Raw genomic sequence first — 71,563 nt, forward strand, 5'->3', positions numbered from 1 at the left:
GGGAGTGTCCCTTTAAGGGAATTTTAATTGCTCTGCTAACTAGAGCATTTTTAGGCAGCTTGCTAATGGGCTCCCAGGTATTTTGAGTTTGATGAGATACCCATGTTGGGAGATGAGTTGGATGCAATGACTGTAATGGCCCTGTGAAGCCCTAAATCTCTGTGATTCTGTGTAGTTTGTTACATAATAACATTTATTCTGAACACAAACCCACAAAAATATTAATTAAGTTTTTCACTTTTAATGGGCAATAGATTACAAGGAAATACACTGAGATCAAAGATTCATTTTCATAAAGTGTCTCCAAGCAATTTTATGTAGTCAGCACAGATTTAGTGCAATTAGAGAATAATGAATAGTCTAGATTATAAATTAGGAGACCCAAGTTCTTACCCCATCTTTGCCCTTGTATGGAAAAAAAAACAAAAACAAAAGAAAAACAAAAAAGAACCTCAGTCTGTCAAGGCCTCAGTTTATCTACAGAGTAAGAATATTGTCTGGAGTCACCCTCTAAGATATTCTGTGCCTTTACACTCTAGGAATCCCTGTTCCTTCATTTCCTTTCACAGCTTTGGACAAGGAGAATCCAGCCCAATATAATCATTGCGTTCACACTAGCTAGAGGTTTAATGCCATGTGAAGTGAAAGTGATTCAATCGTGTCTAATTCTTTGCGACTTCATGGACCGAAGCACACCAGGCTCCTCTGTCCATGGCATTCTCCAAACACCATTCTCCATGGCAGGAATTCTGGAGTGGGTAGCCATTCCCTTCTCCAGGGGATCTTTCTGATCCAGGAATCAAATCAGGGTCTCCTGCATTGCAGGCAGATTCTTTACCATCTGAGCCACCAAGGAAGCCCCACTTAATGCCATAAAGTACCATTTTTAATGACAAATGTATATTGTTCCATTTATGCAGTAACTCACAGTTAAACCAAAGATTGAATTAGCCAGCCAGCTGTCTGTGTCCCAGGCACAGTGCCCTGTGCTCCATCCTAATCCACATCCCACTTTTCCCCAGCCTTCTCCATGAACTCAGCTGGCTGGCTGGGTTACAGACTGTCAGCCACATCAGAGACTCAACTTCTGGCCCTTGCACTTTCAGTGGTACCCCCCAGTCAAGGTACCCAAATCCTGTCCATCATCCAAGATCTACTCAAGACCCACCTCCTCCGGGACCTCAGAGACCCACATTGGACCACTGCAGCCTTGCTGTGTAGACCCCACACTGGGCTCTTTAGCTTTTTCTTTCTTTTCATTAGCTGTGATGTGCATTCAGGCCCTTCTCCTCACCTGTAAGCTCTCAGGAGATGAAGTGCTCAGAGGCTCCCTGAATACTTGAAGAGAACCTGCAGTTGTGTGGGTGGGGCAGGTGGGATTTGTTTAGCTATCCAGCCATTTCTTTGTCATTAGTGCTGGTCAGCTCTTTGAGGGTAGCGTGTTATAAACCTTGGTCCTGTGAGAACACAAAACTTAAAAAAAATCAGTAAAAAGCAGCTGACTAAAGCCGGCAAAAAGCCTTTCAAAGAAAAAACTAAGGTATATCTAAAGAAGACAAGTGACTTCCCTGGTGGTCCGGTGATTAAGAATCTGCCTTCCAATGCAGGGGATGTCGGTTTGATCCCTGGTTTTGGAACTAAGATCCCACATGCTGCCAAGCAACTAAGCCCAGGCACTGCAACTACTGAACCCAAACACCACAACGAGAGAAGCCCATGCGCTGCAATGAAGACCCAATGTAGTCAAAATTTAAAAAAAAAAAAAAGTCAAGGCAAGGATGAAGCCTAAAAGTATACATGAGGAAGGACTTCCTAAGAGTCCCCACTACCCCATGAGGGCAGGACCTCTCCTTATTTGGAAATCTGTTTAAAACAGATGAAGAGTTATATTTCTTGCACAGTATGAGTTCAGGTCTCCTGGAAATGCATCCTGGACACGACTGAGCTACTTCACTTTCACTTTTCACTTTCATGCATTGGAGAAGGAAATGGCAGCCCACTCCAGTGTTCTTCCCTGGAGAATCCCAGGGATGGCAGAGCCTGGTGGGCTGCCGTCTATGGGGTCGCACAGAGTCGGACACGACTGAAGCGACATAGCAGCAGCAGCAGCAGCAGTGATTCCAAATCATCAGCCCCAGTTCCTCATCACAGTGAGGTCGGAACCCAAGATAATTTGTAGGTTGTTTTCTTTAAGTTCCAAAGTGTCCACAGAATCAAGTAGTCAGAGCTGCAGTGAGTTTAAAAGGTCACCTAATCATGTTTACTCATCTCACAGGTGAGGGACCGTACTCAGTCTGAGACTGTCCCATGATCCCGGCTCTGAGATTCTGCCTATCTCATGCTGATTCAGATCCACCACTCATTCTGTTGGGTTGGTCAAAAAGTTTGTTCAGGTTGTTTATGGAAAAATCCAAATGAACTTTTTGGCCAACCCAATAAATTAACATATAAGCATATACAGCAGCACCCAAGAGTAAAACTGAGTTGTAGGTATGGAAAAAATTAAAAAAAAAAAAAAAAAACCTGTCTCACAAGGACCATCTCACATAACAGTCACAGGGTTTTACTCTTTCACTGCTACCTGCCTGGCGCTCTGTGAGGTGCTGGCGAGGGAGAGGGAAGAGGAACACAAAGGCGAAAACAACACACAGTCCTGTCCTCCAAGCTTCTCTCTCCAGTTGGCAAGATAATATGTAAACACATAAAAAATTAAATAATATCACCAGAGACAAATATAGATTCAGGACATCAGGATGTCTGTATGGAGGTCCTTTAGGAACTGTTGCCCTATAAAGGAACTGACCCTTGAGAGACCAGGATCAGAATCCAGGAGGTCTAACGATGGGAGCCAGAGAAAGGCTCCTGGAAGTAGGTGAGGCTGGAGCTGCCCTGGCAGGGTGGAGGGCTGAGATCTGCACAGTCATGGAAGGGATGGCTACACACCCATACAACCTGACCGCACGCTGAACCATGCCGACTTCGGACTTTCCTCCTCGGTAAGCACTGCTGCTCAACAGTCTGACCTTATCTCTTGGATAGCAGAATAACTGAGGAAGAAGGTTTCTTTTTGCTTCTTCACCAGAAATGAATCATCCATCAGTCATGTCTTTATCTGATTGATGCTGGCCCTTCCCACCATCTTTCTTTTACACCATTTAGCACTGTTTTTTTTCCTTGATATTTATCATTTCTGTATGTGTTTGTGTATATATGTGTCTGCACTCTGTTATCAGCATGCACAGACCATACTGGGAATGGCCCCATCTACAATTCTTTTTCTTCAGTTTATCTATTTATTCTTTTTGGTTGCAATGAGTCTTCATTTCTGTGTGGGCTTTCTCTAGTTGTGACGAGCAGGGGCTACTCTATTGTGGTGCACTCATCTCTCATTACTGCAGCTTCTCATTGCAGAGCATACATTCTATGGTTTCGACCTTCAGTAGTTGTAGCGTGTCGGTTCATCCCCTGTGGCATGTGGGATCTTCCCAGACCAGGGATTGATCCCATGTCCCCTGCATTGGAAGACAGATTCTTAACCACTGGACCACCAGGGAAATCCCTCCATCTATAATTCTTGAGGTTTACTTTTAGCTTCTGGGCGTCATTTGGCAATTATAATGCTGTCATAGGCAGAAAAGAAATGAGCCAATTAATCATTGTCAATTCTGGTCCCTATTTGCCAGATGAGTTATTTAAACAGTATAGCTGGGAATAATTTGTATCAGATTGTATTTTCTTGTTTTATATCCCTGAAAAGATATATTTAACATCATGGTCACTGTCCCTGAATGTCCTGGAAGCAACAGAGGTAAAACTGAATGTCATAAATTCATTCATTTGTTTTCAGCAAATATATATTGAACACATTTCAGTATATAAACTATGCTGAACTCAGGATAGTGGGCTGCTGAGGGGCCTTGAATAGTTTCTGTAGGTCCTGAACTTGACCAGGACCCTTCTGGTCACCTGCAGATAAACAGAATGCATAGTTTCGTTTCTGAAGACTGTAACTGGGATATTCAGCCTTATCTAATTCCTTGAAATTCCATTCATCAGATGGCTTTCTAATGGGGACCCTGAGCTCTGTGATTGATTACTCAGACCAGTGGTTCACCCAATGGGACTTTTTGCCTTCACAAACTGATAAATCATAGCTACCAGCTGAGAATCTCCACAACTTCAGAATGTGTGTCTACTCTAGTCACTCAGTAGTCTGCTTGCTATAGGAAGGCCTCCGTTCACTCCAGAAAAGACAGAGATTTCAGATCCCCAGAGAAGCTGACCCCATCGGTGACCAACAGACACTCTGTGTCTGCTGTACGTCGCCCTCAAGGATGCCCTGTCTTGTTTCTGCTCTCTCTCCTTAGCCTGATTTCCTACTTTTGTTCTATTTATGTCTGTCTCTATATCTGTTGTGGTTAGCTAGCTCAGTAGGTACCCTCCAAATATACTTCCACTCCAGTGCACACACATATTAAATGATAATTTACCATGTATTGTCTTCTTTTGCGGGACATCCTGCTATCGATGCAATCATTTACATAATTGTTTCACTTAATTCTCACAAAGATTCCTCTGAGGGAGGTGTATATTTTTAATCCTGTTCTAGGGATGACTAAACAGAGACTTGGGAAAGTGAAGTCATTTAGCCAAGGTTACAAACTCCACAAGAAACCCAGATAGGACTCAATCCCAGGTCTTCTTGACTCTAACACACACACTGCTTTCCTTTATAACAACTGACCTCTCAGGACCTGAGTTTTCTCCATTCAGTGAATAGCTTATACTAGAAGATTGCCTGACTCCTGACACTATTTGATGTCCGTGAAAACAGCTTGCTGTCCTTTGAAACTTCAAGTGTGTTTAGGAGAGCAAACTGAGAAATGTTCTACTTAAAGGGAAAAAGATGAAGAGTGATAGCTATGGTCACGGACAATGCTGTATTTTAAAATAGTGTTTTACAGGCTTCCCTGACAACTCAGTGGTAAGGAATCTGCCTGCCAATGCAGGAGACACAGGTTTGATCCCTGGTCCGGGACGATCCCACATGCCATGGAGCACCTAAGCCCGTGCACCCCAACTATTGAGTCTGCGTCTAGAGTCAGTGAACCACTACTGAGCCTACCTGCTGCAGCTACTGAAGCCTTGCTCTGCAGCAAGAGAAGCCACTGCAACGAGAAGCCCACACACTGCAACTAGAGAATAGCCCCCACTCACGCAACTAGAGAAAAGCCTGCACAGCAGTGAAGACCCAGCACAGCCCAAAATAAATAAATAATTTAAAAAAAAATGAAATAGTGTTTTACACAAGGTCTAAGAGGATTTAGTAATTTCAGAAAAGTCTTCATATTAATCCTTACATCATTTCTGTGAGTGTACCCAAATCAACTCAGCAATCAACACTCCCTCTGTAGTGCTTGCGTCCCTGACGCTGTCAGAGCATGGGTACTGCTGGCTGAAGCCCAGCACTGAGGTGACTTTACAGAGAAAATCGGGGAAAGAAACAGAAGCTGAGCCCAGTGCTTCCAAGTCTTAGGGTTTCTCCTTTAGAGATGGTGACAGTCAACTCAGGGCATAGAAACAACCCACAGAGTTTTCCTGTATCCAAGTCAGCAGATTCATTTTTTAGTCTCAAATCATAAAAATTATGTTCTCTACCTTTTCTAATAGATTAATCCAATGTTGCAAAACGATCACATTGCAAAATCACAATAAGTCAACCTCCAACACTGTACACAGTTACCAAAAATTTTTTTTTCTTTTCTTGTGATCCTTTTATAGTCTACTCTCTTGTGTGCTAAGTCACTTCAGTCATGTCCAACTCTTTGCGACCCTAAGGAATGTATCCCTCCAGGGTCCTCTGTCTGTGGAATTTTCCAGGCAAGAATACTGGAGTGGGTTGTCCTGCCCTCCTCCAGAGGATCTTCCGGAACCAGGGATTGAACATGCATCTCTTATGTCTCATGCACTGGCAGGAGGGTTCTTTACCACCTGGGAGACACCTGGGAAGTCCCATCTATTCTCTTAGCAATTTGCAAATATGCAAAGCAGTACTGTTAACTACATTCATAATGCTGTACATTAATCTCCAAGACTTTTTAATGTTTTCCACTGACATACTATAAGACAGTGGCTTCATTTGTCATCCAGCAGAGGAAGCCTGGACTTGTGTTCATAAACTGAAGTTAACCATCTCCTTTTGGTTTCTTTGTACCTACATACGTTTGCCCATTCTCCTTAAAGTAAAAATGTATGGGAGCAGGACCATTTCCTGAAATTCTGACAGCACCTCCTCCTGTGGAGCGACACTCCACATAAAATAGTTCAAGTAAAATACTCAGAGAAATGGGGTTTGGGGCAGTTTTTGTTTTTTTTTTTTTCCAGATCTTGTACAACTCAGTGGTGTAGGTATGACCAGCCTTGGGTTGAAGCCTTTGTAATACTCACTTTTAACGATATGAATATACCTTGGATACAAAAAAGCTAATCATTGAAGGGAGTTTAGCTGCTCATAGTTCCCGGCTAAGGACAATACATGAATGAGGAGAAATGTGAAGGCCCAGGATCCGGAAACAAGACAAACCTTCAAGTGTCCTCTGAGGAAATGGGACAATGGCAACCCACTCCAGTACTCTTGCCTGGAAAATCCCATGGACGGAGGAGCCTGGTGGGCTGCAGTCCATGGGGTCGCTAAGTTGGACACGACTGAGCAACTTCACTTTCACTTTTCACTTTCATGCATTGGAGAAGGAAATGGCAACCCACTCCAGTGTTCTTGCCTGGAGAATCCCAGGGACGGGGGAGCCTGGTGGGCTGCAGTCCTTGGGGTCGCACAGAGTCGGACATGACTGAAGCGACTTAGCAGCAGCAGCAGCAGCAGCATACACTATCTCAGAACTGTGGTGCTGGAGAAGACTCTTGAGAGTCCCTTGGACTGCAAGATCAAACCAGTCAATCCTAAAGGAAATCAACCCTTCCAAGAATATTCATTGGAAGGACTGACACTGAAGCTCCAATACTATGGCCACCTGATGTGAAGAGTTGGCTCAGTGGAAAAGACCCTGATGCTGAGAAAGACTGAAGGCAGAGAGGGGTTGACACAGAATGAGATGGTTGGATGACATCACTAACTCAATGGACATGAGTTTGAGCAAACTCCAGAAGATGGTAAAGGACAGGGAAGCCTGGCATGCTGCAGTCCATGAGGTCGCAAAAAGTTGGACACAACTTAGCCACTAAACTGTTTCAGAACATGAGCCTTCTGGAACTGTCAGTCTTGGCACCAGAAAATTTAAATGACTTCACATGTGGTTCGTTACCTCTGGATGCATCTCATAAATAACAGATTGTAACAACATATACTGACTTGTGCCTCAGGTGCTCTGTGTCCCCTCAGTTTATAGTCTCACTTCATTGCTTGTTGCCCACCCCTGACTCCTCCTTTGGCTCTCTAGCAGTTCTACACCCTTGAGCTTTGCTTGCAGCCTGCCTGCATTGTTTACCAGCTGTCTCCTGTCTACGCAGCTTTTCTCCCCAGTCAGATTGCAGGTGCCTTGTAGACACGGCCAGTCTCAGACATTCATCCATCCCCTCACAAAACCACCCCAGCCATCACCCTTTATGATTGTTTCTGGGTCAGTAAGACATCAGTGTATGAGTGTGTAGGCTCAGTCACTCATTTGTGTCCACCTCTTTGCAATCCCATGGACTGTAGCCTGCCAGGCTCCTCTGTCTGTGGGATTTCCCAGGCAAGAAGGCTGGAGTGGGTTGCCATTTTTTCCTCCACAGGATCTTCCCGACCCAGGGATCAAACCCTTGTCTCCTGCATTGGCAGGCAGATTATTTACCACTGAGCCACCTGGGAAGCCCAAGACATCAGTAAGATGCTGAAATACTTATGCTGTGCCTGATTGCCTATGACAGGGCAAGGAAACGTGGGAGGAGAGCCTTGGGCAAAGTTTCCTGTGGGCAAAGTTTCCTGTGGGACATGGACAGGACCTAGAGAGGAAGGGACGGATTCATGGAGAAGGTTCTGGGATGTATTAGGAGAAATATTCTGCGTCCACCCACTACTCCACTTCTCCTCACTGGCCTCCCCTGTCCCTGAGGAAACCCAAAGGCAGTTCCTATAGAGAAAAGCCTCCTCGTCTCAACTTCCCAAGAAGAAATTGGACCTTTGGGGTGGGCAGAGGAGAACAGGGAGGAAGTTTGCCTTTTCCAAAGGCCCCTCCTCACTGGGGCTTCCACAAGATTCGGGCTCCTGGATTTCTGCTTTGACAGAGATGTGGTCCCTCGGGTCAAGAAGGGGTCAGTCCCTCTCCAGACCCCTCTCTCCTTCTCTTCTCTCTCGGCTTCCTCCAGATGGACTGAGTCCAGGGCAGGTGACACAGAGCCTTGGGTACTGATCTGGGTTAGAGGCCCCTAGGCAACCTCAAAGTCCACCAGGTAAGAAGGAAGTGGGGGTCGGGGCGAAGGTCTTCACCTAGACGCTGGGAAGGACTAGCCATCCAGTGGCTACAGAGTCCATACAGGGAGCAGGGGCAGGCTTCATCCTGTGCTCAGTCGTCTCCCTGGGTCAGGGCAGGCTCCTCGGGCCCTGAGACCCCCAAGGACAGGCCAGGGGAGAGGCCGGGCCCCAGTGGCCCTGGAGGAGTCTGGGCTGAGCCCCCTCGCCAGCCCCTCCTCAGGGCTCAGAGCCGGGCCTGGTGCGGAAAAGCAAACAGGCCCCGGTCGCTGCCCTTTGGACCTTTTGCAATTTGCCCGGTGCTCCTTCAGCTGCAGCCCTGGGCGGGCGGCCTCAGGCCTCATATAAATAGGGCCCCGGGCACCGGCCGTCCATTCCCACTGCAGGTGTAAGTGTGGGTCCAGGGCTGCCTGTGGGCGCCCGTCCCCCGGAGCCAGCGAGCAGCGCCGAGGCCAGGCCTAGACAGCAGGCGGGAGGGAGACACCGCCCAGGTTGGCCATGGGCGCCCCGAGGCCCGCGGTGCTGCTGCTGCTGCTGCTGCTGTTCCTGGATGCCGCCAGCGCCCAGGCCAGTGAGTGAGGCCACCCAGCCCCCGGGGTGCGGGGCTGGGGGTGGGGGACCAGGGGCCCGAAGCCAGGGCCAGAGTGGTGGCTGGGGCAGCTTGGTCCTGGGACACAGGTTAGGTAGCCCGAGGATGGAAGGACAGGGGCACAGGACCAGCTGCGGGGGGCTCCTCTGGACTCAGGGTGGGGTGGGGGAGGTGAGGGACGGAGGATTCTTCAAAGCCTTCTTCCCTGCTAGAGGTTAATGCAGTGGTCCTCCTGGTCGGACCCTAGGACCCAGCTGGAAGAAAGGGAAAACCTACAGTTGCCTTTCTCCCTTTCTTACAGGAGATGAAGTGCTGGAAAATGTCAGCCCCAGCTGTCCAAGTAAGGCATTTCCCCCTGAGCTGGGAAGGGCGCGCCCCACCCCACCCCCCGACCCTCGACCCCCGACCCCTCCCTCTGCACCTCAGATCACCGAAACACCGTGATGCTGTAATTGGTGTACACTGCTCTGACCCCAAGAAGCCAGTTCCTGGAGCCTCTGCCCCCGCGAGAGCATCTCAGCTCTTTCACCTGCCCTTCCCCTCTGTCCCAAACTTTCAGCCTGGGGATAGGGTGGGGAAGGGACCTGTTGGTCCATGGGAACTTTAAAGAGACTGTTTGTCAGGGACTAATCATTAATCTGAAGCACAAGAGGGTGAAGAAATGCTGACTTTAACCTTTGTAGATGCTCACCCTGGGATTTGTGTTTACCTGACCCCTAGGGGTCAAAGGAGCCGGCCTTGCAGTGGTACCCTGTGTTCTCCTGAGAGAGCGGGATGCTAACCTCTGATGGAGCAGCACTGCCATCTCGTGGGCGTCTGGCATCACTGCATCTGGACTCAGATGTTCTTTCTCTCAAATTGTTCAGGAAATTTCTCTCAAGCACAGCGGAAACCTCCAGAAATTCCTTCTTGGGGGTTTCTTAAGTCAGCCAGATACCCTTGATGCTTAGTGAACTTTGCCTCAGATATTTGGTAGAATCTAAAAAGAGCCACAGAGTTAGAGTATTTTCATGCTGAAAAGGCAGTGAGAGAGATACTTGCTTTCTTCTGTCAACTCTCAGTTTTCCAAGGAGTCTTTCCTGTAGACTGTCTGAGCCTCATTACTTGACACTCCCTGCCTTGTGCTTCAGATTATATATTCAAGGAATACCAGTTAATTTAAATATTAGCCTCAGCACTGTCGTAACGGAGAAGTTAAATCTATAAAGAAAAATTAAGTATAAGGCAAAATTAATTGAAAATAATTGGAGTTTAATTACCATTTTTCGTTATCTGTGCCACTATCCTTCTATGCCCAGGATTGAATATCCTTGGGCGAGTTATTTCTGCCATGTAGCTGACGGATTTCTCCTCATTGTAGAAGATGCAACGCGATTCAAGCACCTCAGGAAATATGTCTATAACTATGAGGCTGAGAGTTCCAGTGGTGTCCCTGGGACTGCTGATTCAAGAAGCGCCACCAAGATCAACTGCAAGGTACGAGGGGAGAGGGAAGGCCACCGGAGGCCCCTGGAGCCCAGGGCTGAGCAAACCCGGCTTGTGGCAAGACTGTCATAACCTCTAAGTTCGGGACTGGCCCTCAGTTTGCAAGTCAGCTTCTGTGCTGAGAAGTTGTCTGCTACAGAGACTTCCCTGGCGGCCCAGCGGTTAAGGCTTCGCCTTCCAATGCAGGACGTTGTAGATTCAATCCCTGTTTGGGGTGGCCAAGATCCCACATGACTCAAGGCCAAAAAACCAAAACATAAAACAGAAGCGATATTGCAACAGATTCAATGAAGACTTTAGAAATGGTTCACATAAAAAAAAAAAAAAATTTTTTTTAAGTTGTCTGCCACAGAAACAATATTTTCACCTACCTTTATTTTGCTATTAGCTTCCATTCCCTGGTGGCTCAGAGGGTAAAGCTTCTGCCTACAGTGCGGGAGACCCAGGTTCAATCCCTGGGTCAAGAAGATCCCCTAGAGAAGGAAATGGCAATCCACTCTGGTACTTTTGCCTAGAAAAATCCCATGGACAGAGAAGCCTGGTAGTCCATGGAGTCGCAAGGGGTCGGACATGACTGAGCGACTTCACTTTCATTTTCACTTTTCTTTCTGAGCTGTAATTAGAATATGTGATCTAAAATGTCAAGATTACAGACCAATAGATTTAACATTTCAAGAGATGTCCAGTGGGTGAGCATCCCAGGAAAGCATTCTGGAGTGTGGCTTTTATCATCTAACTGAAATAGTATCTACGACTAAAAACAAACAGAACGGAAAATTTTAAACGTGCAGTTTGTTCTCAAATAAAACTTTACCAGTTGTTGAGACAGACTGTACTCGTATCCATGTTCTGTGGAACAGATCTAAGGGCAGCTATTGGGGTTCATGTGGGAAAGAGAAGTCAAACCGGGCCGCCCTCTTATTTTTAGGGCACCGGCATCTGTGCTGTCAGGTGAGGTAGCCATTAGTCACATGCGACTATTTAAACTGAATAAAAGTTGTTGCTCGGCTATATTCAAATATAAAATAAAAAGTTTTAAATAAATAAAAATTAATTGAATAAAAGTAAAAATTCACACTAGTGTATTTAGTCACATTAACTGTATTTCAAAAGCCCAGTTGGCCCCCACACCTAGTGGCCCCTATATTGGATAGTGAGAAAGCAGACCATCTCCAGCACTGCAGAAAGCTCTTTAAACCGCGCTGGATAACACAGAGGGAACTACTTAAACTCCAGCTGTATGGGAAGCTCGGAATAGGCCCGGATAGATACACATGGTCTTGGGTTTTTGGTTTTTCCACTGACATGAAGGAAGCATTTGCTGTTGAAACCAATGATAGCCCTCCTCCTGCCTCCTGGTTTTCTTCCAAACCCTCACTCCTCAGTTGCATTTCTTCCAGCCAGTTGTACCTCTTTATAACTACGGGGAGTACATTTAGAACCAATAAAAAGTTATCATCCTTTGCATACAAAGGGGAAAACTTCAGAAGTATGGTGTCCCGCGGAACATGGGAAAGGTCAGAAAGCCCTGAGCTGGGGAGGAATGTTGTGTCCTTGGTGGAGAATCTTAATGTACTGTTACCCTGTCTTCTCAGGTGGAGCTGGAGGTCCCCCAACTCTGCAACTTCATCCTGAAGACGAGTGACTGCACCCTGGAAGAGGTGGATGGCCTCAACCCTGAGGGCAAGGCCTTGCTGAAGAAGACCAAGAACTCTGAGGAGTTTGCTGCTGCGATGTCCAAGTAAGACGTGGGCCTGTGCGTTCAAATTTCTGAGCTCCGGGCATCATGGCATGTGTTTCGCATGAGTGTGTGTGTGTGTGTCCAAGGGAGACATGAGTATGTGTTTATTGTTGGGCACATATGTGAGTACAAGTATTTATACTCTCTATTCACCATAGAACAGGGAATTGCTGAGTTTTCACAACAATCAAAAAGAGGGAAGTAGTCTTTACCCTCCCCTACTGCAGTTTCCCTAATTATCATTTAAATATGGTTCTAAAAGATCTCACACTTTAAAACTCCTTGAGACAATAAAGCTGAGATGGTTTGTTTAAACAAGTGAATTCATGTTTAAAGAATGAAACAAGACTGTGTCTGGTGGTCCTCAGAGAGGGTCCGGGCAGGACTTGCTGTGACCAAACATGGCTCGGCTCAGCAGAGAACACAAGCTTCAAGGGGTCCGGGGAGAGCCACGGCCTGAGCGGGTCCCCCTCCAGGGCTGACGTCCTGCCAGTGCACGCTGACCAGACCTTTCCTGTTGCTTACAGCTGGCAGTGCTTCTGACTGATCAGTGTTCATGGTGTGCTGGTTGTTAGATTCTTTTGAACATCACCCCTGCCTCATCTCCAGATCACAGTTTGCAGTGTCTCCTGCATTGCAGGCAGATTCTTTTCCATCTGAGCCATCAGGGAAGCCCTTGTAGTGCCCTAAGTGTGTGCAAATACAGACAGTCAGGGGGTTGTTGATTTGGTAACAATGGACACTCCTTCCCTGCCTGTCTTTCAATTTGTTAAACCTTAGACTTGGAAGCCAAAATAGGCCCTCGTGCTTCTGTCTCTTACCAGTGCATCTTATTGCATCCAAGACTTGGAAGCATCGGAGGGAGTGGGGCTGCAGTGATGGAAGTGGGTAGGAGTTGCTCTCTGGTCTTTGTCTGTTAGTTGCTCTGACTTTGTCTGACTAGTTGCTCTAGTCATGTTCGACTTAAAACCCCATGGACTGTAGCCCTCCAGGCTCCTCTATCCGTGGAATTCTCCAGGCAAGAATATTGGAGTGGGTAGCCATTCCCTTCTCCAGGGGATCTTCCCAGCCCAGAGAACAGGGCCTCCCACATTGCAGGCAGATTCTTTACCATCTGAGCCACCAGGGAAGTCTTCTTTGGTCCTTGCCCTCCTCCAAACAAAAAAGACTCCTGCTTTTGGCCACCTTGAGGCTTTCCTGTGAGCCTGTGTCACAGTGTCTGGAATTTTCTGAGAGGATGTAGGGCTGTGGGAAGCATCCCTCATCTCTTTTTCTTTCTTCTGACTCAGCTAGAGCAGGTGGTGCCAGGCTCTCTGAAATCCCCTAGTGAAGTCCCCAAAGAAAGGTCCTAAGATCAGAGTTGACCCAGGCTTTAGCCATAGCCTGAGATCATATGAAAGTGAAGGAATGTCCAACAAATGTATGGAAAGAAGCTCTAGTTCGCTGGTGGTCAGGAAATTAATGCAACAAGATATTTATCACCTTATACCCACTTATACCCTTAAGACTACAGAAACTTAAAACAGCAATAGCACCTATTGCTGGCAAGCCTGTGAGGCAAAGCATACCCTCACACATTGCTCCTGCAAAGGAGTGCCTTTAGTCAATTGAGTAAATTATAATGAAAAATACTTGGAGCCTTTGACATAGCTAAAAAGAAAAGTAGTAACATGTGAAGATAGATGCATAAGAATGTTTGTATCAGTGTTGTTGGTGGGGCAAAAAAATTTAAACACCCAGGAAGAGAAAAGGTGAATGCCATCAAATAGGAGACTATCTGAATAAAGAATAGATAACCACAGAGTGGACTGTTATACAGCTTTGTAAAAAGAACCTGTTAGAGTGCTACCAGATGACTCAAGGATTTTCATGGAGTAGAATTAAATGAGAAGAACAAGATAAACACAAGCATGCATGATGCCATGCCATTTGGATAAAACCAGCAGTGAGAAACTATTTCTGTGAAGGCGTTTTCACTCCCACGCTTCTGAATAAGATCATATGAGTGTGGAGACATGAATGGAAGGCCCAGTGGGGTGTTCTGTGGGGAGCGTGGCTGCAGAGCCTGATATGGGGAGAGAGAGAGACTGGGTGAGCCAAGCCAAGCAAAAAAAAAAAAAAAAAAAAGGAAAAGAAATGAAAGAATACCAGAAGCATACACATACTTGTATACTTTTTTGAAAATATGTGTATATGTGCTGATATTTATCAAAAACGATGTAAAAAGAAAATAGTAAAAAGAAGGCTGCAAAGCCACCTAGCCTATGGCTCACGGTAGAGAAGGGACCCTCGGTGACCATACTCTCTCTGCACCAGGTACGACCTCAAGCTGGCTGTTCCTGAAGGCAAGCAAGTTCTACTTTATCCAGAGAAAGAAGAGCCTAAACACATCCTCAACATCAAGAGGGGCATCATCTCTGCCCTCCTGCTTCCCCCAGAAACGGAAGAGGCTAAGCAAGTGTTATTTCTGGTGAGAATTTTAAAAGCTGGTAATAGTGGTCCTTTGAACTCCTCTTCATATAGTGGAGCTGGGTTCCACTTATACATCAACTGGATCGTGGACTCAGCTGCATGGCTAGTTACACAGGAGGCCCTGTATGGGTGTGAAGCACGTTGCTCAGAGCTCCCCTGGTTTCTGGGCTCACTGAGGGCCCAGCCCACACAGCCTGAGCAGGTTGGGTCTAATTTTATAGCAGTGTCCGGGGAGTCCTGACCACCCTACCCTCTGTTTGATTTTGTTATGTTTCCACAAGGTAGAGCACAGTAAGGCCTCTCTTTGTGTGTGTGCGTGTGTGTGTGTGTGTGTGTGTGTGCGTGCAATTTTTGGCCACACTCTGCAACATGTGGGATCTTAGTTCACTGACCAGGGATTGAACCTGTGCCCCTTGCATTGGAAGGCAGAGTCTTAACCACTGGACCACCAACGAAGTCCCCTGTGTGCATTTTAAACACAGAAAATAATTGAATCTCTTTGCCAGCCTCTTTTAAGAATCCCAGGTTTTGCTCTGAGGATGCATTCAGTTTAGTTCAGTCCTGTGAACACTTTTGAGCCCTTACTGTGTTCTGAGCTCTGTGCTGCACTCCACGGGGAGCAGACACTGCTGCATCCCGCAGGGGCCCCTGCACAGGGAGGTCTCAGGATCTGGGGGGAGAACCAAGACATATACAACACAAAGCAGATTGGAGTACACACCATAAATGAGAGATGGAGAAAAGGCTCCGAGAGCAGTGTTGGCCGGACCCTAGGAGGGCAGGGAGGTGTACCTCAGAGCCAGGACCACCCTTAAGAGGTTTTCTCACGCCCACCCTGGCTGCCCAGGAACCAACCATACCCACGTTCTGTCCAAGAGGACGAAGCTTTCTCCCAGATACATGTTGCCCCTGCCTTTTCTTACAGGCTTCTTTCCCAGCCCCACCCCAAGCACCTAAAGATGGTTCCCTGCATTGAGTACACTTGTTGTATCTCCTGCTGCCCTAGGATACCGTGTATGGAAACTGCTCCACAGACTTTACTGTTAAAACGAAGAAGGGAAACGTGGCAACAGAAATATCTATTGAAAGAAACCTGGAGAAGTGTGATCACTTCCAGCCCATTAGCACGGGAGTTAGCCCACTCGCTTTGATTAGAGGCATGGTAAGTTTCACATCAGCATTGCTATGCACACTGGCAGCAGCCTCTTCATTATCAACATTATGGAATGTTAGAGCTAGAAGGGATCCCAGAGAAAAAATTCTAGGCAGAGAAAACATAAGGAGCAGTAGGAACAGGTGTGAAGTGTTCGTGTGTGGTAGGACAGGGAGTCATGTTAGATTCGTGCATGCATGCTAAGTCGCTTCAGTCTTGTCTGACTTTTTGCAACCCTGTGGACTGTGGCCTGCCAGGCTCCTCTGTGCATGGGATTCTCCAGGCAAGAATACTGGAGCGGGTTGCCATGCCCTTCTCCAGGGGATGTTCCCAACCCTGGGAACAATCAAACTCATGTTTCACTGTGTTTCCTTCATTGGCAAGCAGGTTCTTTACTACTAGTGACACCTAGGAAGCCCCATGTGCTGGATTCCCGGTTATAAATACTTTGTACAGATCAGAAGTCTCCTGGAGTGAAATAAGAAAAGTCTACAGCCGGACTCAGCTTTTGGGTTTTCATCCCCTTGACTAAAAGTCAAGTATGAAGCTCTCTTCTCTCGCTGAGTTTATCTAGTGGTACAGAACCCCTGTTCCCCCACTTACTTCCCTGAAGGGAAATACACATGGGAGAAGACTCAGGTTCAAGCCCCAGGGACTGATGAAAATGCTTTTCCCCTGATCCCATTCACAGACCCGCCCCTTGTCAACACTGATTGGCAGCAGCCAGTCCTGCCGGTACACCCTGGACCCAAGGAAGAAGCACGTGTCAGAAGCCATCTGCAATGAGCAACACCTATTCCTGCCCTTCTCCTACAAGTAGGTCCCCGGCTGTAGCCTTGATTCCTTATTTATGGGGCCATTAGAAGCTGAATGCTTCTCGGTGCCCTGTTGCAAGCTAGGCTGTGCCTGGGAGGAGGTGTGAAAAGGTACAAAACAAAATGTATTTCTGTCCTCCTGTCTCAAGCTAATAGGCCATTTGGTAGGAAAGACTTAGGCATGAGGAACAATTCAAAACCAACAAAAGATATCTGAGATCCAGACTTTAAGGGCTAGAGATCAGGAAAAACTGGAACCATTACTAGCTGCTCAGGTTAGAAAGGCTTTACAGAAGATTTTGGAATTGGCCTAGAGACTTACATATCCATTTTGAAAACTGGTCAGTCAACTACTGTTGACTGAGTAACTGCTATCTATATTCTTGGCACTGAACTATGGGAGATCACAAAAGAATTTTGGAGCTTAGTGTTAGTTCATTCCCTCTGGGCACTCCGGAATGGTGGAGAGTGTAAGGTATATGTGTCCTTCTGATGGAAGGACAGCCAGCATGACCAGAAGGAGCTGTTGCTGTTCACAGGGGGTCAAGGACAGCTGGATATAAATAAGTATGGTTTGAAAGGGGAGCAGGATTTGGGGAGGAGCAGAGATAGGGGAGACATTCCACATGAAGAGCAGAGAATGCAGTGGGGAGCCTGGCCATCCATGACATGCTGTGATTCCTGTGTTGCCAGGAACAAATACGGGATGATGGCACAGGTCACACAGACTTTGAAACTTGAAAACACACCTAAGATCAACAGCCGCTTCTTTGAGGAAGGTAAGGTGTGATGGTTGCCAGGGTTGGGAAACCTGCCCACAAGGTACCAACCACGGCTTAGCTCCTTGCTGGGCACTGTGAGAGTCCTGGGCTCTGGGCTTCTGGTCATGGGCCGTTCTACTGAGAAAGCCTGTTCATTTCAGAATATCAGGTGGCAATGGGATTTATCCCTTTCCCCTTTAGGAAAGGGGAGAGTTCTTCCAAAGCTCCCTGGGTTTAGGAAGTAGGAAACTGGCCTCCCAAGTCCACCTTTGGTAAATCGGACAGCCGGGCCTGAGCGAGGTAGGGCAAATGGGAAAGGTCAGGAATCGGTCTTCAGAGCTGAAGGGAACTACAGAAGCCTCTAGACCAACCTCGGCCCTGCACCTGACTTGTATGTCTGAGCCGGCACCCTACCTCGCTCTCAGCCACCTGTGGTGTCAGGTGCTGGCAGCGTGTGCTTTTACACCCATTCTACGGAAGGAAAGGGACACACAGAGAGGCTTGGTGATGTATTCAAAGTCACAGACTGTCAGAGGCGGTACAGAATGGGCCTCCAGGTCTAGTCTAAGTCAGGACTCCTTCCTCCGCACCACTGATTCACCCACCTCCTGGGCAGAGGTGAGAGCAGGGTGATGGAGGGAACACAAAACATCCCCCCAACACACACACACACAAACTGCCATTAGACCCAGTGGGAAGACAGGACGGGTGAGGGCCAGTGAGTCTAGCCTCCACTGTTAAGTCAGCAGCACCTCCTCACCAGTTCTTTTGGGCAAAAAGGTCATTCAATCCAAGTCTAACAAGCCTGGATTAAATCCCAGCTCTGCCTCTTACACCCAGAAAGGTCTTGGGCATGGTAAGTGGCTCACCTCTGGGTCTTAGTTCCCTTATCTTTAAATTGAGGAATAATATTAACACTGGACTTCCCAACTGGTGCTCGTGGTAAAGAACCCAGCTGCCAATGCAGGAGATGTAAGAGACTCAGGCTCAATCCCTGGGTTGGGAAGATCCCCTGGAGAAGGACATGGCACCCACTCCAGTATTCTTGCCTGGAGAATCCCATGGAAAAGGGAGGCTGGCAGGCTACGGTCTATGGGGTTGCAAAGAGTCCGACACGAATGAAGCAACAGCAGGTATGCACAATATTCATGCTAATCACAAAGAGAGGGTGGCGAGTTAGGGAAACACTGAAGTCAGAGGCTTCTTTTCTCCGCCCCCCTCTTGCTGACCCCTCCTGGATCTCCAGCTTCTAGAAGAAAGATGAGGTTGAGATGCAGGGGTAAGCTGGAATCCCTCTGACACACTCCTCCTTCCAGGCACTGAGGCAGTGGGTCTTGCCTTTGAGAGCACCAGGTCCACGTCACCTCCAAACCACGCTGAGGCCATTGTGAAGACACTCCAGGAGCTGCAGAAACTGCACGTCTCTGAGCAGAATGCCCAGAGAGCCAACCTCTTCCATAAACTAGTGACCGAGCTGCGAGGCCTCAGCAGTGAGGCGGTCACCTCCCTCTTGCCGAAGCTGATCGAGGTGTCCAGGTATTTCTCGAGCAGTCGCAGCTCAAACCTTCATAGATTATGAGCCCATGGGAGCTGGCTGAGACGTCAGCCAATCTCAGGAACCATTGAAATTTCAACCCATTTAATCAATTGAGTCAGTCAGTAAATGTTTGCTCCATAGAGAAATGTCAGCTAAGGTGTCTAGAGTTCCATGGGTAACATGGGAACACATGGGTAACAATGTAACACATACATTGCATCCAAGGTAGATAAATATTTATGTGTTGAGATAGGAGGGAAATCTTTCCCACATTTTGATGGGTATCTTTAATCCCTTGTTCTATAATGAGTACCCTGGGAAGTGTGAGAGGAAAAGAAGTCTGTGTTTTCTGGAAGCCTGTAGGCTACAGGAGAGAGAACACAAGCAAACAAAATAATACCGTGACTTCTCTTTACTTAAGTGCAGTCTTAGTGCTGTGGAGGTCAGAGAAGGGACTGGGGACTGGGCGAGTGTTTATGTGGCATGTTCTATCTTCTGACCAAAGGGTAACAGTCCTCCCTGGGTGTTGAGTCCAGGGGGTCCTTCTTCAGACTTTGCTCCATGGTGCTGATCCAGGGGATGCTACTTTTGGGGAAGGCTTCTCTGTTCTCTAGGGATCTGAGTTAGATTTTGGAAGATGGGTGGATTTGGATCTTGAATAAGGGAATTCCTGACAGAGGGAACACTGTGGGCAAAGGAGGTTTTAGCTGCCTAGAAGGTGATCTTTCTTTCTCTGCCCTTTTCTTCCCAGCCCCATCACTTTACAAGCCTTGATTCAGTGTGGACAGCCCCAGTGCTACACTCACATCCTCCAGTGGCTGAAAACTGAGAGAGCCAACCCCCTTCTGATAGACGCCGCGACCTACCTGGTGGCCCTAATCCCAGAGCCCTCGGCCGAGAGGCTGCGGGAGGTCTTTAACACCGCAAGAGTGCAGCAGAGCCGGCTCACGTTTTATGCTCTGAGTCACATGATCAACAAGTGAGTTTTCCACTGGTTCTCCTCGTAGGAGCGAAGGATGACCCCACATGTCAGTATTCTGTTTGTACCCTCCCTCCACTTGCAAATTCTGATGCTTACCCTTTCGTTTGTCTACTGGTCAATTTTGAAAGTAATGACTTGAAATAAGAAATCAGCGAACATCAGTGTATATTTTAAGATAAACCTGGCTATGCTTGCTGAATCCTAACTCTTCTTCTGTAGCTATCATAAGACAAACCCTACACGGACACAGGACCTGCTGGAAATTGCTGATTACCTGTCAGAACAGATTGGCAGTGACTGCACTGGGAACGAAGATCTCACCTACCTGATTCTGAGGGTATTTTCAGTTTTTTGTGTGTTGGTTTTGTATAATAGGCATCATTTCAAACGCACTTTTTCTGTCTACCCCTCGCTGCACCTTCTGTGCCCTGATTCTGTCTTGTTTATTTTCAATGCAGGTCATAGGAAATATTGGTAAAACCATGGAGCAACTAACCCCCAAACTCACATCTTCAGTCCTGAAATGTATCAGAAGTGAACGGCCATCCCTGGTGATTCAGAAGGCTGCCATCCAGGCCCTGAGGAAAATGGAGCTTAGTGACGAGGTAAGGTCAGCAGAAGAAGGCTGAAAATGACGAGTTGATTCAGATTGACAAAGATTTGGAATGAGATTCTAAATCTCACCATTCTACTGACTTTATTCTGCTGCTGCTACTGCTAAGTCACTTCAGTTGTGTCCAACTCTGAGTGACCCCAGAGATGGCAGCCCACCAGGCTCCCCCGTCTCTGGGATTCTCCAGGCAAGAACACTGGAGTGGGTTGCCATTTCCTTCTCCAATGCATGAAAGTAAAAAGTGAAAGTGAAGTCGCTCAGTTGTGTCCGACTCCTAGCGACCCCATGGACTGCAGTCTACCAGGCTCCTCCGTCCATGGGATTTTCCAGGCAAGAGTACTGGAGTGGGGTGCCATTGCCTTCTCTGGACTTTATTCTACTGCTTTTAATTGCAAATTTCAATACACCTATTGACTGCCTGGGGCTTCTAGATGGCTCAGTGCTAAAGAATATTCCTGCCAATGTAGGAGACACAGGTTTGATCCCTGGGTGGGAAAGATCCCCTGGAAAAGGAAATGGCAACCCACTGCACTATTCTTCTCTGGAAAATCCCATGGACAGAGGAGCCTAGCAAGGTACAGTCAATGGGGTTACAAGAAGAGACTAAACAATTGACTGCCTAGCCATATGCAGACATGAGAAAAATAGTTGACCTTCCTGCTATTTCAGCAGGCGAAGTGTAATTTTTTTCACTACCTGCTGTCCTCTCACCAGATTGACCATCACTCCCATCTTGGGAAAACATGTCTGATTTTTTCCCCCAATTTCCCTAGACTAAGAGAGTCAAACTGGCCCCCAAAGGTGGTGATGGTGATTCCACAGCTTTGCAGATAACCTGACTTACTTATTAGCATCAAATTCTCCTGATTCCTCCTTACCTTTACCCTCATATTGAAATAATTTATGTTAAAACATCTTTATCTTCAGTTAGTGGCAGATCTCCAACAAGTCATAACTTGGCCATAACTTGTGTATTTTAATGCAGTTAAATTCAGCATGCATATTTTTGAAGATTCTTTTTGATGTGGACTATTTTTAAAGTCTTTATTGATTTTTGTTACAATATTGCTTCTGTTTTATGTTTTGGTTTTTTGGCCACAAGGCATTTGGGAACCTCAGCTGCCCAACCAGGGATCAAACCCACACCCCCTGCATTGGAAGGCAAAGTCTTAACCACTGACCACTAGGGAAGCCCCTCAACATACATTTGATAGGTGTCTTCTGAGAACCCTTCCTTGAGCTGGTTGCTCTGGGTGAAGAAGGTTCAGTAACAGCATTTGAAGAATTCATAGAGAGAAATTCCACTTGCAAAATAAGATCAAGCATGTTTGCCAGACATGTTCCATGTTCTGACAGTGATGACAGTCTCGTCTTTGGGCTACAGGTCCGGGAAGTCCTCCTTCAGACTTTCCTCGATGACACCTCTCCAGGGGATAAGCGGCTGGCTGCCTATCTCATGCTGATGGGGAGTCCTTCCCAGTCGGATATTAGCAAAATCACCCAACTTCTCCCTCGGGAACAGAATGAGCAAGTGAAGAACTTTGTGGCTTCCCACATCGCCAACATCTTAAACTCAGAAGATTTGTCTGTCCAGGAGTAAGTAAAGTTATTTTCCTGCATCTGCCTCAAGGGGCTGAAATTCCAAACCTCAATTCTGATTTAGCCACTGCCTGCCCTTTACAGGCTGTTCTTTCTTCTGGAACCCACATCTGTGTGAAAGTGCAGCAGATCTGAGCCAAGCTTTGGGGGCAAATAAAACCCAAAGAGTTTGGTAGAGAATGGAAATCCACGTTGACTTGGGAGAGAGTAACATGATGTGTGTCAGCTCAAAATACTCTTCTTCTTTTTATCTAGCTTGAAAAGCTTAGTGGAAGAAGCTCTGAAAAAATCTCAGCTTCCAACTATCATGGATTTCAAGAAATTTTCCCGGAGCTATCAGTTTTCCAAATCAATTTCCCTGCCATCACTTGACCTGGTCTCAACCAAAATCGAAGGAAATCTTATATTTGATCCAAACAATTACCTTCCTAAAGAAAGCATGCTGAAAACGACCCTCAAAGTCTTTGGATTTGCTTCAGCTGACCTCTTTGAGGTATGTGTGGGCCTGAACCAGAGTCTTATGTTTTCTAGCCCATTCTGGCCTACATCATAAATAGTCAAGTCAAGGGAGCCATGAGCCAGTTACAGGAGGAACAAGAATCATCAGGCAGTGATACCATCACTTCTTTCCCTCCCCCCTCTTCTTCCTGCCTCCCCACTAGGGGCCATGTGGAGCACGACTCCTTATATGAATGGAAGTGCGATGTCTCAGAAAAGCCCTTACACCCTAAATCCAAGGGTTCAAACCCCAAATTTACCCCCAAACCAGAATCTTCAATTTAACTATATATGCCCTCTGAACCTTAGCTGCCTCTTCCAAAAAACAAGCACATGATAGGTTTTGCCTTGCAAGATTCTGGTGAGATTTAAATAAGACAACTCCTGTGGAGTACTCAGGTCAACTCCTGCCCAGTAGCATTCACCAAGTACTTGTTTAATAAATTGAGCATAAATAGGGGAATGGGAGATGGACAGACAACAGAGAAACCTGATGGTGTTTCTTGCCTGATTTTCTCTCTCAGATTGGTTTGGAAGGAAAAGGTTTTGAACCAACACTTGAAGCTCTTTTTGGGAAGGAAGGATTTTTCCCAGACAGTGTCAACAAGGCTTTGTACTGGGTTAACGGTCGAGTTCCTGATCATGTCTCCAAGGTCTTGGTAGACCACTTTGGCTACACCAAAGATGATAAACATGAGCAGGTATGTTTTACATATCCTCTCAAGGAAAGCTCTGGGTCTCAATGCGAAAATGTCCTTATCTAAGCCTGGAAATCATCAAAGCACTATCTAACCAAAGTGGCAACTATCCCTATTACTAACCAGTCCAGTGGGAATAAGAGACAGTATCCTCTGCAGTTATGGGCCTTCTGGAGATTCAGTCTGCCCAGAGTCCAGGCTCATTAGAGGCTCTCTAGCATAATGATTAAGAGTGTGAACTCTGGGGCATGGGTTTGAAATCTAACCTCACTCTCTTCAAGCTCTGCATACCTGGGCAAGTTGCTGGATGTTATATCTGTTTCCACATTCCCAGAATGCTAATAATAACTTATATCCTTCACAAGGAGACTTAAAGACTAAATGAACTAAAGTATGTAAAAAGCTAAACAAAGCCCCTGACTCTTGTGTTGATTATTCAAGAAGCAGATACTAATTCTGAAATTCATATTTTCACTATTATTAACTACTTTCTTTGGCTCTCACCCACATCTGTGCACTAGATGATGGAGGCAGAATCCTCTTTGAAGTTGGCATAAGCCTCCACTTAAGGAGCAGAAAATAGATTGTGTGATCTGGACCTTCTTATTCTTTAACTCTTTGCTGTCCAAAGCATGGTCCAGTCATTGGCATCACAGCAATGCTTGTTAGAAATGTAGGTTCTCAGGCCCTACTGGGCTGTATGGAATCAGAACTTGCATTTGAATGAGAACCCCAAAGTGACCAGTGTACACATTTCAATTTGAGAAGCAGGGTGGTAATTTACTCCCCGATGCTCACCTCCATCTCCTAATTTACTCACCTCCACTTGAGGCTGAGGGTCTTTAATCTGTTTTGGGTCTCTCAATCACTCTTTCTTTCTCTGATGCCTAAGCACCAGTCTATGGAATTCTTATCTCTAAGAACTTACCTAGATCAGAGCTTCCCTAGATGAGATGTGTTTCAAGCTTTTGGCCAATGTATACAGCAGCTAGGCTTTCCCAGGAAATCCCTAGTGGTTTTTCTTTGTTGGAGGAGAGAAGGAGTAAGCAGGGGAGGGGATGGGGGACAGAGGATCTTCTAATCTTGGGGAGCCATAGGGATCCTGGCATGCTGGAGAACAGAGATCACCTATGCCTACATCATAGATCACTTGAATGCCTACATCATTCAAGTTAAGAACAGTGTGGAAGCACCACTGTCCCTGACGAGACCTTAGTTTTTTGTTGGTTTTTTTTAATGTCAGTTTGGAGGAGCTGTCTGTCTTTTGATAAAAGGTGGGGGCCTGGTTTCAGTGTCTGCCCCACGTCCCCACCACAAGGGTTTATATTTAGGCTCATCACAGCTGCAAAAGGGAGGTCCCACGCCTTAACCCAAGGGTGTTTGACAGCACTCACACCTCACTAGACATTTTATTGTTAAAATCCAGGACATGGTCAATGGAATCATGTTCAACGTTGAGAAGCTGGTCAAAGATCTGAAATCCAAAGACTTCCCAGAAGCCAGAGCCTACCTCCGCATCTTGGGAGAAGAGCTTGGCTTTGTCAAACTCCACGACCTCCAACTCCTGGGGAAGTTGCTGCTGAAAGGTGTTCGTACCCTGCAGGGGATCCCTCAGATGGTAAGTGGACCATCATAGAGTGATGGGTTAGCCTGGGCTCTGTCGAGATCTCCCAGACTCCCTTAAGATCCCAGTCATGCAAACCAGAGAAAGTGCTTGTGCTTCCTTCAGAGACGCAAGTTTGTCTTAAATGTCAGTGAAGAAGATTCCTGGATTCCTAAGGAATTGATAGCATTTAGAAATTAAGCTATTCATCAGGTATCTATTAACAGCAGTCATTTGTTCATGTGGAAAACAGTACTAAGTGTATCTCTCTACCTAGAGAGATATGCTTTAATATTTAATATTCCCTTTAATATTTAAATGATGAAGTGATTATGAAACAAAGTATGTAAAAACTGCAGTCCATTGTCTAAATATTCATAATTATTAGTTTATTTAAAAGGGAGAAAATATCCAAATATACTCCCCAGGATATAATGAATAATAATGTGGCTTTCATAAAAGAGATCTCAAGTTATTTTCCAGAGGTGTTATAAAGAATAAAAACGAATGCATACTGATATGTACATCATCTAAATAGCTTGTCAGTTTTAAAAAAAACTGGTTTGGCCATAATATATTGTGCTGCAAGTATTCCAATGCCAAATAATCAGAATTAAGTCATGCCATGCAGAGGCCCAGAAATAGTCTGAAATGCCCTTTGAATCCTCAGTTGAAAATGACATGATATCTATCCAGGGCAAATTTTTGTATTCCAATTTGTTGAAATCAATAATCATTCATCTTTATTTATTAAGCTATTCAGCTAATTAAAATATACCAGTCCCTTTCATTCTGGATAAAGAAGAATAACTATTGTCTGACATGGGGGAGGCTGCATTTCGGAAAGCCTACTTCAATGAGGCTTACTTTTACTCTCTCCTGTATGATACATAGATTAAAGAGCTCATAAGGAAAGGTTCAGCAAGCGACTTGTTCCTTCACTACGTCTTCATGGACAACGCCTTTGAACTCCCCACTGGACTTGGATTACAACTGCAAGTGTCCTCCTCCGGCGTCATCACGCCTGGAATCAAAGCTGGAGTGAAACTGGAAGTAGCTGATGTAAGAATCTGTTCACGTTCCTCCAGGGCAGATGTCTTGTGCAATTTAAAAAGGTGTTTGCAATTCAAAACAAAGTGCGTCATCACTGGAATCACCTCATTAACTTTTCTTTTTTTAATGTATTTTTTAATTTAATTGGAGGAAAATTGCTTTACTGTGTTGTGTTGGTTTCTGCCATACAACATCGTGAATCAGCCATAATTATACATATATCACCTCCCTCTTGAGCCCCTCTCCCCTCCCTGCACTCCACCCCTCTAGGTCATCATAGAGCACCAGGCTGGGCTCCCTGTGTTATATAGCAACTTCTCGCCAGCTGTCTATTTTACACATGGTAGTGTGTATGTGTTGATGAACATTAGGCTTCCACCAGGTTGCACCTAGCAACTTCCGCTCAGGCATGGCTATAACATGAGAACTAAGTGTTTCGGTCATCTTTGTATCCTGTTATGCTTAAAGTTAACTTGGGCACTTCCTGGTCCTGGGTATCAGTCTGGCCCTGAAGGACTGAGAACATGGCTTTTCCTCCCACAAACACATCTCAGTAACGCTTCCTCTGGTGTGAGCCATCCAGAGATTCTTCCCAGAAGTGGGAAGCTGTGGGGGGAGTGGTGATCTGACTGCAGGGGACTGAGGTTATTGAACCAAGCTGATTAGGTCATTGTCTGACTTACAGATGCAGGCAGAACTGGTGACAAAGCCGTCTGTGTCTGTGGAGTTTGTGACAAACATGGGCATCGTCATCCCAGACTTTGCCAGGAGCGGGGTGCAGATGAACACCAACTTCTTCCATGAAACAGGCCTGGAGGCACGAGTAGTCCTAAAAGCCGGGCAGCTGAAGTTCATCATTCCTTCTCCCAAGAGGCCAGTCAGGCTGTTCAGTGGCAGGTAATTCTTTCACTTAGATCTGACCAGCCAGCTTGGTAGAAGAAATTATGACTGCAGGGTTTGGCCAAGCTACACAGTTGATTGAGAAAATTCAGGCCCCAGTGGATCTTGATGGGAGGCGGGGGGAATGGGGTGAGAGAAGGTACTGGATTACCTGCTTTGAACCTGCCTAGACTCACTACAGTTTCCTCAGAGAACATACTGGATTACCTGTCCTAGACTCACTGCATAATTAAAGTTTCCTAGACTTTTCATATTCCACTAAGCTGAGACTTCAGACCTACTGATTAATTAGTTGCTATTAGGTTGTATTTTCTTGTGTGATTTCTTTTGAGAATGAAAAAAAAAAAAAACCACTAACTATAGAGAAAACATCCATGGGAAATGAACATTTTTCCCAAGAAAAATACCAAAGTCATACTGATCTACAATGGCAAGTTCAGTACATAAAGCATAAAAGTCCCAATCTACTGACTGTGGGAGGCGACCTCCTATTGAGAGCTCCATGGTAAATATAATCCTCAAACATGGATTTACCTCAGTGTTTCCATATTTTGGACACTTTTTAATTAATAATTATTATGTTCACTGAACTCTAACCCCCTGAATGCTTTGCAAGAGTGTTATCAAATATAAGACAAACGGAGACCATTTTACTCTCATTCTCTTTCTGCCTCCACAATATAACTGTTATATAAGGACACATTAATTTATCAGTTCAAATATAGTGAGATAAGAGGGGACTGTCAAGTGAAGGCTGAGTTAGAAGAAGCAGGAGAGGACCATGACGTTGTGTATTGTGGAGCCTGTGGCAGTTAGGGAAAGAGAGCCACACTTCAGCTGATCCCTGGAAGCCGTGTGGGAGTTACCCAGACAAAAGAGAAAAAAATGAATGCTCCCAGGCAAAGAGAAAAGCACGTGCAGTGACCTGAAGGAAAAATGTGGTTCCAGGAACTACAAGAAAAGTTCCATGTGGTCAAGTGCATGGGAAATACAATGAAAGAGGATGTGAGAGGCTGGCAGGGGTCAGCCTTGTGAGCCATCTTCAGGAGTGTGGGCTCTTCTGAAGGCAAAAGGGTTGAAAGTGGGTGTGTAAATGAAGTAAGGTTGGTGTTTTAGAAAACTCTGACTCTGGAGTAGGAGATGGGTCGAGAAGAGGCATGGCCAGAGCAGAAAGATGAGTCAGGAGACTGGTTACAACCCCATGCTGGGGGAGATGGTAGTGCCACACCTGATGAGGGCAGGCAGACAGAGCAATGAACTGACCCCAGAAATCCTTAGGAGGTGGAAACTTGGTGATCGACTGGATGCAGGGAGTGGAGTGGACGGGGCGGGGTGAGGAAAAAGAAGGAGTCAGGAGGAGTCAGGGGTGCTCGTCATTGAAATAGAGACTAAAGAAGCAAAGCAGTTGGTGAGGGGGATAAGGACAAATGCCATTTTCAGCACACTGGCTTGGAAGTCCTGGGAGACTGAGAATACCCAGCTGTCGTCAGATCCATGGGTCTGAGCTCAGTGCAAATGTCTGAACTATAAATACATATCTGGGCATCACTGGCACATAGAGGTTGTTGAAATCAAACAGTGATTCATGTAGAGTAAGGCATGAGAGACTAGGACAAGAACAGATAGAATATACACATGTAAAAGGAAGAGGCACACACAGCAAAGAGTGATAAGGGGTGACCGAAGCCATATACGGTCATAGAAGCCCAGGAGCAGCTACAGGGGTGGATCACCCCACAGACAGGGCATCACTGGCACTTAGGATTCCAGCCCACCAGCAAAGGTTGGTCTCAGCACACCCCTAAAATGAGAAAACAGCCCTGAGAAAAGAATGTGATATATCAAAGAGACCATCCTTAGGTGGAATCAGGACATTATGAAATATTCTTGCACTTACTAATTTTTTAAGAGCATACTGGGGAGGAGGATACCAGATATTTTCAGATCTAGTTCAGACTCTAAAGTCTTAATCTGGCCATTAGTAAGCAACTCTACTGAATGCTTCCAAGAGATCAAAGAAGACAAAGCCGAAAAATGTCCATTGGAGGTGACTGGAGATGCTGATGAAGGCAGTTCAGAAGCACCAGGAGGGTGGCCGTCAGTCCCCTGTTCAGGAGAAGGGTGTTGAATGAAAATGGTGACTACAGAGGCAGACAGATTTCTTGATTGTGAGGGAGACAAGAGGGGGCTAGAAGGGCAGGAAAGGGGTGTGGAGTGTGTGTACACAGTGGGAAAAGAGACTTGAGTATGTTTAGTGCTGGTGGAGAAAAACTAGTGGGGAGGGATTTCAGGTGAAAAACACATTGGACACCTTTTATCTGCACTTTAGGAAGGAAGGGGCAGCCGTGAGGTCGGGTCCCAGTGTCCGTTACTGACCTCTCTTGAGTCTCTTTCATCTGTAAAGGGAGACTCTTAATTCCTACTGTCATGGAAACTACAGATAGGAAATGTGACCAACTTAGTGCAATGTCTTAGTGCACATTGTTTTGGGAAATGTTAAGAGTCACAGGGTTGTTCACCTTATTGATGTTCTTCTTACAGTTCTGTGTTTCTGAGTAAATCAAAGAATTTGAGGTGGATATGAACAGAGGGAAGATAGGGGCCAGGGTAAGGGGGCATTTACATTGGGAGAATCAGTGATGTTCATTTCAATGACTTGAAAATAACTAGGTTTTTTTTTCCTTCTTTCACTAGTAACACATTGCATTTGGTCTCTACCACCAAAACAGAAGCGATCCCACCTCTCATTGAGAACAGGCAGTCCTGGTCAACTTGCAAGCCTTTCTTCATTGGCCTGAACTATTGCATCACGGGTGCTTACTCCAATGCCAGCTCCACAGACTCTTCCTCCTACTACCCGCTGACTGGGGACACCAGGTCAGAAATGTTCAGTGTCTCTGCCCAGCATCCGCTCACCTCCTAGATTATGACCACCTAGCAGGGCTTCCCATGTGGTGCTAGTGATAAAGAATCTACCTGCCAGTGCGGGAGACACAACAGGCATGGGTTCCATCCCTGGGTGGGGAAGATCCACTGGAGAAGAAAATGACAACCCACTCCAGTATTCCTGTCTGGGAAATCCCATGGACCGAGGAGCCTGACGGGCAACACAGAGTTGGACATGACTGACCGTTCATGTGCAAGCAGGGCCAAGGAAGAATGCTGCGTGCTGTGTTGCTATGTCACCAGCCTCAGGAACTTGCTCTGTGCCTTGGTTATTTAGAACTGTGGTCCTCTGCCCTACACACCAGAACGGTACCTACCTAACCTTTGTGGCTAGGTTTTGGCATCTCCATAGGTGGGGAGGAGAGGGCAGTATTGGAAGGTGAGGTGTCATAACCCCTAGGGAGATCTTAGCTCCAAAAATAAACAGAGGAAATTTTATCAAACTCCCTCAAGGAAACTGTACCCACTGCCACTGAGAATCACTCCTTTAAAAGCATCTGTTTGCAGATGGCGCCCCCTCTTTCTCCCTTATGCATTAGAGGAGATCATAGACATATGCTGATTTGCTCCCAGTTCAGTATCCATGTTTCCGTTACCTCCCGACACACGGGCAAGGTCTTTCTTGAAGCCACTCCCACCCCATGGCTTCCCTTGTGGCTCAGCTGGTAAAGAATCCGCCAGCAATGTGGGAGACCTAGTTTCAATCCCTGGGTTGGGAAGATCCCCTGGAGAAGGCAAAGGCTACCCACTCCAGCATTCTGGCCTGGAGAATTCCATGGATCTTTTAGTCCATGGAGTCGCAGAGTCAGACATGACGGAGTGACTTTCACTTCACTTCCCACTCCTTATTCTCAGCTTTGCTGACTTAACCAGCCAACCCCTGCTGGTCCAAAAACCCCAGGCATCCTGGGATTTGCCCTTGCCTTGGGCTGTTGGAGGAAATGAAGAGACCTTAAAGATCATCATTAGTTAAGGACAAGTGACAGGGTTAAATAAGGACCAGATTTTTGTTGCAGTTGAGGCCGAGTTGTTTTGGCAATGTTATTATCATCACGAAGGCTCTAACATTATGCATCACATGCATTGTAACATCTTTAGATTTGAACTGGAATTGAAACCCACAGGAGAAGTGGAACAGTATTCTGCCAAGGCATTCTATGAACTGCGGAGAGATGATGAAGCCTTGGTGGACATGCTGAAGCTTGTAACTCAGACTGAAGGCAAGTATCCAGAAAAGGGCCCCTCCATCTCTGCCCTCAGTCTCAAGTCCAGGACTCACAAGGAGAACGCATTTCATTTAATGTATTTAACAAATAGTTACTGAGTGCTGGTTAAGTGTCAGGCCTGATCTAAGAGCTGAAGACAGAACAGTAAACAGAGATAAAGTCACTGTCTTTTGTGGAGTTTATAGTAAACAACCAAACAAGTAAATATTCAGAAGGTCAGATTAGTGCTGGGAAGAATAGAGCACAAAGGGGCCTAGGGGATGTCAGGAGTGACAGCCAGGACAAAGGATGGGGGAAGCCAGTGCCATTTGGATTGAAAAGAGAAGCTCTCACTGGTAAAGGGAGCATAAACAAGAGGCCTGAAAGAGGTAAGGGGATAATGCACATGTAAAGAGTGTTACAGACTGAGGGCCCAGCTGGTGCAAAGGTCCTGGGGCAAGTGTATGGCCTCTGTTTGAGGAAAAGGAAGGAAGTCGCTATGGTTGAAGCAGAGATCAGGGAGGAAAACTGTAGAAGATGAACTCAGAGAAATAGGGGCAGGGCGAAGGATGGTCATGTAGGCTGTGTAAGGATGTTAGTTTTTACAATGAGTGAAGTAAGCTACTATTTTAAAATTGAAGTATACTTGATTTAAAATGTGTTACTTTCAGGTATATAGCAAAGTGATTTGGTTATATATATATATATATATATACTTTTTCAGATTCTTTTCCATTATACATTATTATAAGATATGGACTATAGTTCCCTGTACACAGTATACAGTAGGTCCTTTTTTAATCTCTTTTATATATAATAGTGTGTATCTGTTGATCTCAAAGTCTTAATTTACCCATCCACCCCCCTTGCCCTTTGGTAGCCATAAGTTTGTTTTCTGTGAGTCTGTTTTATCAGTAAATTCATTTGTATCATTTTTTAGATCCCACATGTTAGTGATATAATATAATATTTGTTTTGCTTTGTTTGACTTATTTCAGTTAGAACAATAATCCCTAGGTCCATCCATGTTTCTGCATATAGCAATGTTTTATTCTTTTTTATGACAGGGTAGTATTCCATTGTCGGAGAAGGCAATGGCACCCCACTCCAGTACTCTTGCCTGGAAAATCCCATGGACAGAGGAGCCTGGTAGGCTGCAGTCCATGAGGTCGCTAAGAGTCGGACACGACTGAGCGACTTCACTTTCACTTTTCACTTTCATACATCAGAGAAGGAAATGGCAACCCACTCCAGTGTTCTTGCCTGGAGAATCCCAGGGATGGGGGAGCCTGGTGGGCTGCCGTCTATGGGGTCACACAGAGTCAGACACAACTGAAGCGACTTAGCAGCAGTATTCCATTGTATGTGTATACCAGATCTTCTTTATCCATTCATCTGCTGGTGGACATTTAGGTTTCTTTCATGTCTTCACTATTGTAAATAGTGCTGCTGTGAACATTGGGGTTCATCTGTCTTTTCAAATTAGGTTTTTTTGTCTAATTTGGGTATATGCCCAAGAGTGGGATTGCTACATCATATGTTTATAGTTTTTAGTTTTTTAGGGAACCTCCATACTGTTCTCCATAGTGGCTGCACCAATTTACAGCCCCATCAACACAGTAGAAGGGTTCTCTTTTCTCCATATCCTATCCAGCATTTATTATTTTTAGACTTCTTGATAATGACCATTCTGACCAATGTGAGGTGATACCTCACTGTAGTTTTGATTTGTGTTTCTGTAATAATTAATGATATTAAAAAGCATAGACATTACTTTGCCAACAAAGGTTTGTCTAGTCAAGGCTATGGTTTTTCCAGTGGTCATGTATGGATGTGAGAGTTGGACTGTGAAGAAAGCTGAGCACTGAAGAATTGATGATTTTTAACTGTGGTGTTGGAGAAGACTCTTGAGAGTCCCTTGGACTGCAAGGAGATCCAACCAGTCCATTCTAAAGCAGATCAGTCCTGGGTGTTCATTGGAAGGACTGATGCTAAAGCTGAAACTCCGGTACTTTGGCCACCTGATGCGAAGAGTTGACTCATTGGAAAAGACTCTGATGCTGGGAGGGACTGGGGGCAGGAGGAGAAGGGGACAACAGAGGATGAGATAGCTGGATGGCATCACCGACTCGATGGACATGAGTTTGAGTGAACTCCGGGAGTTGGTGATGGACAGGGAGGCTTGGCGTGCTGCAATTCATGGTGTCACAAAGAGTCGGACACAACTGAGCAACTGAACTGAACTGAATAATTAGTGATGCTGAGCATCTTCGCAAATGCCTCTTGGCCATCTCTATCTCTTCTTTAGAGAAATGTCTATTTAGGTCTTCTACCCATTTTTTGATTGGGTTGTTTGCTTTTTGATGTTGAGCTGTATAAGCTGTTTGTATAGTTTGGAAATTAAGCTCTTTGTGGTTTGCAAATATTTTCTCCTAGTCTGTAGGTCTTCTTTCCATTTTGTTTATGATTTCCTTTGCTGTGCCTCTAAGTTTGATGATGTCCCATTTGTTTACTTTTGAAGAAGCAACTATTTGATTTGCGTTTATGCTGAGCAAAGACTTTAGAAGGACAAGGGCAGAGAAACCAGGGTGCAGCCTGTCACAATAATCCAGGCCAGAGATGGTGGTGCGTTGGATTGGATTGGTGGTGGCAAATGTGGTTGGATTCTGGCCATATTTTGAGGGCTAGGCGGACAGAATTTGCCTGATACAATGGATATTCAGTGTAAAAGAAAAAAGGCTCTCAGGACAACTCAAAATTTTGGCCTGAGCAGATGAAGATCAGGGTTGCCATGTCCTGAGATGGAAAAGGCCAGTGGAGAAGCAGGTTTTAGGTTTTAGGAGAAACTGAGATATTCACTGTGGATGATTATTTATGCAGGAACAGTAAGTCACAAGATTAAAAACAAAAGGAAAACAAAACCCCCAGGAAAGGGGGTGCTCACAGGGGATATGTATGAAAAAAAAATGTCATTTAACAATTTTACAAGAGTTGTAAAATGGGTAAACCTGTGAACTGAAGGAAACCTGGAAATCTTGTGACAAAGAAGGGAGGAGCTGGGAGAGAGGAAGGCAGGGCACCAGGAAGGATGTCATAGGCAGATGCTCACATAGAGATGCGTGCCTGACAGAGCCAAGCCTTTACTGATCCCTGAACATGCTAAACGTTCCCCATGTCAGGCCCTTTGCGCTTCTGATTTCTTCTGCCTGGACTGCTCTCCCCGTAGGATACAGCCTGGCTCAGCATCTTTCTCACTTTCATTTATTCATTTGGCTGTGCCAGGTCTTAGCTGCGGCATGCAAGATCTTTAGCTGCCGCATGTGAACTCCAAGTTGTGGCATGTGGGATCTAGTTCCCTGACCAGGGATGCAACCTAGGTCTCCTATACTGGGAGCTTGGAATCTTAGCCAATGGACCACCAGGGAAGTCCCTCACCCTCTCTCTTCATTCAAGCCTCTGCCCACATATCCTCTTATCAGAGCTTCTCTGGCCACCACGCATGAAACAGCACCTCTTCTATGTTTGTCTGTCCTTTATCATCTTATCCAGTTTTACTTTTTATCTTAACATTTATTACCACCGGACACAATGTACTTGCTTATTGTCTGTACACCTCCCACTGGAATGTCAGCTCCATGAGGACTGGGAATCCCAGTGCCAAGAGCAGTGTCTCGCCCATGATAAGTAATCAGTAAATATTTACAAACTGAACACATGTCCAGGTACCCTAGACTTAAAAATTTAAGGTAAAATCCTTGAACTGTGTCCTCAGTTGAGTGCTTTAAGTTCTGGAGGTTTCTCTGCCTTGTTCTCTTTTCTTCCTATACGGAGCTGATGAATAGGCATCTTGACTCTTGTACACTCTCCCAGGTGTGAAGCAGACCGAGGCTACTCTGCTGTTTAGATACAACCGGCAGAGTAAGACCTTGTCCAGTGAACTCCACATTCCAGATTTTGACGTTGACCTTGGGACAGTCCTCAAAGTTAATTATGAACATTCTAAGGAAAAGAAGTCTTACAAGCTCACCCTGGACTTTCAGAACAAGAAAATCACTGAGGTCACCCTCACTGGCCACATAAGGTAAGGAACTCTCTGGGGGGTCTGGCCAGAGCTGTGGATCTTCCTGGCTCTGCCCTTTTTTCCTTTTCATCTTTAAAGCTGACCAGGCCAGGGGTACCCACAGTCCACAGTGCAAGGGACAGATAGAACCCTCATCATTCTGACTCTCTGATCATGTCTGGTTGGACCTGCCTGCCATTCATTGGTATTACTATTCATAAGGCACTGTGCTGGGTACTTTAATTATCTCACGTGATAAACTGCAAGGTAGGTATGAGTTTCTCTGTTTTATAGATGAGGGAATGGCAGCTCAGAGGGGTTAAATAATTTGGCCAAGACAGCAGAGACAGTAAAGGGTAGAGCAGGATTCAGTTTTTGAAAACCTCTCTCCTACCTCCCTGGAAAGTCCTGAATTTGTGCTGAGTTAGCTTTAGAAGTTGAGGAGTTTAATCTCTGGTCACTTCTTTGAGCCACTCATGTATCACCACAAATAGAACCCGTGTTTCATCCTGTGTATCTCCTTGGAATGAATGGTATCATTGATGTTGACCTTTTCTTTTTCAATAGCTATGACAGGAGGGAAGAAGGCAAAATCAAAGGTGTGATTTCCATACCCCGTTTGCAAGCGGAAGCCAGAAGTGAGATTCTCAGCCTCTGGTCTCCCTCAAAACTGCTCCTTCAGATGGACTCCTCTGCCACGGCTTACGGCTCAACAATATCCAAGAAGGTGGCGTGGCGTTATGGTGTGTATATCCCTCCTACGTGACCACACCCAAGAAGAGCTCCGTGTACTTGAGGGCAGTGCTGACGGCCATAGGTCGGGACTGACCTGGTGCTCTTGACAGCTATTTCCCATGTGTGTTTTCAGATGGAGATAAGATTGAATTTGAATGGAACACAGGCACCAATGTGGATACTAAAAAAGCAACTTCCAATTTCCCTGTGGATCTCTCTGGTTTTCCTAAAAGCTTGCATACATATGCCAATATTCTCCTGGATCGCCGAGTTCCTCAGACAGACCTGACTTTTCGGCACATGGGTTCCAAATTAGTTGCTGTGAGTACATGTCAGCCAGTCAATAAATACACAGTGATAATTACATAGTCAACCCTATATTAGGTGAAAGAGAATATCCAAAGATGGAGAAGGTATGCTTCCCACCCCCAGGGAATTCCTGGGGAGAAAAAGAAGCATTGACATGTACACGGTTGTTGTTTAGGTGCTAAGTTTTGTCCATCTGTTTTGCAACCCCATGTACTATAGCCCACCAGGCTCTTCTGTCCATGGGATTTCCCAGGAAAGAATACTGGAGTGGGTTGCCAACTCCAGGGGATCTTCCTGACCCAGGGATTGAACTTGCTTCTTCTGCATTGGCAGGCAGGTTCTTTACCACTGAGCCACCAGGGAAGCCCTTAACATGTGCCTAGTTACCCATTTATACAAGGCTGTATGTTTTAAATACCAAATGAATACTAAGCAGAAGAGTTACCTGTGCCTAAGACATCACAGGGAACTACAGGATACTGGCTAGAGGGTTGACTATGCTATGCATTCCTTTTATAAAATACAGAAAGAGATGAATTACTGCCAACCAAAATTAAATAATTTTTATGATTTATATTTTAACTTTGAGTATATCATCCTGCTTAATGATAGAGCTGTCAAATTTGGATTATCACCTAATGTGAATTGTGTTTGATGCCTGTCCACACCCACTGCTTTTAAAACTCCCGTTATTTTGTAGGCAGCAAGCACCTGGCTCCAGGAGACATCGAGGAGTCTTCCTTATGCCCAGAATATACAAGATCAACTCAATGGCCTGCAAGAGTTGTGCCTCCAGAAAATGGAATTGCCAGACTTCCACATCCCAGACAACCTCTTCTTGAAAAGGTGAAAAAATGAACCAGAAAAATTTCTTGAACTATGAGACGTAAATGGAAGATTTTACTTAGCATGATCTAGGCTTTTTTTCAATTTACATTTTTAATGGAAGTGATGTGAGCAATTTAAAGACATTAGTAACTGTAGCATAAATGCTATGGCGTTTTTGCATTAGTAAATATGAGGTCAGAATGTGAACACCAACCCAGTTAACAAAAAGAATCCTAAGCAAGTAATTAGGAGATTCTAGTAGTCTGTCCCTAAGATGTTTCAAGGTTATGAAACGCTTTTGGAGGTAAGTGATTATGTCACTGTAAGAACAAGAAAAACGATGACTTGGGCTTCCAGGTGGTGCTAGTGGTAAAGAACCTGCCTGCCAATGCACGCGCTGTAAGAGACTCCAGTTCTATCGCTGGGTTGGGACGATTCTCTGGAGGACGGCATGCAACCCACTCCAGCGTTCTTGCCTGGAAAAATCCCATGGACAGAGGAGCCTGGCGGTCCACAGGGTCGCAAAGGGTCAGACAAGACTGAAGCAACCTAGCCCACACAACTATGACTTAGACGGATGGTAGTCATAAGGACGCAGCTCTTGGAAGGGATTTGAATGAATCTGAGTGTTTGATAGGTAAGGATTAAGACCAAGGACTCCAGGCCTTGGGAAGAGCATGAGCAACGTGCGGTACTGGATTGACAGTGGGACACCTGCACTATTGTTTGGAAGGTCAGGAGGCAGCAAAGTTCTTGCCGTCTGACTGTGGGCACTGTCTTTGCTCTTTATTTCAGTGACGGTCGGATCAAATACACCTTGAACAAAAACAGTATGGAAATTGAGATCCCATTGCCTTTTGGTGGCAAATCCTCCGAAGATCTAAAGATGTTCAAGACGATTCAGACTCCAGCCCTCAACTTCCAGCCTCTGGGATTCCACCTGCCATCGCAAGAGTTCCAAATCCCCACTTTTACCATCCCCAACTTGTATCCACTGCGGCTGCCCCTCTTGGGTGTGCTAGACCTCTCCACAAGTATCTACAGCAACTTGTACAACTGGTCTGCCTCCTATACTGGGGGCAACACCAGCACAGACCACTGGAGCCTTCAGGCTCAGTACCACGTGAAGGCAGATTCTGTGGTTGACCTGCTCTCCTACCACGTACAAGGTGAGCCATGCTCGCGGGGAGGGTCACAGAACAGCTTCGCTGCATGTCCCAGTGGGAGAACCTCCTCTAGGAAGGGAAAAACTTCCTTACAGATACTTTTCTTGCTACTTGGAACCCTGTTCTTTTTTTATTATTATTATTTTTAATTGAAGGATAATTACTTTCCAATATTGTGTTGGTTTCTGCCAAACATCGACATGAATTAGCCATAGGTATGCCTATGTCCCCTCCCTCTTGAATCTCCCTCCCACCTCCCTTCCCACCCCTCCCCTCCAGGTTGTTACAGAGCCCCAGTTTGAGTTCCCTGAGTCATACAGCAAATTCCCATTAGCTGTCTGTTTTACATATGGTAATGTATATGTTTCCATGTTACTCTCTCCATATATCCTACCCTCTCCTTCCTCCCGCTCCACCACCTTGTTCATAAGTCTGGTCTCTATGTCTGTGTATCCACTGCTGCCCTGCAAATAGGGAACCCTATACTTTTTCTTTCTTACCTTTTTCCCTCCCTGCCTCTCTTCTTTTGGAAATATTTATTAAACACATATGTATCAAGTATCCTACTAGGCAGTAAGAGAGAAAATGAACAGATAAACTAGCAGTTAGATTTCAGTGTGAAAGATGCTGTGATACCGTCTAGGTATAAAGTGGAGGCACTTGAAAGGGAAACCCAGCAAGGTCTGTGGTAGTTAGGGAGGGCTTCTGGGAGGAAGGCCTTTTGCCGTCAGATTTTATGCTCACACTACAGATAGAGGACACTGTGGCACAACTGACCCAGACCAGTGGGACTTTATTACTGAGAGCCTTTCAGCATAGAAATTGTTCTGGAGATGCATGACTTCATTTAATTAGTGTGTTTTGATTTTTATGCTAGGATCTGGAAAAACAGCGTATGACCACAGGAATACACTCACCTTATCAGGTGATGGGTCTCTACACCACAAATTTCTGGATTCAAATGTCAAATTCAGTCACGTAGAGAAAAGGGGAAACAGTCCAGCCTCAGAAGGTCTGCTAACATTTGACGCATCCAGTGCCTGGGGCCCACAGATTTCTGCGTCAGTCCATTTGGACTCAAAGAAGAAAGAGCATTTGTACGTCAAGGAAGTCAAGATTGACGGACAGTTCAAAGCCTCTGCATTCTATGTTAAAGGCGCATATGACCTGTCTTATCAGAGAGATCCTGCCACGGGCCAGCTCACTGGAGAATCCAACCTGAGGTTTAACTCCTCCTACGTCCAGGGCACCAATCAGATAACAGGAAGGTACGATGATGGCACTGTCTCCATTACCTCCACCTCGGATCTGCAAGATGGCCTCGTGAAAAATACTGCTTCCCTGAAATATGAGAACTATGAGCTGACCCTGAAATCTGACACCAACGGGAAGTATGAGGACTTTGCCACTTCAAACAAAGTAGATCTGACCTTCTCTAAGCAGAATGCATTGCTCCGTTCTGAGTATCAGGCTGATTACAAGTCACTGAGGTTCTTCACCCTGCTTTCTGGATCTCTAAATTCTCACGGCCTTGAGTTAAATGCTGATATCTTGGGCACTGACAAGATTAATAGTGGCGCTCACAAGGCAACACTCAGGATTGCCCGGGACGGAATGTCCACCAGTGCGACAACCAGCTTGAAGTATAGTCCCCTGGTGCTGGAGAATGAACTCAACGCAGCAGTCAGCCTCTCTGGGGCATCTCTGAAATTAACATCAAACGGCCGCTTTCGAGAACACCATGCGAAATTCAGTGTAGATGGAAAAGCTGCCCCCACAGAGGTGTCACTGGGAAGTGCTTATCAGGCCATGATTCTGGGTGTCGACAGCAAAAACATCTTCCACTTCAAAATCAACCAGGAAGGACTCAAGCTTTCAAATGACATAATGGGTTCATATAATGAAATGAAACTTGACTACACAAACAATTTGAACGTTGTAGGGTTCTCACTGGACTTCTCTTCCAAACTTGACAACATTTATAGCTCTGACAAGTTTTATAAGCAAAATTTTAATCTACAGTTAGAGCCCTATTCCCTGGTAACTACTTTAAACAGTGACTTGAAATTCAATGCTCTGGATATGACCAACAATGGAAAATTAAGGCTAGAACCTCTGAAGCTGAATGTGGGTGGGACCATAAAAGCAGCCTACCAAAATGATGAAATAAAACACATCTACACTCTTTCTTATGCTGACTTATCTGCAAGCTATAAAGCAGACACTGTAGCTAAGGTACAGGGAATAGAGTTTAGCCATCGGCTCAACACGAACATTGCTGGGCTTGCTTCAACTGTGGACATCAGTACAAACTACAACTCAGACTCCCTGCATTTCAGCAATTCATTCCACTCTGCAGTGGCCCCATTTACAATGACCATCGACACACATACAAATGGCAATGGGGAGCTGGTTCTCTGGGGACAACACACGGGGCAGCTGTACAGCAAATTCCTGTTGAAAGCTGAACCTCTGGCCTTTACTTTCTCCCATGACTACAGAGGATCCACAAGTCACCGTCTCATGTCCAAGAGGAGCATCACCACTGCTCTTGATCACAAAGTCAGTGCCCTACTCACTCTGGCCGAGCAGACAGGCGACTGGAAACTCAGGACCCGGTTGAACCAAAATGAATACAGCCAGGACTTCAGTGCTTACAACACAAGAGACAAAGTTGGTGTTGAGCTCAGTGGACGAGCCCTGGCTGACCTCACTGTGCTGGACTTCCCTATTGCAGTGCCACTTGTACTCAGAGAGTCCATCAATGTCATTGACACTTTCGAGATGAGAGATTCTGTTGGCCAGCCCCAAGAATTCACTCTTGTTGCTTCTGTAAAATATGATAAGAACCAAAATGCTCACGCCATCCATCTCCCATTCTTTAAATTCCTGCCAAAATATTTTGAGAAGACTCGGGTCGTAGTCATAGGTGCACTGGAGGCTGTACAGAAAGAATTGAAGCGCACCCATATTGATAAACACATGAGGAAATACATAGCAGCCTTGGACAGACTCTCACAGCAAGTTAGTGATTATCTGAGCACGTTCAATTGGGAGAGACAAGTTTTGAGTGCCAAGGAGAAACTAACTGCTTTCACAGAAAATCATAGAATGACAGAAAATGACCTGCAAATTGTATTAGACAATGCCAAAATCAACCTTAATGAAAAACTGTCTCAGCTGCAAACATATGTGATACAATTTGATCAGTATATTGAAGATAATTATGATTTGCATGATTTTAAGACAACTATTGCTAAGATTATTGATCAAATCATTGAAAAATTGAAAATTCTTGATGAACATTATCATATCCGTGTCAATTTAGTAAAAAAAATCCGTGATCTGTATTTTTTTATTGAAAATTTTGATTTTAACAAAATTGGAAGTAGTACTGCATCTTGGATTCAAAATATGGATACTAAGTATCAAATCAGAATCCAGATACAAGAAAAATTGCAACAGCTCAAGGTACAGATTCAGACTGTAGACATCCATCACCTTGCTGAAATGTTCAAACAGCAGGTTGAAGCTGTTGACGTCAGAGTGCTTTTAGATCGGTTGAGAACTACAATCCCATTTCAAAGAATAAAGGAAATTATTGAGCATGTCAAATACCGTGTTACAAGTCTTTCTGAAGGTTTTAAAGTAACTGAGGAAATCAATGCTTTCAGAGTCATGGTCCATGAGTTCATTAAGATGTATAAAATAGATCAACACATCCAGGCTTTAATGGATAAATCAGTGCAGTTGGCCCAACAATATAAGCTGCAGGAGACTGTTCAGAAGCTAAGCAGTGTCCTACAGCAAGTCAAGATGGCAGAAATTGTTGAAAAATTGATTGGGCTTACCGACAATGCTCTCAAGCAGCTTGAAGCATTGTCTTTTAATCAATTCCTTGAAGAAGTAAACAGATTCCTTGACATGTTGGTAAAAAAATTAAGGTCATTTGATTACCACCAGTTTGTAGATGAAACCAATAACAAAATTCATGAAGTGACTCAGCGAATCAATGATGAAATTCAGGCCCTGGAACTCCCACAGAAAGCAAAGGCACTCAGACTGCTTGTAGAGGATGCTAGGATTGTGGTCTCAACCTATCTGGAAAACCTAAAGGCCACCAAAATCACCTTAGTCTTGGATTGGTTACAGGAGGCTCTAAGTTCAACATCTGTAACTTACATGAAAGCAAAGTTTCAGGAGACCCTGGAAGATTTTCGAGACCGAGTATATCAAATGGATGTACGGCAGGAACTCCAGCGGTACCTATTCCTAGTGGGCCAGGTCTACAACACACTCGTCACCTACATTTCTGACTGGTGGGCTCTTGCTGCTAAGAACCTTACTGACTTTGCAGAACAGTATTCGATCCAAGACTGGGCTGAAAACCTGAAAACGTTAGTAGAACAAGGGTTCACTGTTCCTGAAATCCAGACCACCTTTGGGACCATACCTGCCTTCAAAATCGGTCTCCGTGCCCTTCAGGAGGCTACATACCAGACTCCTGACTTCATCGTTCCCCTGACAGATCTGAGGATCCCATCCTTTCAGATCAACTTCAAAACACTGAAGGATGTGAAAATCCCGTCCAGCTTTTCCACACCAGAATTTACCATCCTTAATACCCTCCACATCCCTTCCTTTACAATTGACTTCGTAGAAATAAAAATAAAGATCGTCAGAACCATTGACCAGATGCTGAACAGTGAGCTGCAGTGGCCAGTCCCGGAAGTGTACCTGGGGGATCTGAGTGGGGTGGATACCATTCTTGCTGGAATCACTGTGCCAGACTTCCATTTACCCGAAATCACTATTCCAGAATTTGTCATCCCGAATCTCAACCTTACAGATTTTCAAGTTTCTGACCTTCACATCCCAGAATTCCAGCTTCCCCATATCTCACATACAATTGAAGTACCTGCTTTTGGCAAGCTGTACAGCATTCTGAAAATCCAGTCTCCTTTTTTCACATTAGATGCAAATGCTGACATTCAGAATGCAACAGCTTTGGCAAACCAGGCGGAGATCGAGGCTTCCATCACCGCCAAAGGAGCATCCAGATTAGAAGTGCTCAATTTTGATTTTCAAGCAAAAGCACAACTTTTGGACCCTACAATTAATCCACTGGTTCTGAAGGAATCTGTGAGGTTCTCCAGCAAGTACCTGAAGACAGAGCATGAGAGTGAGGTGCTCTGGGTTGGAAATGCTATCGAGGGAAAGTCAAACACAGTGGCAGGTATACACACAGAAAAAAATACACTGGAGCTCAGTAGCAGTGTGCTCATCAACATAAATAATCAACTTACCCTAGACAGCAACACAAAGTACTTCCACAAATTGAACATCCCCCAGCTGGACTTCTCCAGCCAGGCTGACCTGCACAGTGACCTCAAGACCCTGTTGGAAGCTGGACACATAGCATGGACTTCTTCTGGAAGAGCATCCTGGAAATTGGCCTGCCACGAATTCTCAGATGAGGGAACACATGAATCCCAAAGCAGCTTTACTGTGGAGGAGTCCATCACTTCCTTCAGATTGTCTAATAAGATCAACAGCAAACACCTAAGAGTAAACCAAAAAATACTGTATGAGTCTCGATTCCTCAACTTCTCTAAGTTTGAAATCCAGTCACAAGCTGAATGTCAGCATGTGGGTCGCAGTGTTCTAACTGCTAAAGGCCTGGCACTGCTTCAAGAGGGGAAGGCGGAGATAACTGGCAACCATGATGCTCATTTAAATGGGAAAGTTGTTGGAACTTTGAGAAATTCTCTTTTCTTTTCAGCACAGCCATATGAGATGACTGCATCCACAAACAATGAAGGGAACTTGAGAGTTAGCTTTCCATTAAAACTGACAGGGAAGATAGACTTTCTGAATAATTATGCACTGTTTCTGAGTCCTAGTACCCAGCAAGCCAGTTGGCAAGCAAGTGGCAGGTTCAATCAATATAAGTACCATCAAAATTTCTCTGCTGGCAACAATGAGAAAAGCATCGAAGCCCACATAGGAATAAATGGAGAAGCCAACCTGGATTTCTTAAACATTCCTTTAACAATCCCTGAAATGACTCTACCTTACACAAAGCTCACAACTCCCCAGATAAAAGAAATCTCCTTATGGAAAAAGACAGGCTTGAAGGATTTCTTGAAAACAACAAAGCAATCTTTTGATTTAAGTGTAAGGGCTCAGTATAAGAAAAACAAAGACAAGCACTCCATCCCAGTTCCTCTGGATGCCTTCTACGCTCTTATCCATCGTAACATCAATTCCTTCTCCAGGCTTTTCGAGACAGTCAGAAACCAGGCACTAGATTTTTTTATCAAATCCTATAATGAAGCAAAAACTACATTTGATAAGTACAAAGTTGAAAAATCCCTTAACCAGCAACCCAAGATCTATAAAATTCCTGGATACACTATTCCAGTTGCCAACATTGAAGTGTCTCCCTTCACAGTGAAGATGTTAACATTTGAGTATATGATCCCCAGAGAGATCAGCACCCCCAGCATCACTGTCCTGGGTTCTGGCATCTCCGTACCCTCATACACGTTAGCCCTGCCCTTCTTAGAGCTGCCGGCCCTTCGTGTCCCTAAGGAACTTTCTGAGCTTTCTCTTCCAGAGTTCAAGGTATTGAGTACCATAAACAAAATTTTAATTCCAGCCCTGGGCAATATTACCTATGATTTTTCCTTTAAATCGAGCGTCATCACACTGAATACCAATGTTGGTCTGTATAACCAGTCAGATATTGTCGCTCATTTTCTTACTTCATCGTCTTCTGTCATGGATGCACTGCAGTACAAATTAGAGGGCACCTCAAGTTTGACGAGGAAAAGAGGACTAAAGTTAGCCACCGCTTTGTCCCTGAGTAACAGATTTGTGGAGGGCAATCATGACAGTACCGTTAGTTTCACCAAGAAAAATATGGATGCATCAGTGACAACAACGGCAAGGGTCCAAATTCCAATTTTGAAAATGAGTTTCAAGCAAGAGCTTCATGGGAATACCAAGTCAAAACCTACTGTCTCTTCAGCCATTGAATTAAAGTATAATTTCAATTCCCCCAAACTGCTCTCTGCTGCTACGGGAGCAGTTACCCACAAGCTCACCTTAGAAAGCTTCACCTCTTACTTTTCCATTGAGTCATCTACCAAAGGAGGTGTTGAGGGTTCTTTTGGTTCATGGGGATATTCAGGGTCTCTTGCCAGTGAAGCCAGCACTTACTTGAATTCCAAGGGCACCAGATCTTCTGTGACACTGCAAGGAGACTCCAAAGCAGATGGTCTCTGGGACCTCAAAGTAAAAGAAAATTTTGCTGGAGAAGCCACACTCCAACGCATATATACCATCTGGGAACAAAATATGAAAAGCCATTTAGAGCTAGGGGGCCTCATTTTAACATCTGGAGAGCATACAAGCAAAGCCACCCTGGAGCTCTCCCTGTGGAAAATATCAGCCCTCGTTCAGGTCCGTGCACATCAGCCCAGTTCCCTCCTTAAAATCAATTTCCTTGGCCAGGAAGTCTCCTTGAATGTTAACACTGAGAACCAGAAAATCAGCTGGAACAGTGAGGTCCAGGTTCATTCTGGGTCTCTCCAGAACAATATACAGCTCTCTAATGACCAAGAAGTGGCTCGCTTTGACATGGCAGTCTCCTTAGAAGGGTACCTACGGTTCCTCAAAGATACTGTCCTACCGGTTTATGACAAAAGCTTATGGGACCTCCTAAAGCTGAATGTCACCACCAGCCTTAATAGGAAACAGTATCTCCGTGCTGCAACTGCCCTCATATATACCAAAAACCCCAATGGTTATCTTGTTTCTATCCCCGTGCAAGAATTGAATGATAAATTCATTATTCCTGGACTGAAACGAAATAATCAAAATTCCGTTCATGTCACACCTACATTCCAAGTCCCCTTTACAGATCTTCAGGTTCCATCCTACACACTTGACCTTAGTGAAATAAAAATCTACAAGAAGCTAAGTACTCTTCCATTGACCTTCAACGTATCAACTCTACCCAAAGTAAAATTCCCCCGAGTTGATGTGTTAATACAATACTCTAAACCAGAAGCCTCCTCTGTTCCCTTTTTTGAGATAACTGTGCCTGCATCTCAGTTGACTGTGTCCCAATTCACCCTTCCCAAAAGTATTTCAGTTGGCAGCACTGTTCTGGATCTAAACACAGTGGCCAGTAACATCGCAGACTCTGAGCTGCCGACCATCACCATGCCTGAGCAGACTCTTGAGATTCCTTCCATGAAGTTCTCTGTACCTGCTGGAATTCTCGTTCCTTCCTTTGGAACACTGACCGCGCGTTTTGAGGTGGCCTCGCCCTTGTATAACACCACTTGGAGTGCTGGCTTGAAAAACAAAGGAGATCATGTTGAAACATTCCTTGATTCCACATGCAGCTCAACCATTCAGTTCCTGGAATATGACCTAAATGGTAAGGAAATTTCCTGACTCCCCACCCCACCCCCCACCCCCAGGATGTATTTCTTTTTTTTTTTTTTTTTTAAAGACTTTATTTATATTTGGCTGTGCTGGGTCTTCGTTGCTACATGGAGTTTTCTGTAGTTGTGGCGAGTGAGGGGTACTCTCTAGTTGTGGTGCGTGGGCTTCTCATTGCCATGGCTTCTCTTGTTGCAGAGCCTGTGCTTCAGTTGTTGCAGTTCCTGGGCTCTCGAGCACAGGCTCAAATGTTGTAGTACACAGGCTTAGTTGCTCCTTGCCATGTGGGATCTTCCCAGGTCAGGGATCGAACCCATGGTTCCTGCATTGGCAGGTGGATTCTTTACCACTGAGCCACCAGGGAAGCTCCCCCACCCTCTGCACGTGCTGCATTTCTTCAAAGAGAGTTGTAAATAAATCATTATGTATTTAGATAGGACTTGAGGCAAAGCTGCTATCTATAGGAAAATTTAAAAGAGGCAGGAAGGAGATACATTTATACTCCATGTGTGAAAACCATCCTGTTGAAAACCTACTGACATTCTACAAAAATAGTTTCAGAGAAAATAGGTGTTTCTGTAATCATTTTAGGATGAATAAGGTCTCCTTCTTTTTTTTTTTTCAAATGAGGACTGCATGTTGCAAACATATAAGACATATAGTTAAGATAGAATTCTCTGTTTTCACAAGGAAAATATTTATATCCTGCAGTTACTAATCAAATGAAATATAAAATCTGTCCCATACAGTTGTAGGAACACACAAAATCGAAGGTGGCATGTTAGTGTGTAAGACTAACGCATCCTTTGCACACCGTGACTTCAGTGCAGAATATGAAGAAGATGGCAAATATCAAGGACTTGGGTAGGGAACTTTTAATTTCATCTTTTTTCTAGTCATTGTGGTGTCTGCCATCTCCACCTCCTTTTTGTGATGGCCCATCTGTTTCCTGGGGGGGTTGGGGTTTTTTTGCTTTCAGGTACTGGAATGGAAAGGTTGACCTTAACATCACCAGCCCAACATTAACTGATGTCCGTCTGCACTACCAAGAAAATGAGAACCACTTCTCCTCATCAGTAGCCTCCCCAGCCATAGGCACTGTGGTCATCGACGTGAAAAACATTAGCGATACCGTATTGGGATGGAACCTCTACTACCGCCCCCAGGTGAGTCCTGTCTAGTGGTTTACATATATCAAGAGCTAACATAGAATATGGGCAAATAAACTGAAGCCCATGCAAAGTATTACCTGGGCTTTCCAAAACCAGGTAAAATACAAGCAATTAACTGGTTAAACTTCTCTTCTGAGGAACTATTCTCCAGAAAGTGTTAGGAGTATTTTATTGATTGTATGAAATGCACATATGACTTCCTATTACCATTATTATTTTATTACATTTGGGTCATTCTAGAAAGATGAGAGTTTTGCCTCATCACCTAAATCATGGACAAACTCTGCCATATGCTGAGTACATTTTTCAGATTGGGGCATCTGGAGTATTTGAGGCTTCAAAATTCTTCCCCATGATAGGATTGTTAAGTGAGATATGCCAAATTCCTCTCACCTACCATACAAGTTCTGCTGGGGCCAAATCAAAGATGCCATTAGTAGAGAAGAAGAAATAATCAGTTTCTATTATTAAACTTTGTCATAGGCTTGGAGGATGGATGGCACCTGATATTGGTTTTCTAGGTCTCTCCTAGATGGACCCTGGACATTTTTCATTTTTGTTACATCTTCTTTCTCTGAATTAGTGTTTTCCTGTTTTTTTTTCTCCCCATTCTCTCTATCCTCCTCCTCCCTCTTCCTCCACTTGCACCTCCTCTTCCAATCTTCAGTCCTAGAAAAAGCCTTGATGTTAAATGTCACTGTGCAAATGCCGTACATAATTTTATCCTTTCTGGGGCATGTGTTAAAGAGGAATTAACAAGTGTATTTGCTTAACCATAAGACAAACACATATGAAAGATATGACATGTGAAAGATAAATCTCCATCAGAATATGAAAGATCCTCTGATCTTTACTTTTAATTGCTAATGAAGTTTTAATGTAGTGTATTATGTAATCAGGATAATTGAAAACATGTTCTTTTCGTCCTTTTCTGCTGGTCATAGGCCTCTCCAGATAAAATACTCAACATATTCAAAACTGAGTTGAGGGTCCTGGAATTGGATGATGAAATTCAGATCAAAGCTAACTGGGAAGAAGGAGCTGTGTCCGAATTGCTAAGCTCGCTCAAAGACAGTGTGCCCAGGGCCACGGGAGCCCTTTATGACTATGTCAACAAGTACCACCAGGAGTACACGGGACTTGATCTGAAAGATGCTTCTTTAAAACTGAGGAGAGGCCTACAGGACAGCGCTGATCAGGTATATCAAGGGGCCATGAGGCAGATTGATGAAGTGGACATGGAGCTCCAAAGGATGGCCAGAGGCACCACTGAAACCTACCTGCAGTGGAAGGACAAGGCCCAGAGTCTGTACCAGGAACTGTTGGCTCAGGAGGACCGCAGTGGCTTCCAGAGACTCCAGAAGAAGGTGTCAGACAGCTTAATAGGAGTTACTCAGAGATACAGCGTGACAGTCAAGCATGCGACTGACTTGCTCATTGATCTCCTGAATGTAACCAGATTTCAGCTCCCAGGAAGAGCCAGAAACTACACTGCAGATGAGCTCTGCACTGTAGTCATACAGGAAATAGCGAAGCGACTGTCCCAGGTACATTCAAATATCCATAAAGGATTACATATACTGTTTTCCTATTTACTATACCTGATGGAGGAGTCTGAGTTATACAAGGACCTAAACAATAAATTTTCTTTTACATCAATGTGCAATCAACTAATAGATATGGTCTTGGAGTGTATGAAAACGTTTCTATTTTTCTCACAAGAGATCCAAAAGGCACTTAGTTACCTCCAATCTACCATGATGACAGAGATGCTAAGTGATCTTCAGAGGTCTCTACAAGACATTTTCCAAGAGATAGAAAGTGAACTTAAACGCTTCAAGGAGAAGAAATTGACTGATTTCATTAATCAAACCCTACAGAATATCAATACAATCTCCGACATATACATTTCATTTGTTTTTAGATTCCTGAAAGAAAACCTAGGCTATAACTTTGTTGAGTTTAATGAACTAATCCAAAACAAACTTCAGGTAGCTTCTCAAGAATTACAGCAGCTCCTTCAGTACGTGCAGGCTCTTCACCAAGAATATTTTGATCCAACTACGGTTGGCTGGACAGTGAAATATTATGAATTTGAAGAAAAGATCATCAACCTGATCAAGAACCTAGTAGATGTCCTTAAGGACTTCCATTCCAAATACATTGTTGGTGCTACTGATTTTGCTTCCCAACTCTCAAGTCAGATTGAACCATTGATACAGAAAAGTTTGCAGGAGTATCTTAGCATCCTTGCCAACGCAGAGGGAAGGGGGAAAGAGAAGATTACAGAGCTTTCTACCAGTGCTCAGGAAGTAATTAAAAGCTGGGCTGTTGCAGTGAAGGAAATCATTTCTGATTACCACCAGCAGTTCACATATAAACTACAGGAGTTTTCAGACCAGCTCTCTGATTACTGTGAAAAATTCATCTCTGAGTCTAAAAGATTGATTGACCTGTCCAGTCAAAACTACCACATGTTTCTGAACTATATCATGGAGTTGCTGAAAGAGCTACAATCAGCCACAGTCAATGACATGAGCCCCTACATAAAGGTTGCTCCAGGAGAGTTTACTATCACCTTCTGAGTTTTTTAGCAATTCTTCGATTAGACTTTCACATAGTAGGGAAAAAACTCAAACCGTATGTATTAATATAACTTTTGACCAAGCCAGCCCTATAACAGTTATAGGCAGCTGGCTCCAAGCAGAAGCACATATGAACTGGACCTGCACTGAAGCTGGCCTCAGTTCTCTGAAGGTCTCTGAACTCTGGGGAATGACATTTTTTGCAAGTTCAAGAAAACCAGGATCTGAGTTATTTTGCCAAACTCTGAGACAGTGAGAACAAATAAATTCTTTATCGTGTATCATAACACTCATTGTGATTCATTCGCATTGAAAATGAGAGTATTTATTCAACTGTCTGACATTTCAAAACCTCTGGAACACATACTGTTCTGAGTGATAGGGGAAAAGGAGAATTTAAGAAGGGACATATTTTGCCACCTGAAAGGAAGTAACTGATCTCAGAGAGTGTATTTGCCAAGTGAGAATGAAAAATTATTTGCAGAAGCTTTCACATAATTTGATCCACAGGAGCATCTCATTACATGACACACAGTCTTCCTCAGCAATCAGTCTGCATTTGCCAGGCAAGGCTCTCTGCTAGGCTCTGAGATAAATCACCAGGCCCTTTATTTCACTCACCTGCCAGGAATGGAGAAGGAACGGCTAAGAAGTCCTAGCCCCCAAGGACCTCATGATACTAGGGACCCTAGAGGCTCCCTGAAGCTTGGCCAGGATCCATTCATGGCCGAGGAGGTAAGGGTAAGAGAGGAGTCATTGGCATAAAGCATACATTTATGCTGTTGAGTTTCTTTATTTCTCCAAACTTAATATCCAACCATCCTAAGTGTAATCAAAACCTAAGTGTTTCCCTTGCTTCATCCACTCACCTCAAACTCTGATCTTAAACACTGGTAACATCCAGTCAGGGATTTCCCAGATGACTCAGTGGTAGAGAATCTGTCTGCCAATGCAGGGGACATGGGTTCGATCCCTGGGTTGGGAAGATCCCTTGGAGAAGAAAATGGCAACCCACTCCAGTATTCTTGTCTGGGAAATCCCATGGACAGAGGAGCCTGGCAGCCTACAGTCCCTGGGGTCACAAGAGTTGGACACGACTTAGCAACTAAACAACATCATCATCCAGCCAGAGCATCCAAGGTGAGCTCTGTTGAAGGAAGGCTAGAAGCTGATATCATTGGGAAGGGCGGCTATAACATTCATTTCATTGGCACTTGAGGACAGAGGAAGAGTGTGACCATTGGAGAGTAGGAAATTGCAGACTCTCATCCCTACCCAAGTCCTACATGAGGCCTATTTGGAAAAGGCCCTTCTTATTCCCAAATACCTTCAACCTGTACCATTCTTTCATAAAGCCTTCACATTCCCTTCTTGAAGGCTACTCTTAAAATGCACAGCATTAGGAAACACATTAGCCTCTTGGTACCCTTGCAGGATTCTTCTGTCTAGAACTGAGGTGCCAAAGAGAGTCACTGCTGCTGCTAAGTCGCTTCAGTCGTGTCCGACTCTGTGTGACCCCATAGACGGCAGCCCACCAGGCTCCCCCGTCCCTGGGATTCCCCAGGCAAGAACACTGTATTGGGTTGCCATTTCCTTCTCCAATGCATGAAAGTGAAAAGTGAAAGTGAAGTCGCTCAGTCGTGCCCGACTCTTAGCGACCCCATGGACTGCAGCCTACCAGGCTCCTCCGTCCATGGGATTTTCCAGGCAAGAGTACTGGAGTGGGGTGCCATTGCCTTCTCCAAAAGAGAGTCACAGGAAGGTAGAATACATCTGGATCTGATACTAAAAGAAAGTCTTTTGGCCAGTGAATCAATAGACGGATGGATGGATGTGTGGGCAGATGAATGAGTGGATGGGTGGATGGATGGGGATCTTTGAGTGAATGAACGACAGAATAAATGAGGGGTTAGTTCCAAGGATGAGATGGGAGGGAAATTAGGCCCAGGTCCCAGAACATCACATGAGTAGTTCCTGGCATAGTGCTACGAGACTTTCCCTGATGAGCTGTGAGCAGCAAGAATCTACTGAGTGTTCAAACTGAAAGGAAGCCTGGGATTATGGCTTAATTTGGAGGGGAAGAAGTCCAAGGTTCTTAGTACTCATGTGCTGATACCTTTGTCTGGGGCATGAGTGGAGACAAAAAATAGGCACAAATTCAAAATCACCATAGAATCACACAGTGCCACCTTCCTAGTTCCCTGACTGGTATCCCTTGTATGATGTACCCTGGCTGCCTTAGCATGTCTTTAACATGCTCAGTGAAGTTAGGGGATTCTTGAGTGACTTGGACTTTTCCTGCCCTCTTCCTTTGTCTTCCGCTGCATATCAAGATACTTCTCTGGGTTCAGTTAATGGCTACATTTCTTACTTGTCTGGAGCTTCTGGCCACTAATTTTCCCTCTGTGAACTTCAGTTTTGTTATCTACAAGATAAAGATAATATCTATCCTGCTTGCCTTGAAAGGCTGTTCATGAATATCAGTTGAAATAATAAAATGTGAAAGAATTTTGTAACCTTTATTGTTGTATAGAAACCAAGTGCCTTATTATTAGATGATTACTTAAGCAAGTTTATGGCAAGGAGAGAATGGCAGCAAGGAGAACTAGACAGTTTGCTGCTTCTGCTGCTAAGTCACTTCAGTCGTGTCCGATTCTGTGCAACCCCATAGACAGCAGCCCACCAGGCTCCCCCGTCCCTGAGATTCTCCAGGCAAGAACACTGGAGTGGGTTGCCATTTCCTTCTCCAATGCATGAAAGTGAAAAGTAAAAGTGAAGTGGCTCAGTCTTGTCCGACTCTTAGCGACTCCGTGGACTGCAGCCTACCAGGCTCCTCCGTCCATGGGATTTTCCAGGCAGGAGTACTGGAATGGGGTGCCATTGCCTTCTCCAGACAGTTTAGTGAACATTTATTAAATGGTTCTATGTGCTACACACAAAACCTCTATAGAGGAAACAAAGATCAGTAAGATACAGTCCCTGGATGTCTGTCCATCTGTTTATCAGGGGTGGAATGTGCTGTCCCATCATGGATATATACAAAGTATTATGAGGGTTTATCACAGGAAAGGATAAAAACCAAGAAGTATTCATGGAGACCGTTGAAATGGATCTTGAGGATACACAGACTTTGACAAGAGGTAAGGGCGTGACTTAGCAGCAGCAGCAGCAGCAGCAAGGGAGAAATGACATTACAGAAGAACATAGCAAAGAAACAGAGTTAGGTATGTTTGAAGGTAGCCAAATCAAGGGGAGACAGGATTAGAAAGGCAGCAGAGGTCTTGAAAGCTGGTACTTTCCTGACTGGAGAGGGCATCCAATGAAAGTGTTTGAATAGGAGGGCGAAATGAGTTGTGACTTAAGAAAACTGGTATCACAGCTTCTACAGGATGAATTATCATGGGATGAATCTGGATTTGAGGTTGTTGCAAGGTCCAGGTAAAAGATACCAAACATCTCAGTCAAGTCATAGCTGCTGAGAATGGTGATGGGGTGGATACAAGAAGCATCAGGAAGACGTAACTGACAAATTGACAGAGCTGTAGAGCTGATTGTTAAGGACAGAAGGGATGTGTACAAAAGCTCTGAGGGCTGGAACTGCCTGGAAGATTCACTGGAGACAAAAATGGCTGGGATGACCCAAAGAACAAGGAAGCAGAATGAGTCAAGCTGACTTCAGAGTTAAGAAATTTTGAAACTGCATAACTTGAAGACCAATGGGGCATCAGCAGAAACATGAGGAATGTGTGGGGGACAGATTATTAATGTAAGGCATGGACTTATACCCGGTCATGTGGGATCACATGGTGTGCTTCAGGTTGCATGGTATGTCCATGCAGAAATATCTCCATTATTATATTGGTGATGTGGGCTAGAGAAACTATCCAGAGAAATGGGAATGAGGGATTATTTTAACCAATTGTATTGATTTTGTGTCCTTATACCTACCTTTAGAAACGTAACAAGAAAACAGAGTTTTTCCTCTTGTATAATTGCCCTATTGACCTGAGAGTGAGCCAACATGTACATGTCCTGAGAACATACTGTGAGATGATGTGGAAAGTACTACTATAAACCCAGCTATTCCTCCTGTAAAACAAATATCCGAAGTTGAAAACCAACGAAGAAATGAGATAATGGACCCCAGCCCAGGTCCCAAACTTTGGAAGCATGACCAAGCTGTGTGCTTGGTTGGACTCCCGGGTCCTGCCTTAGGCCAGTGGCTCTGTACCCAGAATAAACCTTGTAATAATTAAGTCTCTTGGGAGTGGGTACCACCTGGAGCATCAGGAGCTCTGTCCATTCTCTTTGCTTTTCCTGTGAAGGCTGATCAGTTGAAGAACCCAATTGCCCTTTACCTATGAGATGAGCAAAGTCCCCTCTGACTTCTTATTCTAGGTCCCTTTTCTGCCTCTAATTTATGACTTAGTCCCCATTCAGTCAGAGAAGGGGCCAAGCTGGCCCTCAAATGGGGCCTGTAACATGGGAGCCAGGATGGACAAACAGATGTTCCCTCTAAAAGTGTCTAATAACCAGAGATAAATGTGCAGAAACAGACCCTACCTCTTAGCTCATCCCTTTGTCTCACTGTTTCACATTAAGAGGTCAACTGCACTCCCTTCAAGCACTCTGTTTGTTGGTGGGATGGTTGGGTGGTCACCAACAAATAACATTCCAGGGCCTCGTAAAAGCTGGTGGAGTAGGTACACATGTTTCTAGGAGGAGAGGGCCCTGCCCTCCTCCTCCTGTAAGACTGGCTCACTCCTCCTCCAAGTCTGAGCAGTGCCTTGCGTCAGTGACATCCAGGGCACCACGCACTAAGTTCTGATCCTTGTGTCAACTTCACCTTCCGCTGGCACCACTGAGGCCCGGTTTTAATCAAGAAAGACAACTATGGCCTTGGAAGGTAGGCTGGCCCAGGAGCTGTGGCCCCACGCTTGTTTCTAAGCTGTGGCTGGGCCATAGCTGTGTAGCATGAGCACCACATGGAGCAGAGACAATCACACTTCAGACTCTCAGCTAGAGCGTAGACTGAGGGAAGGGTGGCTCGGTCAGCAGCCCAGCTACCCCTGGATCCTCAAGTGGACTTGCCACTCCTTCTCTCCCATCAAGTGGGTCCAATTCAGGCTGGCATGTAGGTCCCTATAGAGCAATGAGACTCCAGGGAAGCTCCAGGAGCCTTGTCCCAAGGGTTGGGCTAGATGGATCAGAGCTGAGGACATTAGAACACTCCTGGAATGTTGGAACACTCCTACACAATGCCTTGGAAGTTCATAGAAAGAAGAGTTAGAAAGAGGACAGAGTCTGGCAGCCACTACTTCCCTTGTCTCAAAAGAAAGCTAAGCTCTGGAGCCAAATTCAGACTTCCTTTCTCATGAGTTATATAACCTTGGGAAAGTTACTTGATTTTTTAGTTTCATCTTTAAAATGGGAATCATAAAATAGTCTGAAGTACTCTGAGCAGGATTAGAGTGGTTCCCCTTACGTTATAGAGTTGTAATGAAGACGAAATGAAATAAGGTACCTGAAATACCTGGCACATGGTGAGTAAACTAATTGATTGCATCATTTTGATAGAAGCAAGTGAGCAAAATATAATTACAGTTACACACAAGCATATAGAGGAATTTTACCAACATAAATGGAGTGAGAAGGTAAGTCCCAGAAGATTAAACACAGCATGATACCTGTTCAATAAAGTCAAAATCAACTAAAACTAAGTTTATCTTCTGGAATTATACTTTTAAAGGAAAGAAATGGTAAACTCAAGACTCAAAAGAGGTAACATATGGTGGAGAGGCAGGGGTAAGGATGGGTGTATTAGACTTCTCAGGAGAAGCAGAATTGATAGATAAAACAGGAACTTGTCTAGAAAACAGAGGCTAAGAAGTCCCATGATCTACGATATGCAACCTGGAGAACCAAGAAAGCCAACAATGTCTGTTGAAGGCCTGAGACTCTGGTGGCCAATGGTATAAGACGTGATCCGAGTCCAAAGGCCCAAGAACCAGGAGCACCAATGTCTAAGGGTAGGAGACAATGGACATCCCTGCTCAGGAAAGAGCAAATTCACCCTCCTCTGTCTTTTGTTCCATCCTGGCCTCAACAGATTGGATGGTGCTCACATGTAGAGGTGAGGGCCATCTGTTTCACTCAGTCTACCAATTCAAATGCTAATCTCATCTGGAAGCAACCTTACAGATGCCCAGAAATAATGTTTACCAGCTACTGGGTATCCCTTAGCTCAGTCAAGTTGACACATAAAATTAACCATCACAAAAGGTGAGGACACACACGAGGTAGGTGTGAGTTACATCATGCTTTCACCCTCATGCTGAGCGATGAGTTCAGGGCCATTTACTGTATTTCCTTGGTGGCTCTGATAGTCAAGGATCCTCCTGCTATGCAGGAGACTGGGGTTTGATCCTTGGGTCTGGAAGATCTCCTGGAGAAGGAGACGGCTACCCACTCAGTATTCTTGCCTGGAGAATTCCATGGACAGAGGAGCCTGGCAGTCTACAGTCCATGGGGTTGCAAAAAGCCAGACATGACTGAACAACTATTTTTTAATGTTATTAATTAATTTAAATATATTGCTTTTTTATTCAAAAATTTAAAGAGAGAAGAAAAATTTCCAAGGGCCTGACACATATTAAATACTTAATTTAATTTGTGGTTCCCTTTCTTTATGGCATCAACCTGGGATTTTTGGATGGACAAACTCTTCCCCTTTCAAAAAGAGAATTGTTTCATGTCCTCAGCAGCTATTTGTTAAGCCCCATCTCTAAGCCAGGCATTCTCCTAAGCATTCAGAGATGAAGAAAGGCTCTGCAGTGGGAGGCTGGGGGAGGCCCAGATGAGAAGGACTCACAGGCACCCTAGGGTCCCAGGGGACAGTAGGGGCAGGGAGGGAAACTAGCTGTGCTGTCCTGGGAGTGTCACTTTGCCTCTTGATCCTCAAGCCAGTTCGTTTGGTCCATTTCTTATGGCATTTCCCACTGAACCTCCTTTCTCTGATGTCTCAGATCACTTCCTCTACCTGCTTTGTTATCTTGACCTCTGGTCAGTGGTCTTAATACCATGGGTGATGGATAATGGGAGGTCACCTTCGCTGACTGGGGCCTGAGGCTTTGGACCACCTTCTTCCCTTTCCTCTAGGTTCTTGCTCCCATGCCAAATTCGGTGCTTTTACACTTCAGCTTTTCCTCCACAGCCCTGACATCCAGCCTCCCCAGTCATTGGTCCCCTAAGCCACACATGACTGGCTCTCATTCTATACAGGCACAGGTGCAAGCTGGGGTAAAGGGCCTCCCCTTGGCTCTTGTGTAGGGGGAAAGCCATGGGGCTGGATGGAAGGCACATGAAGCCTCAACTCCCCAGTAACAGTAGGGAATAAGCCAAACGTGGGACACACCAGCCCCAACCCCCACTCCTTCTCTGAGGCCACTCAGATTCTCCAAGCTCCCCACTAGGCCACCATATCCTGGGAACCCCCAGTGGAAATCTTACCCTTTAGAAGTCCTCCATCTGGCCAGTGGGGCAGTCTCCATCTCCAAGCTTGCAAGAGTTTCTCCACGCAGTCTGCAGGCCTGGCTCCTGGCTCCATCTCTGCTGCAGGCCTGACTGCCTCTGGGAAGCTGCACAGGTCCCCAGCCCCATCTCCTATGGTCCTTCCAGGACTGACAAGACTGACCATGATGTGCCCCTCTTTGAGCAAATCCAATATACACAAAATACAAGCCTGAAACTCACTATGCAACCATGTGTTGGCTGCTTGGATATGCCCACATTACCCAGCCTCCAAGGTTTCCCTCTTTTTTTTTTCTGTTGAGATTTTTATTTTGTATTAGGGTAGAGCCAATGACAAAGGGACTCAGCCATACATATACATGTATCCATTCTCCCCCAAACCTCCCTCCCATCCACGTTACCACATAACACTGAGCAACTCACTGAGCTCCAGCTCACATAGCACCCCACCTGAGGTCCCCTAACACATGGCTGTCCCATCCCTCTAGGGCTGTTTCCCCCTCTCCCTTCAACTTTCCCCAGGTCTCCAAACCCTGTCTGCCCCACGCAACAGAGGAAGACTCCTGTCACTGCAGAGGGCAGAACAACTTGACTCTTCTGTGATTATGTCTGGGGAGGCACTAGGGCCTCCCGTTTTATAACCCAAAGGTCCTTTGACCTATTTTACTTTAAGATAAAACAAGGCATCTTCTTATAAGGAAACACTTTGCCTTCTTTTTAGGCCAACAGGTTCCAACTGCAGCCAGCTTTAAAATATTAAAATTTTTTCTACCTTTCACAAATTAAATGGGGCAGTGATTCATCCTACCATATTTTTAAAAGAATCTGTTTATCAAGAATTCTTTACTCAGGATTTCCCCAGTGGTCCAGTGGTTAAGAATCTGCCTGCCAATACAGGGGACACGGGTTCGATCCCTGGTCCAGGAAGATCCTACATGCTGCAGGGCAACTGAGCCTGTGCACCACAGCTACTGAGCCCACGCACCCTCGAGTCTGTGCTCCTCAACAAGAGAAGCCACCAAAATGAGAAGCCCACAGCATCACAACGAGAGAGCAGCCTGTGCTCACTGGAACTAGAGAAAGCCCACACAGCAACAAAGACCCAGCACAGCTAAACATACATTAAAAAATTAACTTAAAAAAAGAATTCTTCATGCAGTTTTCCTGGGACAAGGTAGATGGGTAATGGAAGCCTGCATGTATTTGCTTACTCCCAAAAGGCTGAGATGAAAACCTTACACAGGGAAGATTTAGTCAAGTCTTTGGTTTCGTGGTAAGAGATGGGTCCTGTGGATGCAGGTTCCTGATGGAATATTCTGTGTGTTTCCTTTTGGTGTCTAAGGGAAAGAAACATGTGGAGGATGGTGGAGGATGGAATTTGCAGGCAATTTTTCTTCTGCAAAAAAAGTCACTTTCATTGGAAGGTGATTTCTAAACCAACTACATTCCTGACTCACAGTACACATTCACTGCCGCTGCTGCTGCAGCTGAGTCGCTTCAGTCATGTCCGACTCTGTGCGACCCCAGAGACGGCAGCCCACCAGGCTCCCCCGTCCCTGGGACTCTCCAGGCAAGAACACTGGAGTGGGTTGCCATTTCCTTCTCTGGTGCATGGAAGTGAAAAGTGAAAGTGAAGTCGCTCACTCGTATCCAACTCTTCACAACCCCATGGACTGCAGCCCACCAGGCTCCTCTGTCCGTGGGATTTTCCAGGCAGGAGTCCTGGAGTGGGTGCCATCGCCTTCTCCAAGACATTCACTAGGTTCAAGAAAATGCAGGTGTTCACTTTGATAAATCAAAGAATATTTTAACTTTACAGTATAAGAGAAACTGATGGAGAAGATTCTTGTAAAGCAGTGTCCTCGTATCCTGCGAACCATTCTACCTAAAATGAATGTTCCTTGCAGTTCAGGGTTTTGTGGAGCTTTCTTCAATCAGGGTGGTACTCAGCCAGGTCCTACTGAGGTCACTGAGATGGCATGTGGTAAATATACCAGCTTATGCCAGGAAGGATTCGTTTCTACTGTTACAGAAATACTTCTATTCTAGAAAGTCAAGCCGGTCACTTGATTTGTACATGTGGTACATTTTCCTCACAGAGGCCCCAGACTACAGGGAGGCAGATGGTTCCCAGCGCCCCATCACCACTGACACATACACGAGGGCAAGTTTATCCTAGGGGTCAGTCATCGGATCTTGACTTCTCCTGCCCCTTTGGCTACTCAGCGAGCTTTGCCACCCACCCCCAGGCTTTGCTCATTCCCTCCCCCAAGCCTGGAACACATTCCCTCGACTCTGTAAGTACTATTCAGAGTCCCCTAGAGAGTCTCCTCCTCCAGGAAGCTTTCCAGAACCTTCCAGCACTCTTCTGAGCTCTGTCAGCCTTGATCATCCATCTGCCCACAGTGCAGCCCATCTATGATGTGACCACTGGGCCTGACACAGTCTGATCTCACTGTGATGCCTCACCATACTGGCCCCGGGGCCCTCTCCTCAGAGTGGGAATGAAGTTCCCAGCTCCTCTCAGCCCCCTGTGGGGAGAAAGTTTGGCTGTGCTTCCCCAAGAGAAGGAATGATGGCACATCCCACCCTGGAGGTGGCCCTACTTCTTTGGGCCAGCCAGCAATCTCTCTGTGGTAGGAAGGGCAGGTCAGGGGCTTCCCTGGTGGTCCAAGGGTTTAAAAATCCACCTGCTAATGCAGGGGACATGGGTTCGATCCTTGATTCTGGAAGATCCCACATGCCACAGAGCAACTAAGCCCATGTGCCACAACTACTGAGCCCACTCGCCCTAGAGCCTATGCCCTGCAACAAGAGAAGTCACTGCAACGAGAAGCCTGCCCACTGCAGCTAGAGGGCAGCCCCCTTGTGCTGTAACTAGAGAAAGCCCATGGGCAGCCACAAAGACCCAGCGCAGCCAAAAATAAACTAATTTTAAAAAAAAAGAAAGGGCATGTTAGGTGGAAACAAGACTGAATTTGTGGGTCAGGCGGACTGGGCTCTGATCGCAGCTCCCCCTCACTCGCACCTCTGACCTAAGTCTGGGAGGTCACGTATCCTCCCTGAGTCTCCATTTCTTCATCTTATAAAGATCATTCCAACAGGAGCACAGGAACGGCACACACTCCGTCCGCGCACCACCTGGCGCACAGGAGATGCTGAGCACCGTGTTTTCTGGGAAGAGGATGGTCCAGGCTTTCCCAGAGCGCCGAGCCAGCCCTGGACAGCTCTGACCCAGGCGGGCCGGCTCACCCACCCGCCCAGCACAGGCTGCCTCTCTGCACCAGCGTGGTTCCCGCAGAAGCTTTCTCTTGTCAGACAGAACACACGCTTCTCGTCAGCTTTTATTTCAGTGGGGGCTTGCTTACGAGCAGGGCATTCTGTTCTCGGAATTTCTTGTTAAAATATTTCATTTAATTAAGTTTTTACAACCAGCTCTGCTTTGTGTCTGTCAGAAGGTGGAGGCCAGGGCCGCCCTCTCCTCAGCTCCCTGGGAGGCCGGGTCACGGAGCCTCTGGGGAGAGCCAAGCCCCGGCCGGGGGCTGGGGGGGCGGGGGGGTGGGGAGCCATGTCCCTAGGGCTCAAGGCTTGTAGCCACCAAATCTGGGATGGTCAACAGGTGAATACCCACGACAGGCCCCATGGGAGAGCTCAGTACCACCAGAAAGGTCGCCTGCGGGCTCCCCATGGAAACCTCTCAGCCCAGGAACTGCCCTGTCTCTGAGCCACACAGCCCAGAGCCAGTACACCATAGACAGTCATAGCCACCTTAGTGTCCCCAAAACTCCAACCAAGATCCACACCTTGTTGCTTTCCTTCCCAGGACCCTTCCCTCGCCCACTCCTCTGCATGTTCAGATCAGATCAGTCGCTCAGTCATGTCCGACTGTTTGCGACCCCATGAATCGCAGCACGCCAGGCCTCCCTGTCCATCACCAACTCCCGGAGTTCACCCAGACTCACGTCCATCGAGTCAGTGATGCCATCCAGCCATCTCATCCTCTGTCGTCCCCTTCTTCTCCTGCCCCCAGTCCCTCCCAGCATCAGAGTCTTTTCCAGTGAGTCAACTCTTCGCATGAGGTGGCCAAAGTACTGGAGTTTCAGCTTTAGCACCATTCCTTCCAAAGAAATCCCAGGGCTGATCTCCTTCAGAATGGACTGGTTGGATCTCCTTGTAGTCCAAGGGACTCTCAAGAGTCTTCTCCAACACCACAGTTCAAAAGCATCAATTCTTCGGTGCTCAGCCTTCTTCATAGTCCAACTCTCACATCCATACATGACCACAGGAAAAACCATAGCCTTGACTAGACGAACCTTTTTTGGCAAAGTAATGTCTCTGCTTTTTAATATGCTATCTAGGTTGGTCATAACTTTCCTTCCAAGGAGTAAGCGTCTTTTAATTTCATGGCTGCGGTCACCATCTGCAGTGATTTGGGAGCCCAGAAAAATAAAGTTTGACACTGTTTTCACTGTTTCCCCATCTATTTCCCATGAAGTGATGGGACTGGATGCCATGATCTTCGTTTTCTGAATGTTGAGCTTTAAGCCAACTTTTTCACTCTCCACTTTCACTTTCATCAAGAGGCTTTTTAGTTCCTCTTCACTTTCTGCCATAAGGGTGGTGTCATCTGCATATCTGAGGTTATTGATATTTCTCCTGGCAATCTTGATTCCAGCTTGTGTTTCTTCCAGTCCAGCGTTTCTCATGATGTACTCTGCATATAAGTTAAATAAACAGGGTGACAATATACAGCCTTGACGAACTCCTTTTCCTATTTAGAAGCAGTCTGTTGTTCCATGTCCAGCAAGCCTCAGTCAACTCCTGCTTCCCGGGTCCCTTGGTCAGAATTGCCTGCTTCCTCCTGCCACATCATAAAATGGAGATTGCACCCCCGGCCCGATTGGTCCTTCATCCATCCTCTCATCCTGGCATGCTCAGTCACTCAGTCATGTCCGACTCTTTGTGACCCCGTGGACTGTAGCCCGCCAAGCTCCTCTGCTCATGGAATTTTCCAGACAAGAATATTGGAGGGGGGTGCCATTTCCTTCTCCAAAGGATCTTCCTGACCCAGGGATCGAACCTGCATCTTGTGTGTCTCCTGCATTGGCAGGCAGGCTCTTTACCACCCGTGCCACCTGGGAAGCCCTGCTTCATCCTGGACTGCCGGATTATTGCCTGCAGCTCACCGGGCCATTGAGGATCAGCCCCGTTTCACACACAGGACACAGTTCAGGGCCTTGCTAGGGAACCTCAGGGGCTGCTGACTTTACCAAGCCCTTTCTCCCCTAGAGCCAGCTGCCCCTGAGCCAGAATCAATGATCAGGGAGGAGGCAGAAGGTGCTGATCCCCTCCCCACCACCCATGTTTTGAAACGTTACAGAGCGTGGCCACCTAACAGGTAGAACACAAGATCATTTAGATGGGGATGGGGGGCTCAGGTGAGCACGTGGGTTTGTGCAGGGATGTGGTTCACCTAATGCCCAGCACCCTGGTAAACTCTTTACACAACAAACCAACCAATGCTCCCCTGCTTGTCTCCCAAGCTCCCTGGCAAAGCTCCTCCAGTACTTCTGGAAAACAGGACCTAGGCCAAGAGGGCCTAGGAGGGTGGCTGTCCTGCACCCCAGGCTAAGGCCACAACCCGACCTGGGCCAAGTCTCGGGGGCACTGGAGGTTCCCCAAGGTTCCCCCTTCCCTTCTTCCTGTCCCGGCCTGTACCTGCCCTGAGGGAACCACTGTGGCCCCTGGATAATTCTAGGCCCCTGGTGGCGTTGCTAGGAGTCCGGCTGCCACCTGTCAGGAATGTGCAGTTGGGGACGTGGCCGAAGGCGCTGTTTTCCCACACTCGTATTTTAAAAGGTTACAGACCATGTGTGCGTAACAGGCAGAACATTGGGTCGCTTGTCTCACTTAGAACAATAATCCGTTTTGCTAGGGGTCAGGTCGACACAAAGAATCTGTCCAGACCAGGTCTCTGGATGGGACTTAGCCCTCCCCTCAAACTAATGAAATTTTCAACTCGCGGGTACTTGAGTTAATAAAGTGTGCCACACATCTGCTCGGGCCGCTGGCAGAAGAAAGCCCTGGGGTTCAATTTTGAGATCACTGACATAATGTTTGAGTGGCCTCCTGCCGGTGCCCGGCGGGACACCAAATTAAGGAAAGCCGCACAATGAATGTGTGAGAAAAAACGTTAGTGTATACACACAGAGGCCAGGGCTCCCGAGGGGAGGGTGAGCAAGAGGAGGCCATGGAATTACAGAGAGAGGGGCGGTGTGGGTGACTGCTGGGATTTCCCACCAGGGGCCTACAGGTAATGAATTATTTTCAAGGAAATTGGCACCAACATGATCTTAGGTCAAAAAGATGAAAAAAGTAAAAAGAGCGTATTTTCTATGGCTGTTGAATTAAGTGCTGAAGTGTAATGTGAACAGCTCTGAACAAAATATAAAGCTGGAGGTGAGAATGTAAAACGGCCCCAGGGGACATTACCTCTCAATGCTCTCTGACCCCCAAGAATCCAGCTGCCTCCTTCCTATGTCACCACCCTGGCAGGGACAGGGTCATTGGGTTTGACTGAGGCCTCCTGGGGGGCAAGGAGGAAGGACCCCATCGCCCACTGAGCAGACTCTCCACTGACTTTGCCAGCAACCCACAGACAGAAAATCAAAAAGTCCTTGTGTGTGCGTGCTAAGTCACTTCAGTCATGTCCAACTCTTTGCGACCCTATGGACTGTAGCCCACCAGGTTCCTCTGTCCATGGAATTTCCCAGGCAAAAATACTGGAGTGGGTTGCCATTTCCTTCTCCAGGGGATCTTCCCAACCCAGGGATGGAACCTGCAGGTCTTATGTCTCCTGCATTTGCAGGTGGGTTCTTTACTACTAGCGCCACCTATGCAAATCCTGAATGGCTCCCTACTAGGGATTCATAGACTCCAGAGAGGACCAGAAAAGCATAATCCTGAATTTTCTGATTGTCCCTTGGTAATGAGGAAGAAGGCGTCTTCCTTCCATAGCCTGGCTCCCAGGAGATGTGACTGTATTTGCTTTGAGATCAGCTTAAACCAAGATAGGGCCAAGGGTGCCCCACCCCACCCCTGGAAGCCGAGTGAGGGGTGCTGGTCAGGACTGGTCAAGGCTGAGGCCTACTGCTGGCACCTCAGGGCATCTCCCCCAGTCCTGCTTGGTGACAAGGTGTGAGAGGGAAGGGTGTTGAGGGCTCCCCAGGGCACCCAACAAGGGGCCCAGGCTGTAGGGGGGACCCTAGAGGGGAAGGCAGTGCCACCAGGGCCAGCTGCCCCCAGACATGAATCTGGGGCTCATGAGGGCCAGGGAGTCACTTGGCTAAGGCGAGGGGAAGCCTACACTTATGTCCTCTCGACTTGGCCATGCCATCTGCTCCAGGCGGCCCTGCTAGGGCGCTAGGGCCAGGTGGGCCACCAACCGGTAATTTGTCCTTAGTTCTTTGGTCCCTTCAAGTGCTGCCCCCGTGCTTTGGGGCCTGCCCCATGGGGCACACAGAAAGGGGAGGCAAGCACACAGGGGTGAATAGAGAAGCCTGCACCAGGGGACCCTGGGGCTGGGTACCAGGAGGGCTCAGGCCTCCTGACTCGGGAGGAAAAGGGCTCAGCAGGTGGGGCCCCAGGGCTTCACCAGCAGCCTCCAGCCCTGCCACTCCCTTCCCAGTGACATGCCACACCTATCTGCTCTGGGAGATATTATTTGGGGATAGTAATACTACCTACCTCAGAGGGTTCCTGTTAAGTTATAGGCATTAATGTGTGACAGTGGCTTAGAGGGGTGAGTGACATCCTCTTTGCCACAAAGCCCCCAGACTCCCCCTCCTCTAGGAGGCCTTCTCTGACCCAGTACCCCAACCCTCAGGGCCCCCGATGCTCCTATGAGCCATCTGTCCTCTCTTCTCCTGGCTGTGGGGCCTGTGGGTGCCCTGGGCCAGGCCTGGGTTTCACACATCTCGTCCGATCTGTTGCCCACGACCGGGCCTCCTAGGTCTGGTCCCCTGGCAAGGACACAGCAAAACCTAAAAGCTCAATGTGAAGGGAGAGGTGGTTCCTACTCCCCACCTTTGGGAGGCCGGGAGCCCCTCTCCAAGGGAAGGCCATGCTCCCTTTCAAAGTGAGAATTCAGCATGTGAGAGACGAGAGGTGGGGTGCAGTGGGGCCAGTCCCCACGAGGGGCCATGCTGTGATTAATGAGGCTCCCAGAGGCTCTCCGGGCAACTGCGTGTGGCCGCCGTGGAATGCAGAGCAAGCGGCTTCCAAGTGGCTGGCCAGTGAGGCGCTCCAGGGCTTCCTGTGTATCAGAAACGCCCAGGCTTACAGCTTCCCAACGGTGAGCCCAGATCTCCTTCAGTGGGGAGGAAGGGGCTTTGTCCTTTGATCCCATCCTCCAGGAGAAGACACAGAACAGGCCTGGCCACCTGGATGTAATTCCAGCTCCCTTTTGTGCCAGGGCTCTGATCTCCTGAGCTCTCTGGGCTGTTCTGAATCTTCATTTCCTCAAGTGTAAAGTGGGTATAATAAAGGTAACCTACCTCATTTGACAGAAAACAACAGGTTCTATAAAGCAATGATCCTTCTATTCAAAAATAAATAAATTTTTAAAAAAATACCTACCTCAGAGGGTTCTTGTTAAATTATAGGCATTAATATGTGTCAGTTGGATGGCATCACTGACTCAATGGACATGAGTCTGAGTAAACTCTGGGAGTTGACGAAGGACAGGGAGGCCGGCGTGCTGCAGTCCATGGGGTCGCAAAGAGTCAGACACGACTGAGCGACTGAACTGAACTGAACTGAACGTGTCAGTTGCTTAGAGGTGACTGATGCAATGTGAAGGCTATGGAATACTTGCTGTCATTAGTATCAGATGATCTGACTTCTGAAACCCACTCTTCCTGGACAACCAATAGAACTCTTCCTGGGCCATCAGTCCCTCCCTCCTTCACTAACCCCAAAAGGAGCCATAAGTTTCTGTAACGCTTGGTACCTAGCAAACTGGGAGTCTTTGTCTTGGCTGAGTTTCTGCTTTGGCCTCTAACTTAAAGACGGCATTGACGTGGGCCTCATTACATGTAGAGAACATTTCTCAGGCGATGGGACCAGGGCCAACACCAACCTGGGTAAGCCAGCCAGGCTACTGCTGTGTCCAGCAGAGAAGGGGCTCTGTCATGCCCTCCTCCCCCCGCCCACCAAGGTTACTAGGAACAGGTTCCAGGGAGGCTGATGCCTCAATATATATATGAAGAACAGGACTAAGTTCTCAGTGACAAGCAATCATTGATAAGTTGATCAGAAGTAATAAAAGTCCTATATGGCACCTCTGTCTCACAAAGTCCCAAGGTCAGCTATGGTCACAAAGTTCACAAGGTCACTAAGTCCCAGAACTCAGCAAAGTGAAGGAAGCCATCCCAGCCGAAGGCCCATTGGGCTTCTCGTGCCTCTGTGGGCCCCTCGGAGGTCAGTCCCTTGCCATATTCCTCCAGACCACAGCAGAACCGGGTAATTTCTAAAGGCCTTCAGTTTCTGACAGACTCTCTCTCTTCTTTTACCAACATCATCATCAGGAATATTAATGGAAGTAGATTACTTTCTATGTGTGAGACTATTCATACAACAAATCCAGAATAGCCCATTGTGGTCTTTATTTTATAGACAGGGAAACTGAGGCTCCCAGAGTAACTTCAAAGTTACAACTTATACACATAAAACTGGGCTTTAAATCCAGGTCTGTGTGACCTCTAAAACCATACCTGGAAGCAGATACTGGGCCATTTTTATAATACAAATGATGCCATCAATAATTTTAACAACTTTCCAGTCCAGGCACCCTATATGGGTTTCTCTAGTTTCATCTTTACACCAACTTTACATAAAGGTGAGTGTGGTCATCCCAGTGTTACAGGGAGATTAAGTAACTTGTCCAGAGCCAACAGAAAACACTTTCTTTCATGTAAATCCAATCCTATCACTCCCTTTGTTGAAAATCTAACTCATCTTAGTCAAAATGTATTTTCCTAATTACTCACCCAATTTATTTGGGAGGATAGCAGAACTGATGCTCTTTTCACTAGCACTAGGAAGGCCACACCAGCTAAAATAGTGAAACTACATCTGAACCAAAGGATACCTCTTCACACACCTCCCTCTTGCCCCCGTCATTATAACACCCCCTCCAGGGGGCCCGCTGGGCCTCCGCTGGACTCCAGCCACAGCCATGTGTCTGACAGTGTCCATTCTGATTGGTCAGTCCAGTGCTGGGCTGAGTGTAGGCCTCTGGTGACCTTAACCCAAGCACATACACAGGTGTGTAAGCACACCCATTACATTGACTGACCAGGGCCCTATGCATTTGTGCAACACAGGACACAGGAATGCAGAAATGCCTATATGAAAAATTAAACATGCCAAGGTGGTTCCAACGCCTTCAGAGCCCATGTAAGCAAACCAAAATCAAAACCTAAGAACCAAACACAAGCCACCAACTAGGCTCTCCCAAACACGGCAAACGCTTCAGTTGAAGCCAATCAGATAACGTCCTCGCTTCGTTTCTGCCTCTTCTCTACAGAAGTCTTGCCCTGGCTTCTCTCGATGGAACTCTTCTAACAGCTTCTGCTCCCATAAACCCTTAAAACATTCAGTATGCCTAGTGTATTTTTCAACACCTATACACAGGCATCAGGCACAAATATGCGTGGAGTGGATATAAACATCTGCATGAATGTACATGCACCCACACATGTGAACAGATGTACCCCATGCATACCCCCCAACTCCACTAGCACATCTTCCTCCTCAATGCCTCCCTTTAGTTGCCAGAGATGCCCCATTCCAGGCCCACCACCCACTGCTGCTTCTGAAATTCTCCTTTTCCTGTTCCATGGTACATTCAGCTGCTCCCTTGAAACCCAGGGCCATGCCACCTGATACCTGGAAGCAGACTGCAGCTCCACGGCCACGGTCAAAGGGCTGGTCCTACAGAAAGGGAGCTGAGAACAAGGTCTTTGTCACCCTGGCTGGGTGTTCCCCTTGTTAGATGTCAGCTCACCCAGGAGAGACGTCCTACAATTACAGGCAGGCCAGGGTGATGGCCTGATTGCCCACAGCCTCCAAGTTCCTGCTAAGTCCACAGGTTCAGCCTCTTATCAGAAAATAGATGAAGAAGGTTGGGTTCTGCCAGCTCCAGGTGAGGCCCCCTAGGCACTGGCCATGGGGCAGGGTGGGGCATCCTCACTTGGCCTGTTACTCCCCATGGGTGCAGCTCCTGAAACAGTTCTAGAATTTTCGGAAGAGTGTGTCACAGCACTTTGCTCTCAAAGGTGCAACTGTGCAGGTCAGCCCACACACCCCTCCCAGAGCACAAACCCGGACCCACCTCACCTCCCTGCCGCCTCCTCCAGTCATGTGACGCTGAGACGGGCCCAGAAGTGCAGGTGGGCTGTGCTCTTTCATGCAACAGACACTTATTCAGCACCTGCTGTGTGCCTGCTGCTTTTCCAGGAGAGAGCTCTCTCCATTCTGCCTGAGGGGCTCTGCCTGCAAAGCTGCCCACCTGCTGCAACATCAGGTCACCTGTTGGCCTCTGACTCCTTCCACTGGGGCCACAAACTTCCTTTGTGTCCTGAGAGGTATCTGGGCCTCTCATGTCCCTCCCAGCTCAGACTTTTATCAGGGTTACTCCCAGAGATGGCTCATTTCTCAGGGCCAGGAGAGCAGCTAGCTGAGCCTCCAAGGACAGGCCTGGAGGGTCTGAGCAGACAACCATCTCTGCTGGAGAAAGCACTCCCACCCAGTGCCAGCCCCAGGCTCACCTTTCTCCAGGAAGAGTCTCTCACTTGAGTAACATGTCCCAGAAATAAACCCCCTCCCACCCCCCAAGAACTCCATTCCAGGGCCTCCCAGGACCCTGAGTGCTGGGAAATGCACTTCCAGCCATACACGTGCTGTCTCTGCTTCACTCCACCCAGAGGGGCTCCTGGGAATTTCACAGGTGACACTGATGAATGGAACACACACGGCCTGGCTGCCAAGACCAACAGGACTATTTGGAGGGCCTTCCAGCCAAATGTCTGCACTCTGAGAGTCATTCATTAGGGCTGCTGCCACTGGACCAAGTCATTCTCCATTGGGACCACCCACCAGTCTAGAAGAGGTCTGCACCCCTCCCTGCATGCAATGAGAATGCCCATAACACCTTTACCCCCAGCCCAGGATCAGGCATAGAGTAACAAGCCCCTAAACACACTGCCTGTTTGCCTTCAACAGAATCAGCTCAATAAAGGCAAGGCCTCTCTCTGTTCTGAACCCCTTTCCCACACCCCTTGTATCCCTCCCACCCCCATCATTTGTGCCCTCTTGCTCCAGTTCAACCAGCTGAGGGGTCCGGGCAGGGAGCCAGTTCCCCTGCACTGCTCCTGCCTCTGAGGGGTTGACTTGCATCATCCTCAGTGCTCTCCTCCATCTTCCCTGTGCACCGCCCCTCTCCAGGCAGAGATCACATTAGCACCCTGGCTATCCCTCACCCAAGGAGACTCATATTTTATACACAACTTTGAGGTTCAGTGTACAGCCCACTGTTGGCTCCAAAACAACTTTCAAATTGGAGTTAAAGCTCAAAAGGTGCCCAAAATGCTCAGCTCAAGACCAGGATCTGCAGAGCAGGTCACAGGTGTTAGGCTGACTGCATATTCTCACTGGATGGAGGACAGCATGGATTAGTCCTGGAACTACTCTCAGACCCCCCAAGTCCTCCCAAGAGGGGTGGGGGTGTCTTCTCCCCTGGCCTCAACACCCAACCTTGAAATTCGAGATGGGGGGTCCTCCATGTCCTGGATGGCAGTCCTTGTTCCACACAGCCAGATGGACATGAGAAAGCCTTAAGTTTGGCCAGCAGGAGGCTGTGCCTCATTGAACAGCCTTCTGAGCAAAATAAGCTTCAGTTTAGTTCAGTCGCTCAGTTGTGTCTGCTTCTTTGTGACCCCATGAACTGCAGCACACCAGGCCTCCCTGTCCATCACCAACTCCCGGAGTCCACCCAAACCCATGTCCATCGAGTCAGTGATGCCATCCAACCATCTCATCCTCTGTCGTCCCCTTCTCCTCCTGCCCTCAGTCTTTCCCACCACCAGGGTCTTTTCCAATGAGTCAGCTCTTCACATCAGGTAGCCAAAGTATTGGAGTTTCAGCTTCAACATCAGTCCTTCCAAAAAGCACCCAGGACTGATCTCCTTTAGGATGGACTGGTTGGATCTCCTTGCAGTCCAAGGGACTCTCAAGAGTCTTTTCCAACACCACAGTTCAAAACCATCAATTCTTCGGCGCTCAGCTTTCTTCACAGTCCAACTCTCACATCCACACATAACCACTGGAAAAACCATAGCCTTGACTAGACAGACCTTTGTTGACAAAGTAATGTCTCTGCTTTTTAATATGCTATCTAGGTTGGTCAAAACTTTCCTTTGAAGGAGTAAGCGTCTTTTAATTTTATGGCTGCAATCACCATCTGCAGTGATTTTGGACCCCAGAAAAATAAATCAGCCACTGTTTCCCCATCTATTTGCCATGAAGTGATGGGACCAGATGCCATG

The 71,563-nt window shown here is 46.2% G+C and overlaps 1 protein-coding gene and 1 long non-coding RNA gene across 3 annotated transcripts in view; one reads left to right on the top strand and one right to left on the bottom strand.

The window, feature by feature from the left end:
* LOC123328717 overlaps window positions 1-1,301 on the bottom strand; it is a 14,540-nt gene extending 13,239 nt beyond the window's left edge. The window contains exon 1 of the long non-coding RNA XR_006543743.1: window positions 1,169-1,301. This is a non-coding gene — a long non-coding RNA (uncharacterized LOC123328717). The remainder of the gene's footprint in view (window positions 1-1,168) is intronic.
* Window positions 1,302-8,823: 7,522 nt separating this feature from the next.
* On the top strand, window positions 8,824-50,713 carry APOB (apolipoprotein B). Of its 2 annotated transcripts, none has more exons than XM_044926208.2 (29): window positions 8,824-9,035; window positions 9,355-9,393; window positions 10,414-10,529; window positions 12,134-12,279; window positions 14,596-14,749; window positions 15,758-15,913; window positions 16,596-16,720; window positions 17,413-17,498; window positions 18,797-19,016; window positions 19,769-19,996; window positions 20,219-20,336; window positions 20,458-20,604; window positions 21,997-22,208; window positions 22,467-22,704; window positions 23,234-23,410; window positions 24,834-25,025; window positions 25,905-26,072; window positions 26,749-26,960; window positions 29,655-29,840; window positions 31,008-31,129; window positions 34,985-35,195; window positions 35,742-35,917; window positions 36,043-36,230; window positions 36,919-37,064; window positions 37,842-38,215; window positions 39,090-46,664; window positions 47,419-47,533; window positions 47,649-47,835; window positions 48,786-50,713. In XM_044926208.2, the coding sequence occupies exons 1-29, from the start codon at window positions 8,963-8,965 to the stop codon at window positions 50,424-50,426; spliced, it is 13,728 nt and encodes a 4,575-aa protein (XP_044782143.2). In that variant the 5' UTR covers window positions 8,824-8,962; the 3' UTR covers window positions 50,427-50,713. The 2 variants fall into 2 exon arrangements, with proteins under 2 accessions (XP_044782143.2, XP_006076103.4); XM_006076041.4 differs by having other exon boundaries at window positions 29,658-29,840.
* The last annotated feature ends 20,850 nt before the right edge of the window (window positions 50,714-71,563 follow it).

This window comes from Bubalus bubalis, chromosome 12 (genome assembly GCF_019923935.1).
Source record: "Bubalus bubalis isolate 160015118507 breed Murrah chromosome 12, NDDB_SH_1, whole genome shotgun sequence".
NCBI lineage: Eukaryota > Metazoa > Chordata > Mammalia > Artiodactyla > Bovidae > Bubalus > Bubalus bubalis.

What these genes read in the sequence shown, in the direction of transcription:
- APOB (XM_044926208.2), top strand. Translation starts at nt 8,963, where the DNA reads ATGGGCGCCCCGAGGCCCGCGGTGCTGCTGCTGCTGCTGCTGCTGTTC. An exon ending in TGCAGGGGATCCCTCAGATG is followed by an intron (nt 25,026 to 25,904) that starts GTAAGTGGACCA and finishes TATGATACATAG; the next exon opens with ATTAAAGAGCTCATAAGGAA. An exon ending in GACAACCTCTTCTTGAAAAG is followed by an intron (nt 37,065 to 37,841) that starts GTGAAAAAATGA and finishes TCTTTATTTCAG; the next exon opens with TGACGGTCGGATCAAATACA.